This window comes from Nerophis ophidion, linkage group LG16, assembly GCF_033978795.1.
Source record: "Nerophis ophidion isolate RoL-2023_Sa linkage group LG16, RoL_Noph_v1.0, whole genome shotgun sequence".
Classification (NCBI taxonomy): Eukaryota; Metazoa; Chordata; class Actinopteri; order Syngnathiformes; family Syngnathidae; genus Nerophis; species Nerophis ophidion.
The window spans coordinates 11,648,765-11,710,959 of NC_084626.1; the positions used below are offsets into that span (position 1 = coordinate 11,648,765).

Genomic DNA, 62,195 nt, shown 5'->3' on the forward strand with positions numbered 1-62,195 from the left:
ATGGCCTCCGGGGCACACTTTTGACACCGCTGCTAGAGATAATAAAAAATGTAATCTGATAAATCAATGGATAAAAAGCAGAGCCTGGAGACGCATGCGCATTTATCATAACTCTCTTGCTCTCTGCTCCTCCCTCACGAATGCTGCTGCGTGCACAATTTATTTTGTTTTAAACCCCTTCTTAACCCTGAATGTACGTTGTTAATACACGCAACCATAACTCAAAATGCCGGACATTTGAGGCATTTAAGAAACTCTGCCCAGACAGCCCTGTAAAAGAGGACATGTCCGGTGAAAAGAGGACGTATGGTCAGTCTATCCTAGCCCGGTTGTTGCTAGCATGCTAGCAAAAGAGGAAATGTCCGGTGCTAGCAGCGATCGGGCGAGGTTAGACTGACCATACCTCCTCTTTTCCCGGGCATGTCCTTTTTTGCGGGGCTGTCAGGCCAGAGTTTCTTAAATGCCTCAAATGTCCGGCATTTTGAGTACTGCTTACGCTACTTAATATGTTAATTTGTCCGTGTGGAAACCTGTTCGGTACACCTTTGCACCGAACCGAAACCCCCGTACCGAAACGGTTCAATACAAATACATGTACCATTACACCTCTATTATAAATATTTTGCTATATTTTAAATGTTGAAATTTTTGCATAACAACAATACATAAAAATTTAAATAAGCAACCACTGCCTAACCCACAATACTGCAATGTGTATACAGTAAATCGTGGATATTCAACTACATTTTTTGGGGGGGCCACAGAAAGAGTTCTTGCTGAAATCCCACGTAGATTTTGGATCTTACAGGGCAGAGAAGCAATACGGAAACATCAGCATATATGTCTATAATCTTGCTGATGGAAAGCCAAGCCTGATATTCCTAAAATGGCGGATTACCCACCTGCTGGACTGCGACTCCATGAGCCACCTTTCTACTCAATCAGAGTTGATTGTTTTGGACCTCTTCAAGTGAAAATTGGGCGCCGCACAGAGAAAAAATGGGGTATCATCTGTAAGTGCATGACAACTCACTCTGTACATTTGGAACTGCTGGAGAGTCTTGATACAGGCGCCTTCCTGTTATCCTTAAGAAGATTCATCCCCCGATGCGGAAAACCCTTTTAACTCCTCATGGACAATGGTACCAACTTTGTTGGTGGAGAACGTGAGTTACGTGAAGCAGTGAACTACAGTTGAGAGAGCAATTTGCAGAGCACCAGATTTAATTCCAATTCAATCCTCCAAGCGCACTGCATTTTGTGGGCACATGGTAGAGGGAGGTAAAATCCATTAAGACAGCAATCAGAGTAGTAATCAAAAGACTATACAGTCCCTGAACCAGTATAACTGACAACATTGATAATGGTCGAAGGCATAATAAATGCTAAACCGCTAAGTTATCTGTCTTCGGACGCCTCAGATCCAGACCCAATCACGCCCAATCTCCTTTATATGGGCCATCACGACTCATGTCTACATCCAGCAATTCACAATCCCTGTGGTCTTAGAAGAAGACATTGGAGGCACAACCAAGTCCTAGCAAATCGCTTCTGGTCGTCTTTCATCTAGCATTACCTGCCAGGGTTTCAAGAACGTAGAAAGTGGAGGAACGATGGTAAGACCCTCTTGGCTGGTCAAGTTGTCCTAATAGTGGATCTTCAACTCCCCTGAGGATCGTGGTTTCTTGGACAGATTACTCAAAACACATCTCGGAGCAGATGGACGGGTCCGGATGGCCAGAGTTCAAGTGACGAATCGCACTTACCTTCGCCCAGTCGCCCGACTGATCATGCTTCCACCTATTGATGATGAGGAAACTACCCCATAGACTTTCTTCTAGTTTCAACTGCCGTACGGACAGTTGGGGCAGCTGTGTACGAAAGCCTATAGTGTGCAGTTACTGAGTTCTGTAATGTTCCTGTGACTTTAATTTGGTAATTCAATCTGTGATGTAATTTCTCCCTTCGAACACATCTTTGTCAGAATAGCCCGTTTGCAATCAATGGTGGCAGCCAGCTTTGTGTGTGTTGACAACTAAACATCACACACACACACACACACACACACACACACACACACACACACACACACACACACACACACACACACACACACACACACACACACAAACTTGCCCACAAGTGCCATCCACTTTCGAACAATAAATATGGTTAAAGGATTTTCTGGCCGGAATCTGTCCATCGTGTCCCAACTCTTAAGGAACCACTATCCCTCCCTTAAAACAGCACTTTAGAGTTCTTAAGAATCTGCTGCAAAAATGTGAGCTTTACACAAGTTTTTGAAATGAAGTCGAGATCCATGAGTTGAATAACCCAAATGATGAAAAAGAGAGGACCGAAAATGGAAACTTGAAGAACACCACTACTAAAACTAAAGAAGTTCAACAAATGACTACTGACGACATATGAAGAAGACTAAATACAGCAACACCTTAGTTACATAAATCACATTACTAAAAACCTGTATAACTTCCAAAAAGGAAGTTATATTTGCACTGTTATACAATTTAATAAATCAGAAACTGATGACATAGTGCTGTATTTTACTTCTTTATCACTTTTTTTCAACCAAAAATGCTTTGCTCTGATTAGGGGGTACTTGAATTAAAAAAAATTTCACAGGGGGTACATTACTGAAAAAAGGTTGAGAACCACTGTTGTAGAGGACGTTAAAGGCAGTGCAGTCACGGCAGCCCTTATTAATGTCAGCCGGGTGAAAATTGGGAAAAATTTGGACCGGTAGATTGTCGGGAGGTGCACTGAAATTCAAGAGTCTCCCGGAAAAATCGTGAGGATTGGCAAGTATGTTGCTATGGCGGGAAAGCCATTCATTGAAGGGGAATTCATTAAAAAGTGCATGTTAGATTTTTTAAGAAATATTTTCTTGCGGCCCAGCCTCACCCAGTTTCTGCATCCAGTGGCCCCCAGGTAAATTGAGTTTGAAACCCCTGAACTAGAATAGAAAACATGTCTTCAGTTATTTCACCTGTTTTTGTTAAGTGCATAACTCCATATGTATTCATTCATAGTTTTGATGCCTTCAGTGAAAATCTACAATGTAAATAGCCATGAAAATAAAGAAAATGCATTTAATGAGAAGGTGAGTCCAAACTTTTGGCCTCTACTGTATATCTTGAGGTCATCATCGCTATTTTTTTTTTCCAGACACAGTCGAAAATAAACTCCATAAACATTATATGGATTCATTTGATCACAACAACTGCACACTCTGATCGAATCAGACTCTAAAAAAAAGATGGTTTTATCAGCATTTATGTCACTGCATGTTGCACGACCATGTTATTATGCGCATGCCACGATCAGATGAAAATACTTTTCCTTTTTTTGCTTCCTCATGGCCAGAAGCGGACTTAAAAGGGAACTTCCCTTTTTTGGATTTTTGCGTTTTATTCACAACCTCTATGTAAGACAAGACATGCTTTTTTATGAATTCTAAGTCGTTACACAAGGCAAGTGGCTAAAAATGCAGCTAATTGGAGAACTCTATTGCGCCCGTAAGGCCCTCTAAAAGAAACATCTACAGTGTTGACATCCTGAGCCGGTGAGCTGCTGCTTCGCCTCTGAGCCTGTGATTGTTAATTCTGGATTAGAAATCAGGCTTTTCAACTGGACAGTATAAGGTTGTGGGCACAAAGAATTTATCAACTTTAACTTTCTAAAAGTAGTTTGATGGCTATCAGAGTACCATTCCAGTCTGGTAACATCGCAAACTTTTTTATTTGTGCAATATCAATAGGGTATATAGCTATTGAATGGTACCCTTATGGGTATCCTCTGATGGCTACTGCACTGTATGTGGACTTTGATAAAAACTGCTGCACTTAATAAAATAAAATACTGTAACTTGACCGCTCACTGATTTGTAATTCACATACCCTCTATGTATTGTATTTGTATTTTAAAGTGTTTATCATTGTGTATTTTTTATATTGTTGTGTATTTTCAATCTTTTTTAATTTTATTGTGGATGTTAGATGCACCGGCAGCACGGTGGGTTAGGGGTTAGTGCATGTGCCTCACAATGTGGAGGTCCTGAGTAGTCCTGAGTTCAATCTCGGGCTAGGGATCTTTCTGTGTGGAGTTTGCATGTTCTCCCCGTGACTGCGTGGATTCCCTCCAGGTACTCCAGCTTCCTCCCACCTCCAAAGACATGCACCTGGGGATAGGTTGATTGGCAACACTAAATTGGTCCTAGTGTGTGAATGTGAGTGTGAATGTTGTCTGTCTATCTGTGTTGGCCCTGTGTGTTCCGCCCGACTGTAGCTTAGATAGGCGCCAGCGCCCCCCGCGACCCCAAAAAAGGGAATAAGCGGTAGAAAATGGATGGATGGATGTTGTCTGTCTTTCTGTGTTGGACCTGTGATGAGATGGCGGCTTGGACCGGGGGTTAGACCGCCTTCCGCCCAAATGCAGGTGAAATAGGCTGCAGCACCCCCCGTAACCCCAAAAAAGGACAAGCGGTGGGAAATGGATGGATGGAAGTTAGATGCGCCATAAAATGACTACAGCTGGAAATTGGCATGGTGCTAAATCTGGTGCACCCATCTTTTTAGTGTAACTGCACATTGTCCTTCAAATCAAAAAAGAAAAAAAAAAGAAAAGAAAACTTAGACCAGGGGATGGGGAGAAAGACAGGAAAAAACACACTTTTATTTAAATTTCCTTATTTAAATGGGAAGATGTAAACATCCCATCAGTGGGCATCCCCGTGAGAGCAGACATTGTACAGGGAGTGATTTGTTTTATGTTTGTATATTTTGTTGAGCACGCAACTTCTAAAACTTATAACTCACCCTCCTTATATTCAGGCTCAAAAATATATGGTTCTGGTACACGTTTAAAAGTTTAATCATCATATGAGAAAATACATAGTTATTGCTGAACATTTCCCTGCCTGTTGCTCCACACACATCCACAGTTTAAAAACACACTACTTTTCCAACAAAAGTCCTTTTTGCATAACAAGATACCCTGTGTGTTTAAACAGATTACTTCAAATACATAGAATAATCAACCAAAAAAGGTTACATAAAAGTCGTGTAGCATCAACCCAAGCTAAAGCGATGGTGAATAAATAAATAAAAAGATGACAGCTAACAAAACCATCGTGGAAGCTCAGGCTCGTCATACTTGCTAATGCGCATGTGCGCGCGGTGTAGCTAAGCATCATTGTTACTCACCGCCGGAGATTTGCCGTCCTTTAACGCCTTTTTAGCCGCGCTTCTATGGTCGCAAGTCGCGCCCAGCTAGCGTCGTGACAGATTAGCCTCCGCAGCATCGCCTGCTTCCGAAATTACCCCCACGCTTTTTCTTCCGGGGTGGGACTTCAGCACAAAGACACTCACACAAAAGTCACAGGACACAATCCAAGTTCGCGTGGACGACAGCGATACTCAAACTAATGTTGAATAACATTACAATAATGGACAACAATTATACTCAAACTAATGTTGAATAACATTACAATAACGAAGTCTCGTTGTGGGCGCTGCCTACAATGATGATCTATTGCGGGGGTCACCAACGCCGTGCCCGCGGGCACCAGATAGCCCGTAAGGACCAGATGAGTAGCCCGCGGGCCTGTTCTAAAAATAGCTCAAATAGCAGCACTTACCGGTGAGCTGCCTCTATTTTTTGAATTTTATTTATTTACCAGCAAGCTGGTCTCGCTCTGCCCGACATTTTTAATTCTAAGAGAGACAAAACTCAAATAAATTTTGAAAATCCCAAAAAATATTTTTAAAGACTTGTCTTTCTCTTGTTTGAATAAATTCATATATTTTTTTACTTTGCTTCTTATAACTTTCAGAAAGACAATTTTAGAGAAAAAATAAAACCTTAAAAATGATTTTAGGATTTTTAAACACAAATACCTTTTTACCTTTTAAACTCCTTCCTCTTCTTTCCTGACAATTTAAATCAATGTTCAATTACATTTTTTATTGTAAAGAATAATATATACATTTTTATTTAATTATTCGATTTAGCTTCTGTTTTTTCGACAAAGAATATTTGTGAAATATTTCTTCAAACTTATTATGATTAAATTTCAAAAAAATTATTCTGGCAAATCTAGAAAATATTTAGAATAAATTTAAATCTTTTTTCAAAGTCTTTTTCCGATATTGTCCAACTGTTAATTACCGATTCCGATATCAACCGATACCGCTATATACAGTCTGGGAATTAACACATTATTATGCCTAATTTTGTTGTGATGCCCCGCTGGATGCATTGATTAAACAATGTAGGGAGTAGCGGGGGGAGTATGTTATATCATCCCGGAAGAGTTAGTGCTGCAAGGGATCCGGGTATTCTGTTCTGTTTATGTTGTGTTACGGTGCGGGTGTTCTCTTGAAATGTGCTTGTCATTCTTGTTTGGTGTGGGTTCATATATTTGTGACAGTGTTAAAGTTGTTTATACGGCCACCCTCAGTGTGACCTGTATGGCTATTGGCCTAGTATGCCTTGCATTCACTTGTAAAAGCAGTGCCTTTACGGTTAATTGGCGCTCTGTTCTTCTCTCTACTTCCGTGTACCACTCCGTACAGCGGCGTTTTAAAAAGTCATACATTTTACTTTTTGAAACTGATACCGATAATTTCCAAAATTACACTTTAAAGTATATATATATATATATATATATTTTTTTTTTAAATGTTTGTTCTGGAAAATCTAGAAGAAATAATGATTTGTCTTTGTTAGAAATATAGCTTGGTCCAATTTGTTATATATTCCAACAAAGTGCAGATTGGATTTTAACCTATTTAAAACGTGTCATCAAACTTCTAAAATTAATCTTAATCAGAAAAAATTACTAATGATGTCCCTCCCTTGCCTCCACTTTTGAAATTCTAATTCCCTCCATTTATAGACATATGCACATTTTGAATATGCAGTGTTTTGTGTGCTGGTTTACTGGTAATTAACACCTATTAAATAATCAACAAACAACAAAAAAGAAAAGATTGGAATATATTTTTTATTTACATAGAGGTTTACATTTTATACAATTTTTTTTTTTTTCTGAGAGGCACTTAATAGAATACTCAGTGCAACCTTTGAATATGATTAAGGAACATTTCTTTTTGGTACAAAGGCACACTGAAAACACAATAGACCTCAGAAAAATAAAGAACATAACAGAAAACGTGAAATGCTATCCATTTAATTAATTTGACACCAAAAGCTCTATAGAAAAATTTAAAAGCTTTAGAGGTAAGAAAAAATTAGAATAATCCGCTACTCATAAGCTCAGTAAATGCTGGGGCTCCTAAAACAAAACTAAGAATGCAAATAGTTATTTAACACAGACAAACTTCAATAGGACAACTTTAAGATGATGGGTGCTGGTGTTGTAATGGCAGAGGGAAGAAAATAAGAATGTTGAAATCATTCCCATTTAGGGATTCACTGTTACAGTACGAGAAATAAAAGGAGAGGTTTAATAGAAGGCGAAGGTAGGGAGCAACTCCAACCAGCACATGTTTCATGGTTGCCTTACTACTAAAATTCCTCCTGCATAGTTGAGTGGAAAGAGCTTATTAAGTGCAAGCTAAGGTTTATTTGACCCTCACTGCTTGGGTTATGCGAGTTAGGGAGACGGAGAGGTACCCACTTTCTTCCTTCCCAAACAATCATCTCCATCCATGGAATGTATGCCACCAAGCGGGTGCACCCGCTTCCCCCCAGTGCCCCCACACTCAACTGAACTGTACCCATCCCGTTTGGACAGCATCTTTACTGGAGCTGTGAAGGAGAAGCAAACAGGATACTTTAAGAAAAAACTGAATGCACACGGAGGAAAGATGTAGTGATAAAAATGTAGACAAAAAAATAATACTAAATACAGGGTTGTGATACTTACTTGGATCCTGCGGATGTGAAATCTCCCCACACGTCAGAGTTGGTGGATCCGTCGTCGAAAAGAGGGACTGAATTAGAGGATAAAGCATGGGTGGATCGTATATGAGTGTTGAAAAGGAAATTGGCTGCTTTATTTTCATTCATTTTCTATACAGCTTTCCAGTCACGTGCGGTTAGGTGAAGGAAATAAAAACATCAAAAGGGAACCTATGATGCATTTTGTCTTTTCTGACTTATTAATGTTGCTACAATGACGACTACTTGTGTTAGACAATGTCAAAGCATCAAATCATCAGGTTAACGCATTTCGGCAACACCTTGCACATGGTTTCGGATGCCTCTTTTCGCAGTGTTTTGCAATCTGGCTGTGTTGTGATGTCATGGCAAGGTGGACGTTCTTATTCAGACATTAAGTCAAGCTCTCAGTTCTTAAAGGGGCACTTGATTTTTTGCAGGATTCTGCCTATCATTCACAATCCTTATAGAAGACAAGTACACATAGCTTTTTCTTTTTTTTATGCATTATAACTTGTAAATAAACAGATCCAGCCAGTGGACTATTGCTCAGTGCTAAACAACATATACAATTTACAAACATAACAAAAAAATAAATCACTGTACAATCTGCTCTCACGGGGATGCCCGCTGATGGGATGTTTATATCTTCCTGTTTAAATAAATCAGTGGTTCTCAACCTTTTTTCAGTGATGTACCCCCTGTAAACATTTTTTTAACTCAAGTACCCCCTAATCAAAGCAAAGCATTTTTGGTTGAAAAAAAGAGATAAAGAAGTAAAATACAGCACTATGTCATCAGTTTCTGATTTATTCAATTGTATAACAGTGCAAAATATTGCTCATTTGTAGTGGTCTTTCTTGAACTATTTGGAAAAAAAGATATAAAAATAACTAAAAACTTGTTGAAAAATAAACAAGTGATTCAATTATAAATAAATATTTCTACACATAGAAGTAATCATCAACTTAAAGTGCCCTCTTTGGGGATTGTAATAGAGATCCATCTGGATTCATGAGCTTAATTCAACACTGAATATTGCATTGTTGCATTTCTTTTCACAGTTTATGACCTTATATTCATATTTTGTTGAAGTATTATTCAATAAATATATTTATAAAGGATTTTTGAATTGTTGCTATTTTTAGAATATTTTTTAAAAAGTCTCACGTACCCCTTGGCATACCTTCAAGTACCCCCAGGGGTACGCGTACCCCCATTAGAGAACCACTGAAATAAAGAATTAAAAAAAGGGGCCTCAAACGTGAATTTTTTCCTGTCTTTCTCGCCATCCCCGGGTCTAAGTTGAAATGCAAAGTTGACCAAATTCTTAGTTTATGGCCACAACCTTCTACTGCCCAGTTAAAAAGCATGGTTTATCATCTTAAATTAACAATCACCAGCTCAGAGGCAAAGCAGCAGCTCACCGGCTCAGTATGTCAACACTGTAGATGTTTCTTTTGAAAGAGCCTTATGGGCGCAATAGAGTTCTCCCATTAGCAGCATTTTTAGCCACTTGCCTTGTGTACCGACTTAGAATTCATGAAAAGCATGCGTTCTTGTCTTATATAGGGATTGTGAATAAAAGGCAAAATTCTAAAAAAGTGAAGTTCCCCTTAATAAGTCTGCTTCTAGCTGTGAGGAAACAAAAAAACAACAAGTATTTTCATCTGATCGTGGCATGCGAATAACATGGTCGTGCAACATGCATTGACATAAATGCTGATAAAACCATTTTTTTTAGAGTCTGATTCGATCAGTGTGCAAGTTTTGTGACCGAGTGAATCCATATAATATATATGAAGTGTATTTTCGACTGTTTCCGCAAACAAAAATAGCGATGATGATTTCAAGATACATATTTAAACAGTGTACATTTTCAAAAGATAATTTATGATACTTTTAGAGAGGGTGGGGCGTGGTTTCAATTGTAATCTGGGAACATCTCCAGAGTCGAACATCTTGCAGACAGAACTCAATGAGCAGGTTACAAAAGTAACCAGTATCAGTCCTTTGTAAAACAAAAGCCAATCACCTGTGTTTGCGTCTGTTGGTGTGGCTGCCTCTGGGCTTTGAAGCATTGGGATAACGCCTCCCGCCTTCACCCCTGGCGGTGGTGGAAGCAGCCCCCCAGCCACAGGACGGGGCTTTGCAAGAGATGCGTCCTTCTTCTTGATGTTCTGCCACAAAAGAATCAGAACATTTGGCAAACCTAACGTCTGTTTATCTAATTAACTGCGATGCTTTGGGAACATACTGACCCCGATGCTGATCTTGATGGTCTGCCCCTCTTTGAAGCTCAGGTCAAGCTTTGGTGCAGCACTCTGGGTTGCCTCCATCTTGGCTAGCTCACCTTCTTGCTTTACCCACCTTCGCAAATAAGAGTGTGACAATATAACTCCGTCAAATACCCTTAAGTATCATTGTTCAGAAAAATAAAAAAATCTGACAAAACCCACCATCTAGCCACCATACATGTGTGCTGCCTCCGAAACAGTACACTGCCCCCTAACTCTTATATTAGGATGCACACTGTTTTTTTCGCCACCTCGTAGAATGTTCGCAGACACAAAGAGCATGCAAAAAGTGTTTCTCTGAAACAGTGAAGAAGTCCCAAAAGATAGATTTCATGGTTGTTTTTTTGCAATGAGCTGTAGAGCAAATTACAGCACAGCACATATGTGAAAAAAAAACACTTCATTGCTTACTCTAACCCACCTACAGCACAGTACAGGTAATCTCGCTTAATTTGAGATTTTTTTATATCAGTTATCAGAGCTGTTATTTTTATCGGATTTATCAGGGTGATGTCAGTATTCCTTATATCCTACCGGGGTGGGTGAAATATTTAACATACACCTCTTCTTATATACTTACTTAAAATGGTCTTGTAAAGCTACGTTGAAGTCAAAGGAGTCTCCACGATCCGCAAATCCCAGACCGATAAAAGCATGGCGGCCTTTAAAGAAAAACATTTGCAAAAAATCAACATTTTACATCATGTTTGATTAGGATACACATATGCCTTTAGTACAAATTTTGACTTGTAGATTTAGGAAAAATACCTACAAAAGCAATTTTGATAAAGTCTTAACTATGACATTGAAAAACCTTAAGAATGGACTTTTTATGCTTTTCCTCATTGTTTGGAATGTGCGCTGTAAGGTGTTAGACTGCACAGCAGGTCCTTGGTCTACAAACGAGTTCCATTCCTACGACGATGGACTTAGAACATTCAGTAATAAAATGATGAAATACAACATAAAACCAATATTTAAAAAAAAAAAACTAAATCAATTCCTTAGTTTTATCCCTGAGGTTGTCTAACACACTGTAAGGGGGTGTTGCAAGGGAGAGAGCGACAGGCTTATTGGAAGGAATTGTCAATAATCAGACCGCTATACTGCTTAGTTATCACTGTTCATTGCATAGGAGACGATCCTTCCACATTTTTAAAAATACCGTCTTCATCATTCATGATTTTTGCCAGGTTGGAGCAGCTTGGACTGGGTGGTATGCAGCCAATGTTGATATCTACGCTTTCGTACGCACAGGCCGAATTGTGGCCCCGACATCACTTGCACGCACAGTTCGATAAAGAGTAACTAAGGAAGTGGACCGGATTCCGGAAATGAACAAGGACGTCATTACTACTACTACTACAAAATAAATTCAAGTAATATAACGTTTGAATGGATCTATATGTATATATAGGGTAATATATTTGGGACAGTTCTTATCTATTAATGGCTGTTAAGTAGAAACAACACAGACATCAGCGTGGAACTACGTTAGCTTCATTTTTCAACTCACTGTCACTTACGTAAACAACGTAGGCAAAGTACCTAGTATGTAAGCAAATACACATAGCCTCAATTCCGATCCTTGGAATCAAAATATAAATTTATACATTACATATAGCCTATTATTTGGACACTATTGACAAGTGGTGCACCGCAAATTTGGCCGTTAAACAAAGACTTTGCTCACCAAAACCAGATGTTGTGATTAATAATCCACTTCCGCTGGCGGGCTGCATCTTTCGCTTTGCACACAAATGACGTAGCTTGCCCAAAGCTGACAAAAATGTCACACATGGGTCGAATTTAGACTGAAGTCATATTTGAAAAGATCGGATTCCAATATGATTTGGACTATCTCCTGATGTGGACTGAATAGGAATCGAAAATATCAGATTATAAGCACTTCGGAGGGTTTGGACTGATCTGTGTCACTTGACGGCAAAAAAAATAGATTTGGTGTGCAGTGGAAACAGGGCCATATTTTTCCTCTGTTTGCACGTAATAATCTTTTTGTACAGTACTGATCGTTTATGGGCGTTCGTAGTCACCACAAAACCTTCTAACACAAGGACCACCAGTACTTAATGTGACAAAGTGCAACATTATAAAAGTTATATTTGTGATACATGCTGTACATGAAGGTGTCTTACCATTCCCATCATCTATCCGGATGACAAAATACCTGCTGGAGTCAGTGACTGCTTCAACCGCACTCCCAGGATACTGGTCTACTGGAGCTTGGGCAAAAAGCTCTCCTGCAAACACAGACACAGTGGTAGCTTAAACTTCAAAAGGGCCACAAAAGTCCTATAATTTTGAATAGGACTTTGAAAGAGAATGCAAAGACACATTGTAAAGACGCTCCCAGCAAAGAGCGGCTGACTTCTTGTTACACTTGTGACAGTTTGACTACATTATTGTTAGGCCCACTTGTGACATGTATAGCACTCTGCTCTTGATACAGTAAACTTACACGTGAACTGCACTTTATTTTTTATTAATGTTGCCTATTATTCAGAATCACTATGTAAGACAATAACAGCGCCATTTTTGTGCATTCTAATTTGTATCACACGGCAAGTACAAGGTGACTAAGAAAGCAGCTAATGGGAGTAAACTAATGTGCCCATAAAGCTTCCTTAAAAACATCCCAAAACTTCTAATAAATACTCCATTTACATGTTGTAATCTGCATCATACCCAAGTTTTAGCGATATTGTTATTATCAGTCCTAACACTGAGGAACTACTTTTAGTGGCATTGTGATTACAGAGAGGTAACTAGCTTATACAGCTATATACATACGGAGCCGGTGAGATGCTGCATTGCCTCTGAGTTGATAAAAGTAATTTTTGGATTATAAATCCTGCCTCCCAATAAACTGAGAAGTTGGTCATTTTTTACATTCAACTCAAGTCACAGAGATGACGAAAAAAAACTTGAAAAGATGCTTGTCTGTGCCAACTTATTAATTTTTTAGTAACTGCATGAGGTTCATGAAAAATGTTTCATCTAAACAGGAAAATATAAACATCCCATCAGTCTGCATCGCAGTGAGAGCAGACATTATACAGTAAATGATTGTTTTATTATTAGTTTGTATTTCTTGCTTAGCATTTAGCAATAGTGCTACTTGCGGGATCTGCTTACCACTCATCTTCTAAGACTTGTAGCTTATCATTCGTATATTCAGGCTCAAAAATACAAGGTTATTGATTACATTTTGTCCCAAAGTAGTCGTCGTTGGCTATAATAATGTCTACCATGATTAGCAGTAGTTATTGTTGAAGTAAAAAGCAAACATTGTGATGTCTTCAAAATTATTGCCTTGTTGTATGCTTAAAATGACAAAAATACATCAAAATTACATCATGTTAATATGAACGTTCCTGTTGCTACATCAAATATATACTTACAGTGTATACAGTATATAAAACTTTGGAACCAGTTGCATGTTTTTTAGAGAACTTTATAGGCAGAAAAAAAGCTACTAATTTCCTCCAATGTTAGCTGCCATTTTGATTACATTTATTTATGAGTTAGAATACATAAAAAGAGAAAAAACGTGTGCTTGTCTCACTTAAGGGTTGTGAACGATAGGAAAATTTAAATTAATGTGCAGTTCCCCTCTAAGAGAGCATTTAATTATTTTCACACAAGGATCTTACTTGTAGTAATTAAGTAAATGTTATTTATAAAGCGCTTTTCACAGATCAAATCACAAAGCGCTGTACAAACATAGGTGAAGTAAAACAACAATTACATTTAAAACAACAGGGGCAACAAATTTGAAAGGATACAAAGTGGATTAAAAATGATAGTTAAAAGGTGCATTAACTAAAGGCTTTAGTAAAAAGACAAGTTTTCAAATGTTTCTTAAAGGTTTCAACACAGTCAATATCACAGAGGGACTGGTGCAAGTTGTTCCCGAGTCTGGGAGCTATAGCCTAGAACGCCAGGTCTCCACGGGTTTTAAAACAAGTTTTTGGGATCATTAGAAGACCCTGGCCTTAAGACCGGAGGCTGCGCCCTAAAGGCAGTCATTAGGAATGTTTAAACTACAGTTTTCTCCGACAGTCGAAATAGTTAGTCCATCCATCCATTTTCTACCGCTTGTCCCTTTTGCGGTAGCGGGGGGGGGCGCTGGTGCCTATGCAGGCATGTGATTTGACCACAATGAAAAAGACTGAAACATTTCTCGGGAGTCTGGGGCACGAAGACCCCCAGCCAGGTCCAGGTCCTGGTTTTTCACCAATTTAACATGCTAAAATTAACAAAGACAGCACCATTTGAAGAAAATATTTTAGTGTTTAAAGACATGAAAACATCATTAATAGAACATACATACCCCAATTATCCTAATGAATCACTGTATATGGTTCAGTCCCAACAGTATTTAGTCACTAATATTTACATCTTGTGTTCATTTCACATCCACAGGTATCACATTGATCAGTGGAATTATCTACAGTTTATTTACAGTATTACCACATTACTTCAGTTCACTTCACGTCACAAAATACCAAATGTAAACATTTCATTCTTTTCGCCAAAATAGAATTAAACATGTTTTGTTATGTTTACTCATATTTGAAAATAGGAAATAATAATAATTGAGGACACTGACATAATGCATGAAACAAGTGTGAAAATATTTACCTTCAAGATTGTTACACCACTGACAATATTGTTTGAAGAGACTACATAAGAACTTAATATTACAAAATAGTATTATATACAAATTTATTTCAAAAAAATTGTTAACTGGAATCAATAATGCGACTCTTTGAATTCCTGTAATTTCATAATATATTTTCACGTGGCTTTTTATTTTTAGAAAAACCCATCTATATTTCGCTAAGCAATAATTGGTTAATATTTAAAACAAACATGCGTATTTCGCAAGCAAATATTTTTTAGCTTACCTCATTATTAACTACCCTGTCTGCAACTGAAGTGGGTTGTTTGGGTGGATCTTTCCTCTCGATGTCTACGGCAGTTGTCGATGTAAACAAAGGATGAAGTCCGTAAGGTTTGCTCACTTTCGGTTGACATCCAAAAGTACCAGTTAGTGAAAAGTTTGCTTTCCCTGCTTCAAGTTGTTTCATATGTTTTTGGCGTTTCGCATGTACTTCCAAAGCCTTGAAACCTCGTGATCCATAGTCAATATTATCATGACACCACGTGCACAAAAATTTTCCGGGACAATCGATTTTCCGAATAAAATCGCTGAACAAAGTAGTAACTTCCTTTTTCCCAACAGTATCAGTGATTTCCCTTTCCATCCAGTGCCATCAAAAATTATTATTGAGAATGTCTATGAATTTCTTTTACTCGTGAAGCGTCCTTTCTCTCGAGAACCGACATCATTTACATCTGGAAAATGGCGGTGATAACGTCATCATTCATGAAAGATGTCCTGATTGGTCACAAAGAACTTATCGAACAATCAACTACGGCGTAATATAAGCTACGTCTCGATTACAAAAGACAAATCGGTAAGTAAACGAATCTTGACTTAGGGTCGGAAAAAAAAACGGAAAAACGGAAGATTATTTTTTTCCCCCCGAGATTAAAAAAGACGGAATTCCGACTTTAGACAGAGAAATCACATGCCTCCCTTTCTCAGCTACAATCGGGCGGAAGGCGGTTGTCACCCTGGACAAGTCGCCACCTCATTGCAGGGCCAACACAGATAGACAGACAACATTCACACTCATATTCACACACTAGGGCAAATTTAGTGTTGCCAATCAACCTGTCCCCAGGTGCATGTCTTTGGAAGTGGGAGGAAGCCGGACTACCAGGAGGGAACCCACGCAGTCACCAGAAGAACATGAAAACTCCACACAGAAAGATACCGGGCCCGGGATTGAACCCAGGACTACTCAAGACCTTCGTATTGTGAGGCAGATGCACTAACCCCTCTGGAGTTAAAATAAATGTATACAACACTAATACACAACATTCAACTTTGGTCTCTGTAAAAGCTGCTGTTGCCCCCTGGGGACAAATCGTTATTGGAATTGGAAAAACTGTGTTTGTGTTGGCCCCTCCAATGAGGTGGTGACTTGTCCAGGGTGTATGCCGCCTTCCACCTGATTGCAGCTGAGATAGGCTCCAGCATCCCCCGCGACCCCGAAAGAGATAAGATGTAGAAAATGAATGGATGGATGTTCACAATCTGATATAGTTGCACATTTTTTAACCTGTGATTTTGTCCTCCATCTTGATGAATGCCATCTTGCCCTTGGCCGTGATTTTCATTCTCCCACTCCACGCAGGCTGGTCCAGCTTCCAGTCAGCTGCACTATATAAAGTATATATAGCATATGCAGGACAAAAATTAATATTAACGTCTTCCTCACTGTATTATGCCAGATAGGCAATTCCACTTCTCAGATAAAACACTCAGTGGCAACACTCTCTATATCCCTTTTAAGCGGCGGCCTTAAAGGATATTCTGGGTTCCACATTGATAAGACTTGCAGGTTCCTAATGGGTGCATGTCCGGTGCCAAGTTATAAAATACTATACAAGACTTTCTAGGGGCGGTTTAGCTCGATTGGTAGAGTGGCCGTGCCAGCAACTTGAGGGTTGCAGGTTCGATTCCCGCTTCTGCCAACCTAGTCACTGCCGTTGTGTCCTTGGGCAAGACACTTTACCCACCTGCTTCCAGTGCCACCCACACTGGTTTGAATGTAACTTAGATATTGGGTTTCACTATGTAAAGCGCTTTGAGTCACTAGAGAAAAAGCGCTATATAAATATAATTCACTTCACTACAAGCAGAATAAAACACAGAGGTAGTTTAACATTGTAATTTATAGAAACATATGAGTTCACCATTTCTGACACTAGCAGTTTCACAACATGAGGAAGTGAAGTTAAAGGTTCCCAAGAATGCAAAACAAAACAAGTAATCGTGTACTTTGGTAAGAAGTGAAGTGAATTATATTTATATAGGGCTTTTCTCTAGTGAGTCAAATCGCTTTACATAGTGAAACCCAATATCTAAGTTACATTTAAACCAGTGTGGGTGGCACTGGGAGCAGGTGGGTAAAGTGTCTTGCCCAAGGACACAACGGCAGTGACTAGGATGGCGGAAGCGGGGATCGAACCTGGAACCTTCAAGTTGCTGGCACGGCCGCTCTACCAACCGAGCAATACCGCCCCCACATATACAAATGTGTATATGTATATATATATATATATATATATATAACTAACTAAGCTATATAGCTAAGCTATAAAGCTAAGAATACTAATCCAAATACAGAGGAAGATTCAGCACAAACTAAACACTATTAGAAAAACAGAAGACCGCACCTGATGTAAATATTCATAAATGTTGCTTTGGCATGTAAGATGATGGGTTTGCAAGTACAAAATATATAATGGTGTTATTATGGGTTGTTTTGCACAACTGTTACTGTTTAAAACGTTTTAAGTAAAAGGTGGGACAAAAACAAATGTTTAATAGTCGTAGCGAACTGTGTGTCCGAAAATGTGTCTACGAGCAACTTCAAGCTACCGACCTGACAGTTCCGGACAGCTTCGCGAAAGCTAGCATTTTCTTACCGGTATCCGCGGTTCGACGCCCGCGGGGGGATGCGGTAGACGTGGACCTCTGGTTTAACACAAAGAATAGATTCGTAACTGTTATCTTCTGCCATTTTGTCAAGTGTAGCTTGGCAAAACTCCAAAATTTCGACTTCCACTGCACACCTTCTTCTTCTTCTTTTGTTGTTTTACGGCGGTTGCTGACTGACTTTGCTCATTACCGCCCCCCCTCGTATGTGAATGGTGACGTAACAGCCCGCAGACTAAAGTTGGAAATTTAATTGATAAAAATGTCCTAATACATCCATCCATCCATTTTTCTACCACTTGTGCCTTTTGGGGTGGTGGGGGGTGGTGGGGGGTGCTGGAGCATATTTCAGCTGCATTCGGGCGGAAGGCAGTTTACACCCTGGACAAGTCGCCACCTCATCACATATGCACATTTATATGTACACACCATCCATCCATTTCCTACTGCTTGTCCCTTTTGGGATCGCGGGGGGTCTTGGAGGCTATCTCAGCTGCATTTGGGTGAAAGGCAGGGTACACCCTGGACCAGTTGCCACCTCATCACATATGCACATTTATATGTACACACTCCATCCATCCATTTTTCTACCGCTTGTCCCTTTTGCTGTCCCGGGGGGTGCTGGAGCCTATCTCAGCTGCACTCTGGTGGAAGGCAGTGTACACCCTGGACAAGTCGCCACCTCGATCATCACAAATGCACATTTATATGTACAAACTCCATCCATCCGTTTTGCTACCGCTTGTCCCTTTTGGGGTCGCAGGGGGTATTGGAACCTATCTCAGCTGCATTCGGGTGGAAGTCAGGGTACACCCTGGACAAATCGCCACCTCATCACATATGCACATTTATATGTACACACTCCATCCATCCATTTTCTACTGCTTGACTGCTTGTCCCTTTTGGGGTCGCGGGGGGTATTGGAGCCTATCTCAGCCGCATTTGGGTGGAAGGCACTGTACACCCTGGACAAGTCGCCAACTCATCACATATGCACATTTATATGTACACACTCCATCCATCAATTTTCTACTGCTTGTCCCTTTTGGGGTCACGGGGGTGTTGGAGCACATCTCAGCTGCATTTGGGCAGAAGGCAGTGTACACCCTGGACAAGTCGCCACCTCATCACATATGCACATTTATATGTACACACTCCAACCATCCATTTTCTACCGCTTGTCCCTTTTGGGGCCGCGGGGGGTGCTGGAGCCTATCTCAGCTGCATTCGGGAGGAAGGCATTTACACCCTGGACAAGTCACCATCTCATCACATATGTACACACTCCATCCATCCATATTCTACCGCTTGTCCATTTTGGAGTTGCGGGGGGTGCTAGAGCCTATCTCAGCTGCATTAGAGTGGAAGGCAGGGTACACCCTGGACAAATCGCCATCTTATCATATACCGTATTTCCTTGAATTGCCGCAGGGCATATAGTATGCGCCTGCCTTGAATTACTGCCGGGTCAAAATCAGTTCCCAAAATAATTAGCGAATGCTTAGTATTACCGCCTGGTCAAACTCGTGACGTCACGAGTGACACTTCCCCTGTCATCATTTTCAAAATGGAGGAGGCTGATTTCAATACCGGTAATTTGAAATCGCATAAAGGGAAGATGATTAAGAGTTATTCAGTAGGATTTAAGGTCCAAGCTTACATCACACTCCAATTCTTACTGCATGCCTTTAGTGAGTGCCGCAGTGAGAAGAGGTTTTAAAATAATTTGCGCGAGCTTACTTTTACTGCATGCCTTTGGTAAGCGCAGGAGTGAGAAGAGGTTATAAATTAATTAGCGCCCCAGCGGCAATTCAAGGAAATACGGTATGCACATTTATGTGTACACACTCCATCCATCTGTTTCCTACCGCTTGTTCTTTTTGGGGTCGCGGGGGGTGTTGGAGCCTATTTCAGCTGCATTCCGGTGGAAGGTAGTGTACACCCTGGAGAAGTCGCCACCTCATCACATATGCACATTTATATGTACACAATCATTATATATTGATATTACTTATAATAACCAACATTAAACATACTATACTCTATTAATGAGTTTGACTTCCTTCAGGAACTCAAATATTGTGTGATCGCATATGTTTTACTTAGAATATTCTTGAATCCAAATGTTTCTCCCATGTTTTCTATTTTTTCTTTAGACTGTTTCGTTCTCAGCTAGCTGAGATAGGCGCCAGCGCCCCCCGCAACCCTGAAAGGGAATAAGTGGTAGAAAATGGATGGATGGATGGATGTTTCGTTCTCTTTTATAGTTAGTGCAATTCAAAATGACATGTTTTACTGTTCAAGTCGCCGCCTCATTACATATGCACATTTATATGTACACAGTCCATCCATCCATTTTCTACCGCTTGTCCCTTTTGGGATCGCGAAGGGTGCTGGAGCATATCACAGCTGCATTCGAGCGGAAGGAAGGGTGCACCCTGGACAAGTCGCCACCTCATCACATATGCTCATTTATATGTACACACTCATTATATATTAACATTACCTATAATAACCAACATTAAACATACTATATTCTATCAATGATTTTGGCTTCCTTCAGGAACTTAAACAAATATTGTGTGATCTTATATGTTTTACTTAGAATATTCTTGAATCCAAATGTTCCTCCAATGTTTCTATTTTTTCTTTAGACTGTTTTTAATGCAATTCAAAATGATATGTTCTACTGTTTCTGGATTATTACATTTGTCCAGTGATGGGCCATCAGGACCAGCAATCATGATCATAATTAAAGATAAAAGTAACTTTTTATTTACTTTCCCTAAATATCTAAAAGTATTCATATTCTCTTCATGTCATATTATGCTCCCTCCAATTCTTTTTTTTTTTGCTCTTATTTTGTATCCAATCAAAATCGAGATGGATTATGTTGCCATTATGTCACCAAAACTGCCCAGAGGCTTCAGAATCAACAATGCAGACATCTTTGCACTGTAAGTGCACGGGGACATACAGTTGATAGACAGTTGCGATAGCCAATCAGATCACGAGTTGCTGTCAGTAAGGCCTTCTAGATGGCCTAATGCTGTGATTGGATATTCGCTAGGGAGTCCCAAGTGAGTATCTAATCACAAATTGCAAAAACAGGAAGGGGCACCGGAACCATACAAGCCATAGAAAGCCTCAAAAAACTCACCGGTAAAATAACCCAAAGTATAAAGTGTTTGTCTTACACCTAGTAATTCGCTGTGAACCATGAATTGATTAACGTGGACCCCAACTTAAACGAGTTGGAAAACTTATTCGGGTGTTGTTACCATTTAGTGGTCAATTGTACGGAATATGTACTGTACTGTGCAATCTACTAATAAAAGTTTCAATCTGTTAGACAGTTGGAGCCAAGCAATGCGCAGTGCGCGCTCCCGCAAAGAAAATACATTTTTGGGAGGCAATCACTTATTGGCAAAACACCAGCGGCGAAATGGTTTGCCCCCCACTTTCACACGAATCAACCGACTACGAACGTTACCACTTGCTTATACAGCGTTGGATGGGTGCTACAAATTGTGAGTTCGAATATTTTATTTCTTTATTTCTTCATGTTTCATTTGTAATATACAAGCATTTTAACTTCGACAGTCTCGCCTAATGTATGTTTTAATTGCTGAAGCGGGTTTATTTAATGTTAAATGCGCCGAAAAATAGCCCCTTTTTGTACTCTGTTGAAAAATAGACCCTTTTTGTATCCTGTTGAGGGGATTCAATGCACAGTAGAGTGCAAGTGTGTTTCTGTATAGTATCGGCAGCTGTGTGCCTCGGCTTCATTATTCATCAGCATTCAGGGCAGATGCCAACTTTCACCAACCCCCCTCCCCAATAATGGCTAAACGGAAGGTGGACGGTGAGAACAGGTGGTTTCAAACCAGGTGGGAGGCAGAGTACATGTTCACAGAAGTAAAAGGCAAACCTGTGTGGAAAAAGTGTGGCTGTAATGAAAGAATATAATCTACGAAGTCACTACGAAACGTCTAAGAAAGACAAAGACAAGAATATGCACACGGAACAAAGGCTACCGAAGGTGAAAGACAAAAAAGTAGGTATTAAAGGCCTACTGAAATGAGATTTTCTTATTTAAACGGGGATAGCAAGTCCATTCTATCTGTCAGACTTGATCATTTCGCAATATTGCCATATTTTTGCTGAAAGAATTTAGTAGAGAACATCGACGATAAAGTTTGCAACTTTTGGTCGCTAACAAAAAAGCCTTGCCTGTACCGGAAGTAGCAGACGATGTGCGCGTGACGTCGCCGATGTGAGGGCTCTTCACATCCTCACATTGTTTATAATCATACCCACCAACAGCGAGAGCGATTCCGACCGAGAAAGCGACGATTTTCCCACTAATTTGAGCGAAGATTAAATATTCATGGATGAGGAAAGTTACAGTGAAGCAGCAAGAGCGATTCAGATGTTATAAGACACATTTACGAGGATAATTCTGGAAAATCCCTTATCTGCTTATTGTGTTAATAGTGTTTTAGTGAGATTATAAAGTCATACCTGAAAGTCGGAGAGCTGCGGTGAACGCCAGTGTCTCTGAGAGAAGTCAATGGAGGAGCCAAGACGATGTGCGTCTGACGTCACGGGTTGTGGAACTCCCCACATCCGCACATTGTTTACAATCATGGCCACCAGCAGCAAGAGCGATTCGGACGGAGAAAGAGACGATTTCCCCATTAATTTGAGCGAGGATAAAAGATTCGTGGATGAGGAAAATGAGAGTGATGGACTAGAAAGAAAAAAAACTAGACGGCAGGGTGATTCAGATGTTATAAGACAAATTTACTAGGATAATTCTGGAAAATCCCTTATCTGCTTATTGTGTTACTAGTGTTTTAGTGAGATTATATGGTCGTACCTGTACAGCCTGAAAGTCGGAGGAGTGTGGCCATGGGTGTGGTGATCGCCAGTGTCTCCGAGGGAAGCCACGTTTCTCGACGAGGCGAAGGCAGCCGATGCTTCCTCCACGGGGGAAGCATACGTCGGTCGGGGGCGCCCGGTGGGAGGAGGCAAGAGAGTCCGCAGCTGCCTCTTTGACAGGTACAGGAGGAACGACGAAAGCTCCCCGCTCATGTCTACGGTAAGAGCCGACTTCTTACCACCATTTTCTCACCGAAACCTGCCGGTTGACATGTGGTAGGGAACCATGTTCACTTGACCGCTCTGTTCCATAGTAATACTTCACCGTCATCTTTCGGGAATGTAAACAAGGAAACAAGGAAACACCGGCTGTGTTTGTGTTGCTAAAGGCAGCCACAATACACCGCTTCCCACCTACATCTTTCTTCTTTGACGTCTCCATTATTAATTGAACAAATTGCAAAAGATTCAGCAACACAGATGTCCATAATACTGTGGAATTATGCGATGAAAAGAGACGACTTATAGCTATGAACGGTGCTGGACCAAAATGTCCTCTACAATGCGTGACGTCACGTGCACGCGTCATCATACCGCAAAGTTTTAGCATGATACTTCCGCGCAAAATTTAAAATTGCAACTTAGTAAACTAAACGGGCCGTATTGGCATGTGTTGCAATGTTAAGATTTCATCATTGATATATAAACTATCAGACTGTGTGGTCGGTAGTAGTGGGTTTCAGTTGGCCTTTAAGTCCCGGCAGGCTCTGTTCACAAAAGCCACATCACCGAACTACGGTGTCTTTTTGATAATTGACACCATGTTTAATTATAATTGTAATATTTGAATGATGATAAATGAATGTGTTGTGGCAGTATGTAAATTTCACCAACGCGGTGGTTTGTGGAAACATTCATTTGCTTTTCCAAACATTTTTAATGAACTGCCAACGTTAGAATGCAAAACACTGATACAAAAGTTCACTGTGTTCTTCATGGTGTTTTCGAAACTGCACCAATTTTTTCCTCAGTTTCCAAAATACATCAAGTGTTATGCCAAGACGATTATTTGTAGTATGTACATTTTCAGAATGTACTTGTTCTATTTTTGGCCAAAGTAAGACAAAGAAACAACTTGAAGTTGTCTTTATTTTTAAGTTCTAATGCCATTATTTTACCAGTCCAGCCTGCGTGGGAATATATTTTTCCTTCATGTGGTCCTTGAGCTAAAATGAGTTTGACACCCCTGCTTTACATTAAATTCTGGTTTTACAAATGCCCACTGCACATCTCGGTCGCCCTTATAACCAAATAGGAAACAAACTTTGAAATAGACTCTGCGTGATCACTATAGCGCCCCCTCTGTACAGGAAGTTAATGCAACAATAGCCCTGCACCTTTACCACATTGGGGGTAAACAACATTGAAGACTATCATTACGGGGTTACCTTTTCATAATCTTCATAATTTAATGTAGAAAAATATCAAGGTAAGATAGGCAATTAAAAAATATTTAAAGAAATCAACCTACAGTACTACATCTTGGGACGGCGTGGCGCAGTGAGAGAGTGGCCGTGTGCAACCCGAGGCTCCCTGGTTCAATCCCCACCTAGTACCAACCTTCAAAGTCTTTTGAATTTCTTTTAAAAATGTTGTTCTGGAAAATCTAAAAGAAATAATGATTTGTCTATGTTAGAAATATAGCTTGGTCCAATTTGTTGTATATGATAACAAAGTGCAGATTGGATTTTAACCTATTTAAAACATGTCATCAAAATTTTAAAATTAATCTTAATCAGAAAAAATTACTAATGATGTACCATAAATTCTTTTTTTTTTTTTCAAAAAGATTCGAATCAGCTAGTTTTTCTCTCCTTTTTTTTTGGTTGAATTTTGAATTATAAAGAGTTGAAATTGAAGATAAACTATGTTTCAAAATTTAATTTTAATTTTTTTACCCTGTTTTCCCCTCTTTTAAACTGTTCAATTAAGTGTTTTTTTCATCATTTATTCTCTACAAAAAACATTCCGTAAAAGGAAAAAAAATGTACGAGGGAATGACAGACAGAAATACCCATTTAAAAAAAAATATAGATGGGTTAAAGGTAAATTGAGCAAATTGGCTATTTCTGACAATTTATTTAAGTGTGTATCAAACTGGTAGCTCTTCGCATTAATCAGTACCCAGGAAGTAGCTCTTGGTTTCAAAAGGGTTTGTGACCCCTGGGTTAGAGTGTCTGTCCTGAGATCGGTAGGTTGGGAGATCCAACCCCGGCCGAGTCATACCAAAGACTATAAAAAAAAAAAAAGGGGACCCATTACCTCCCTGCTTGGCACTCAGCATCAAGGGTTGGAATTGGAGGTTAAATCACCATCAATAATTCCCAGGCGTGGCACCGCTGCTGCCCACTGCTCCCCTCACTTCCCAGGGGGTGATCAAGGGGATGGGTCAAATGCAGAGCTACAACTGGGTTATAGTAACACAGATACGATTGTATATACGGCGGATACTGCAAATATCCAAAATAGTTTCTCTTGTTTTGATGAAATAACATTAGAAGGATTGTTACAACGTGTAAATGGAATAAAACAAACAACATGTTTACTTGACCCACTTCCTGGGAAACTTATCAAGGAGCTTTTTGTATTATTAGGTCCATCAGTGCTAAATATTATAAACTTATCACTTTCCTCGGGCACTGTCCCCCTTGCATTCAAAAAAGCGGTTATTCATCCTCTCCTTAAAAGACCTAACCTCGATCCTGACCTCATGGTAAACTACCGACCGGTGTCTCACCTTCCCTTTATTTTGAAAATCCTCGAAACAATTGTTGCAGAGCAGCTAAATGAACACTTAGCGTTTAACAATCTATGTGAAACCTTTCAATCCGGTTTCAGGGCAAATCACTCGACTGAGACAGCCCTCGCAAAATTGACTAATGATCTATTGCTAACAATGGACTCTGATGCGTCATCTATGTTGCTGCTCCTCGATCTTAGCGCTGCTTTCGATACCGTCGATCATAATATTTTATTAGAGCGTATCAAAACACGAATTGGTATGTCAGACTCAGCCCTGTCATGGTTTAACTCTTATCTTACTGATAGGATGCAGTGCGTCTCCCATAACAGTGTGACCTCGGACTATGTTAAGGTAACGTATGGAGTTCCCCAGGGTTCGGTCCTTGGCCCTGTACTCTTCAGCATCTACATGCTGCCGCTGGGTGATGTCATACGCAAATACGGTATTAGCTTTCACTGTTATGCTGATGACACCCAACTCTACATGCCCCTAAAGCTGACCAACACGCCGGACTGTAGTCAGTTGGAAGCGTGTCTTAATGAAATTAAACAATGGATGTCCGCTAACTTTTTGCAAGTTAATGCCAAAAAAACGGAAATGCTGATTATCGGTCCTGCTAGACACCGACCTCTATTTAATAATACAATTTTAACATTTGACAACCAAATAATAAAACAAGGTGACTCTGTAAAAAATCTGGGTATTATCTTCGACCCAACTCTCTCCTTTGAGTCACACATTAAAAGCGTTACTAAAACGGCCTTCTTTCATCTCCGTAATATCGCAAAAATTCGCTCCATTTTGTCCACTAAAGACGCCGAGATCATTATCCATGCGTTTGTTACGTCTCGTCTCGATTACTGTAACGTATTATTTTCGGGTCTCCCCATGTCTAGCATCAAAAGACTACAGTTGGTACAAAATGCGGCTGCTAGACTTTTGACAAGAACAATAAAGTTTGATCATATTACGCCTGTACTGTATATACCTTTATATACATATATACATACATATATACCTATACTGGCTCACCTGCACTGGCTTCCTGTGCACTTAAGATGTGACTTTAAGGTTTTACTACTTACGTATAAAATACTACACGGTCTAGCTCCAGCCTATCTTGCCGATTGTATTGTACTGTATGTCCCGGCAAGAAATCTGCGTTCAAAAGACTCTAGCTTATTAGTGATTCCTAGAGCCCAAAAAAAGTCTGCGGGCTATAGAGCGTTTTCCGTTCGGGCTCCAGTACTCTGGAATGCCCTCCCGGTAACAGTTCGAGATGCTACCTCAGTAGAAGCATTTAAGTCTCCCCTTAAAACTCATCTGTATACTCTGGCCTTTAAATAGACCTCCTTTTTAGACCAGTTGATCTGCCACTTCTTTTCTTTCTCCTATGTCCCCCCCTCCCTTGTGGAGGGGGTCCGGTCCGATGACCATGGATGAAGTACTGGCTGTCCAGAGTCGAGACCCAGGATGGACCGCTCGTCGGGACCCAGGATGGACCGCTCGCCTGTATCGGTTGGGGACGTCTCTACGCTGCTGATCCGCTTGAGATGGTTTCCTGTGGACGGGACTCTCGCTGCGGTCTTGGATCCACTTGAACTGAACTCTCGCGGCTGTGTTGGAGCCACTATGGATTGAACTTTCACAGTATCATGTTAGACCCGCTCGACATCGATTGCTTTCGGTCCCCTAGAGAGGGGGGGTTGCCCACATCTGAGGTCTTCTCCAAGGTTTCTCATAGTCAGCATTGTCACTGGATGTGAATCCTCCCTGCCCACTGGGTGTGAGTTTTCCTTGCCCTTTTGTGGGTTCTTCCGAGGATGTTGTAGTCGTAATGATTTGTGCAGTCCTTTGAGACATTTGTGATTTGGGGCTATATAAATAAACATTGATTGATTGATTGATGAATTTCACCACACCTAGTATGTGTGTGACAATCATTGGTACTTTAGCATGCGGCCCCTGGGCTTTAATTTGCCCACGTCTTGTATAGACAGTTCTTCTGAAAGTGGGCCATAATATGTGTGTGATAACAGGATAATAGCGTATATCTCGACACATAAGAGAGAGATTAATAAACATTTACTTTGGGGAGCGTGAAAAAAATCGGTCCCGTAGAAAAATATAATTATGCCCAAGTTCCATATAGCTAGTTTAATGCAGTATTTCTTAAAGTTGTGTGGTGGGCCCGTGGGGGGAAAGAAAATTCTGTCCCTCAAGGGGTTGTGGCAGAAAAAGAAGTTTTTTGTGCAGTTATAATGCAAGCCGTTTTTTTTAATAGTGTCAGCATGCCGGAAAACAAACAAATGGCTTCCAGGCTCCACTTTGGTCACCCCAATTCTACTTCAACTTCTGGACAAAAAAACCCCACACATAAATAAGTAAAATCAAGCATCACTTGTCAATGTATGATTTTAATGGTGCAGATGTTTCTCATAAAATTTTTCTTTCACAAGTTGAAAAAGATAAGTCATTTCATGGTAGTTTTATTAAAGGGAATTCTATCAGCTTCTCCATGATTGTAATTATGACATCAAACAACTGCGGCTGAGATGGAAGAAAACTGAGCATCATGAGCAGATCAAATAGTTACACATATCCATGTGAAGTTGACGTTCTTAATAATTGAAGTTTACAGATTTAATTCTGCGTCCTTGCATTGTATTATTAGTGCTCCTATTCAAAGATGAACGTGTTTACATGCAAGATTTTGTCATGAATATGCTACCCTGAGAGTTTCCCATAGCAATAGAGCTTCTGTAGTATATGCTATAACTCTTCCCAGGTTTGTGTGTCACTGCCAGCTAAAAACCATGCATGGAGGGGTGGGGGTGGTGGTGTCTAGTTAAAATAGATACCGAAAAAATGATGTCCCGATCATTTGTGGATAACTGTAGTGTTTTTGTACTTTAAAATTTGGTCTCATTAATGTAGAAATAACTAAAAACAATGTATGATTGTGACTGACAAACCAGACAATTTATCAGAGCTACTAGCAGGGCCGCACATGGATACATTTGGGCCCTTAGCATAATTTTATTCAGCGCTTCAAACCCAGTACATCTTTACACAAGACCAGCGCATTAACACTGCGTACCATGGGAGACATTGACAGTACCTACGGAAATTTGCTATTACATCGTTATCAGTGATGGAGCAGGAAGGAGCGATGAAAAAAATTGCAGAAAAATGAAGCGCCCTGTGTATTCAACATTTTACATGCCTCTTCCTGCAAAATATTTTTGAAGCTTTTCAGGTGGAATTATTTCCCATTCTTGCTTGAGGTACAGCTTAAGTTGTCAACAGTCATTGAACCCTGTTGTGGTATTTTATGCTTTATAATGTGGCACACATTTTCAATGGGAGACAGGTCTGGACTACAGGCAGGCCAGTCTAGTACCCACACTCATTTACTATGAAGCCACACTGTTGTAACACGTGACTTGGCATTGTCTTGCTGAAATAAGCAGGGGCGTCCATGATAACGTTGCTGGGATGGTAACGTGTTGCTCCAAAACCTGTATGTACCTTTCAGCATTAATGGTGCCTTCACAGATGTGTAAGTTGCCCATGCTTTGGGCACTATTGGCAGGCATCAGATTCCAAATGAGCTAATATTTGCACAAAATAAAGTTTTCCAATTCAAACGTTAAGTATCTGGTCTTTGCAGTCTATTCAATTGAATATAAGTTGAAAAGGATTAGCAAACAATTGTATTCTGTTTTTAATTTACCATTTACAAAACGTGCCAACTTCACTGGTTTTGGGTTTTGTACATTAGCTATAGTTCTTTTGTTTGCTATCAAGCAACATAACATTTAGGGCGGATTGTGATGAGTTTTAGGAAATGTCCAAAATAACAAATGATTACATTTTGGGAGTGACCTGGATCATCGACACCATGTAGTGCCCCCCAGTGCTGCTGTATTGTGAGGAAGCGTGTTGCCTGTTCATTGCACTTGTGAAAGTCTGCGCTCTCCGAGTGTGTACTCTATTTCTTTTAAACACTTTTAGTTTAAAGTAATATTTCCAAACGTGCTTCTTGAAAAAAAAGATATTTGTGTGGCTTTGAAAAACACTTTCATTAGTAAACGGTAGCGTAACCACATGTCCTGTGGGACTTAAGGCAAATGTGGGTCAAAAGTAAGAAAAAAAATGTATAGGAAATTACTGCATCATTTTATTTCAGGCTCTGAATGACAGGCTGATGAGAAAACTGATTGGGAAGATTCATAAACTTGTGTTATGAGTTCCGGAAATTAGACAACAGTGTGATAATGTGTACATATTTAACAAAACAGCAGAGTTAGATTGAACAATATTCCCAAAGCTACAAAACGACTATATCCTATACTGTATCCTCTTTTCTTGGGTTGCTTAAGCCAGTGTTTCTTAACCATAGAACTGGGCCCATTGTTGGGCCGAAAGCACCCCCCCACCCCCCGAGTAGTGGTTCTCAAACTTCTTTCACCACATCAGAAAACACTGGCTCTCCAAGTACCACCAAAATGACCAACATATAGTAGCGTAGTGGGCCTAAACCTCCATTAAAAACAAGTCAGAGGTTTTATTTGACAAGTATATTGAATAATGTTGGCCACTGTAACAACGCACACAGTTTGAACAGTAACAGTATTTAGTATTTATTGAGTTGAGAAAAGTTTGAGAATGACTACCCTAAGCCACCAAAAAATATCTGACCAAAGACCAAAAAAATAAAAAATACAAATTATGACTATAGTGGTGAAGCTGCATTTTCATTTGCACTTTTAATTTTATTGACAGTTTATTTAAGAAACACATGCTCGGGGTGGAGTTCTCCCTATGACTGTGTGTGTTCCCTCCGGGTACTCCGGCTTCCTCCCACCTCCAAAGACGTCCACCTTGAGATAGGTTGATTGGCAACACTAAATTGGCCCTCGTGTGTGAATGCTGCCTATTTGTGTTGGCTCTGCGATGAGGTGTGGTGACTTGTCCAGGGTGTACCCCACCTACCACCCGAATGCAGCTGAGATAGGCTCCAGCACCACCCGCAACTCCAAAAGGGACACGCGGTAGAAAATGGATCGATGGATGCTCGGTCTTTGTGTGTGGAGTTCTCCCGATGACTAGATGTGTTCCCTCCGGGTACTCTGGCTTCCTCCCACCTCCAAAGACATCCACCTTGAGATAGGTTGATTAGTAACACTAAATTGGCCCATGTGTTGAGGTAACGACTTGTCCAGAGTGTACGCTGCCTTCTGCCCAAATGCAGCTGGTAAAGGCTCCAGCCACCCCCAAGCGGACAAGCAGTAGAAAAAAGATGGATTCATTTATTTTAGCACATAATAATTGTATGTAAAAAAAAAAAAAAAGCATCCCCTTTGATGAGTGCTTTCTTTCAAGATACATTAAAATTATTTTCACAATCAGCCTGACATGAGCCTTCTTTTGACAATGTATAGCTTGCTTAACTGTAATTAGAATAAAAAAGTTATTGAATACGATCAAGAGTAAGATTAATAATTCAGTGGTAATATTTGAGAGGGTGCAAGGCCCCTCTGCAGTGGAAAAGTTGGGCCCTGAGGTCAAAAAGGTTAAGAACCCCTGGCTTAGGCAACAAGTCACTTTTTATTCATTCACCAGCCCTGGCATATTGTCATTAAAAGAAAAGAAAAAAAGAACGAATGAATGACAACTTTATGCTGATAAAGCAAAGACAACGCACTTCAGTTCCGCAATTGGACTTTAAAATCATTTTTAAGTCAGACACAATAATTCCCAGGTTGAAATGCACGTTACATAATTTAGTCTTAATTTGCTAACAAATTGACTAGTTTCACTTTAACCTTCCTCTTAAAGACAAAAAATATAAACCTTTTCACAATATAAAAGAAACAAAAACACAGACTTGAACACAGAAAATGGGGCGATTGAAAAAAAGGAGGGAGTTGTACATTTGTTATTGCTTGAATATTAATGACACGCTATTCTTCCAAACTTTTATCTTTAGCCACAGGCTGCAGTGACAGATGGCCAGCTGCCTGTGCCCAATAGGCCCAGTTTGGGCCTGTGACGCCTCAAAAGGGGACAACAGGATGACATTCCATCTATCGCCTCACACTCAAATTACTCAATCCAAACACCGCCGCCTTACAGGAGGGCACGCAGCCTCGGCCGACTCCTCTTTTAACTTACGTGTTCAGCGGGAAGCTCGGCTCCTCTGTTTTCTCTGGGGACAATCCCTGACTCACTTATTCGCCTTGAGGGGACTGACACCTGACGTCCGGCGCACTGGCCTCTCAACGAGAGTAGGATTCAAAGGGCACCTCGTGGTATAGCAAAGTATCACAGTGTTTTGGGACGTTAGGCCAAAAGCCTCCTTCACAGTGTGGAACAGGCTGTGGGGGATGCGGCACTCATCGTTCCATGGAGGGATAAGACAAGGCAGACGGCAAAGACCAAGCCAGCTGAGCATAGAGCGGGTGAACAAGTTTGTTGTGTATATCTTCATGTTTCAAATGTTACTGTGCCACTCTGCTCTTGACACCGCACACACCCCTTTTTTTTTACTGCTCTTGGTTTGAACCCTTAAAAAGCAAGCAGATCCCTTTTATCTGCAAAGCCGGAAGCCTGAGCTGCCGTCAGGCCCGGTTGGCTGGCGGATCACGTAATCGTTGGGACGAACTGGTTCCGACGCTTGCTGAGCAGTCATACGCACTGACCTAGAGAAAATAAGAGAGGGATTAGATCAAAACAGTTGCCAGATGTCTCAAAATGGATTGATAAGCACACCCACACAAGCCAACACCCTCTAAATAGCCCTGTTCAGAGCAGCCTGTTTTGTCTTGTCTAATACAAATGCTGCTCCTCGACTGCAGAAGCAGTTAAGTCATAAGTCTGGCCATTTAAAGGGTGGATAAGAGACAGCTTGCGAGCGTTGTTCACCCAGAGAACAACAGCCTAAGTCTTATTTCGACACCAGAAAGAATAGACGGGAATTAGCCCCAAAGTCAAAACTTTACGGACTTCAGCCTTATTTATTTATTTGAATTAGGACAATGCATTTTCATCAACATAGAACAAAAATGTAACTATGCGGGAGTTAGCACAAAAGCTACACGGCAAAAACTGAAATCTGAGTAAGATTAAATATCTCCAATAAGGGTGATATTTGTTCATGTCCTGTCTGATAAGATAATTATTTTCACTAAGCAGATTTCATGTTAGTGTTTTGGTCCGAAAATATTTCAGTAAGATATTACAGCTTGTTGCTGAGATTTGATGACCAATATTGAGTAAAACATGCATGAAACTAGAATATTAACGGTTGCAAAGCTGTGTCATTAACACTCAGACGTATAAAACTACTTTTTAAAGTAATAATTTCTTACTTCAAGCATGAAAAAAAAAATCATGATGCCGAGCGCATATCATTATGTAAAGATAATGGCACTAGTATTTACTTATTTATTTTTCAATATTTTTCAACATATTGAGGCCAAAAAGTCTAAATGTTTTTCTACCAAGAAAAGTGCACTTGTTATTCGTGGGAATATACTTATTTTAAGGTATTTTTGGGTTCATTGAGGTTAGCTAATTACACTTGTTTTGGAAAGTCTTGAGAAGCCAAATTTTCTTGTTCTATTGGCAGATAATTTTGCTTAGTTCAATTAATATACTCCTAATTTTTGTATTTTTTTCCTTGTATTTGAACACTGACTTTTTGCAGAGTAACTTTTATCCGTTGTCCTAAGACCGGTTAATACAGAAAACATTCAACAGCTCAGGAGACAAAAGAATACATAAATCACAAAACATTACACATTACAAGCATACCATAAGCACAGACCATGGACAAAAAAAAAAACAAGTGAATAATTGTGCGTGCGTGTTTGATTAGTTTTCAACCACTGTTTCAGTGCAGTTTTAAAGGTTGAATAGGTCTCACAGTTTCTGACATGGGCTGGCATCCTATTCCATAACTGTATGCCTCTGATAGACCCCACCATTTGGCCAAATGTAGTCCTGCGCCTTTGTACGCTGCAGTCCCCTCTGGTCACTGCTCTGGAATTTACTTGACTGCTATTTTTTTTTATAAATGGTTGATTTATATAGGCTAGTAAGGTAAAGTGTTGTACCTGACAAGTTTTGGCTACCTTGCTTCTGCAGCAAGAGGGAAAACCATCTAATGAACTGGGAGGCAGCCAAGGTCATTAGAATGGAAAGCAACAAATTCCATCGGTGGATCAAAGAGGCGTTTGAAATCAGGAGGCGGGCCCCAAAGACTGTCAACAAGGATGAAGGAGCATACCAACTATCCCACACCTGGGACACAGTCCTGCAGGGCGGCCGCGGCCGTTTGGTAGACATCCAGACGACAGGGTTAGTTCTGATAATAACAGCATAACTAAAATGTGGTTAATATTCAGGTCAGGATGTAAATAGAGTATTGTTTGCAGGTTTTAGATGGTTATTTAGAAAGTGTGTCGGCAAAATAGAGAGCCCTCATTGACTCCATGATTGTTAGCAGATTAGTTATTTATTTATTTATTTACAACTCAGAATGCATTAAAAAAAGAAAAACATATGTGTCCATGTCTTATATATGTAGGGATTTTTATTAATATACCGCACATCTCAAGAGTGCAGAAGCGTTCCTCTAGTGACGTCAATCTCCGGAAAAAAATGAAGGTATTCAGAGCGGAATATTGAAAATGGCTGACTGAATTTGTAGCATTTTGTGTTGTTTAGATGGTATTTTCACGTATCTTGTGGATTGTAAATACAATTGCATATGGGTTAATGGATATAATTAAACACAATAAAGCATATAAAGGCAACTTGTGTTTCCACTCTACTGGTCCTTTAAAAACTGGTTTGTTCTGTAACACTTTAAGATATATTTAAATTAAGTGTGCAAAAAATAATATCTATAATTATTTCTGACAGGCGTCCTACTCAGCAATCCTTTAACGCAGTAGTTCTCAACCTTTTTTCAGTGATGTACCCCCTGTGAACATTTTTTTTAATTCAAGTACCCCCTAATCAGAGCAAAGCATTTTTGGTTGAAAAAAAGAGATAAAGAAGTAAAACACAGCCCAATGTCATCAGTTTCTGATTTATTAAATTGTATAACAGTGCAAAATATTGCTCATTTGTAGTGGTATTTCGTTAACTATTTGGAAAAAAAGATATAAAAATAACTAAAAACTTGTTGAAAAATAAACAAGTGATTCTATTATAAATAAAGATTTCTACACATAGAAAGTGCCCTCTTTGGGGATTGTAATAGAGATCCATCTGGATTCATGAACTTAATTCTAAACATTTCGTCGCAAAAAAAAGAATTTTTAAAAATAAATCTCACATACCCCTTGGCATACCATCAAGTACCCCCAGGGGTATGAGTACCCCAGGGGTACGAGTACCCCAGGGGTACGAGTACCCCCATTTGAGAACCACTGCTTTAATGCACCGTGAAAACATCTCCGTCTCATAATCATCTAAGTTAAAGTTAAATTACCAATGATTGTCACACACACACATGGTGTGGTGATATTTGTCCTCTGCATTTGACCCATCTCCTTGTTCACCCCCTGGGAGGTGAGAGGAGCAGTAAGCAGCAGCGGTGCCGCGCCCAGGACTCATTTTGCTGATTTAACCCCCAATTCTAACCCTTGATGCTAAGTGCCAAGCAGGGAGATAACGGGTCCCATTTTTATAGTCTTTGGTATGACTCGGCCGGGGATTGAACTCGCCACCTATTAATCTCATGGCGGACACTAACCACGTGTAGAACGATCACTCTGTTCTAAGACAGCACAGCTTGTAGGTTCAATGTGCACAATTGAATATCGTATGTTGTTTCTTAATGGGGAAAGACATTAATGTCTCTTGTTTTCATGATAGCATTTAGGATAGCAAGTTATGGCCGGGTGGTACATTACAAATAATAACATTATATTTTAGAAAGAGGTATGTATGTATTTGATACCGATATATGTAATCCTTATTGTGCTTTGTCCCCCTTTCCTTGCCATTCCCGTTTTTCCATGGATTCTGCTCTCAATGGCAAAATAGTCCTCAGCAGTATTGCCAGTAATCGGGTCCATTTTACTCAACTCTTGGCAACAGTCGGCATCACTCGGGGCAGCATGTGTTCATGACAGCAGTGTGGCGGGTTGCAATTTATGTGATTCTATCAAATGAACAATGCCAGAGAGAAGGATGCTTTTGACAACGATGGAGAACACGTTTCTGCCAAAATACAAACTTTGTGTAAATACATATGTTCCTAGTGGCAACGGTATGATAAAACATAATTTAAGTGTGAGTGAATTATATTTATATACCGCTTTTTCTCTAGTGACTCAAAGCGCTTTTACATAGTGAATCCCGATATGTAAATTACATTTAAACCAGTGTGGGTGGCACTGGGAGCAGGTGGGTAACGTGTATTGCCCAAGGACACAACGGCAGTGACTAGGATGGCGGAAGCGGGGATCAAACCTGAAGCCCTCAAGTTGCTGGCACGGCCACTCTACCAACCGACCTTTACCGCCCAGTCTTCCTTTGGCAGCTTCTTTTAAAAGCTGCCAGAAATTAATAATTTGTTATATGACCTTCCCAATCACAACTTCTTCATTTAAGCTGCACTGCCACTACACATACAAAATCTAAAAGGGTGTTTAGCTGCAGTGGCGATATTATCCGCTGCTACAAAGCCTTCTGCTGTTGACAACTTGGTGTTCCTGCCTTACATTTTTAACGGAACAAAGCTTTTCTAAAAAAAAACCCACTATCGTTAAAGGAAACATTTTTTTAAGTTGCTGCTGATGTTTAAAATGTCCTCTTTAACCAAGGGCTTTATTTTATATCTTGTTATTTTGTCTTTTTGTTATTATCTGGAGATTTGAGCATAGCTAAAGGTTTGTTTTACTTAACTATTATATCATTTTCAAGGCTTTTTGAAACTTCTGTGGAAATCTATCAATACATGCAACTTAAACATTTCCAAAAATGTGTTATTGTTAAGTATGTGTTTCAATAAACAAAATTCACACGCATATTTGGTTTTGACTTTCCAGAAAAAAAATTGCGATATACAGTACGGGCCAAAAGTTTGAACACTCCTTCTCCTCATGCAATAAGTTTTCTTTATTTTTACGACTGTTTACATTGTAGATTGTCATATAAAAACTATGAATGAACACATGTGGGTGGAGTTATGTACTTAACAAAAACAGGTGAAATAACTGAAAACATGTTTTATATTGTAGTTTCTTCAATATAGCCACACTTTGCTCCGATTACTGCTTTGCATACTCTTGGCATTCCCTCGATGAGCTTCAAGCACACCTGTGAAGTGAAAACCATTTCAGTTGACTACCTCTTGGAGCTCATCGAGAGAATGCCATGGGTGTGCAAAGCCCAAAAAAAGTAAAGGGTGGATATTTTGAAGAAACTAGAATATAAGACATGATTTCAGTTATATCACTTTTTTTTGTTAAGTACATACCTCCACATGTTTTCATTCATAGTTTAGATGCCTTCAGTGACAATCCACAATGTAAATAGTCATGAAAATAAAGAAAATGCATTGAATGAGAAGGTGTTTCCAAACTTTTGGCCTGTACTGTACATCGTACAGTTGTGATCAAAATTATTCATCCCCCACACAATTTTGGTGTTTTAGCAAGTTGGACATTTATTCCGTATTTTGTTTATAGTCATATCAAATAAAAATGTGTCAAATAGACAAATGCAACTGAAATTGTAACTGTATTTTACAAAATACCAATAAAAGGACATTTTTCTTAATATCTCATTAACAAAATTATTCAACCCCTTGAAGATCATACCTCTTAAGAACAGAATTTGAATAAGGTCTTTTCAATCAGGTGTTGAAAACACCTGTAGATGTGATTAGAACCATAACGAGCAACAATTAAACTGATTGAAAAAGACTGTGACGCTCAGCTTCTTGTAGATGGTCAATGGTCTATTTGCAACATGGTGAAGTCCAATGAGTGGTTAAAGAAGTCAAGAGAGGAGGTAATTTCTCTTCATAAGAAAGGATATGGATATAAAAAAAATATCAAAGACATTACACATTCCAAGAGACACAGTTGGGAGCATAATTTGCAAGTTTAAAGCTAAAGGCACAGTGGAAACACAACTGGGCGTGGTAGAAAGAGGATACTGTGTGTGTACAGTGGTGAAAAACCCCTGGGTAACAGCTGAGGAACTACAACAGGACATTGCAGAGGGGGGAACCCAGGTTTTGTCCCAGACAATAAGGTGCGCACTACGAGATGAAGGCCTCCATGCCAGAACTCCCAGGTGCACCCCACTTCTGACTACCAGGCAGAAGAAAATAGACTCCAGTATGCCAAAAATCATCTAGACAAACCCCAAAGGTTTTGGGAAACTGTTCTATGGAGTGATGAGACAAAACTGGAACTCTTTAGGCCTATGAATCAACATGATGTCTGGAGGAGAAAAAAATTAAGCTTACAAAGAGAAGAACACCTTCCCTACTGTTAAGCATGGTGGGGGGTCAATCATGCTCTGGGGCTGTTTTTCTGCCTCAGGTACCGGGAATCTCCAGCGCGTTCAAGGCATTATGAATTATATTTCCTACCAGGATATATTAGCTGCAAATGTCATGAAGTCAGTGACGAAGCTGAGGCTTGGGAGACGTTGGACCTTCCAACAGGACAACGATCCCAAGCATAATTCCAAATCAACATCAGAGTGGTTGCAGAAGAAGGGCTGGAAGACTCTGGAGTTGCCTTCACAGTCGCCAGACCTAAATCCTATAGAAAACCCGTGGTGGGACTTGAAGAAGGCAGTTGCAGCACGCAAGCCCAAGAATATGAATGAACTGGAGGCCTTTGACCAAGAGGAATGGGCTAAAATACCTGTAGACCGTTGCAAGAAGCTTGTGTCCGGTTATGTATCACGTGCAAAGGATGTAATTATTGCCAAAGGGTGTTCTACTAAGTACTAAAGATGCATGTAACTAGAGGGTTGAATAATTTTGTCAATGAGATATTAAGAAAAATGTCCTTTTTTAGTATTTTGTAAAATACAGTGTTATAATTTAAGTTGCATTTGTCTATTTGACACATCTTTATTTGATATGACTATAAACAAAATACGGAATAAATGTCCAACTTGCTAAAACACCAAAATTGTGTGGGGGTTAAATAATTTTGATCACAACTGTACATCGGTATTCGCCCAAAATTGCTTGTATTCCGACACATTAATTCTTCGCAGAAAACCGGTGGTGGTCAACCGCAAACTCTTTGAGTACAAAAGAGGCTTAAAGCTTCATGAAAAAAAGCAGATAGGGGCAAAAAAATCAAACTATGCAATGGACTAAATATCTTTACTTTATAAAAAAAAAATTGTTGCGGAAACTGGTATCAAAACTCTCCCAGATAAATCATGCCTTGTTTTTGCTCGTGTAAGATTGCATTTCATGATTTAACTTTGCATCTACTGATGTGTGTTGCTGAATAGCGTGTTTTCCCCATCTTTATCAAAGTATAACTATGGATGTCAACATTGTGTATGTGCTGAAAGCCTAATTTATGATTCTTGCCTTTGGTAAAAGCTTAAAACTATTTTAGGTTTTGCTTACAATTGCTTTCTTTTATTTAGACACGCTTTTCAAAACACTCATAGCAAAGATGTGTTTAAGAAAGACAAATGCTATCAAGACAATACTTAAATGGGAAATAATAAACGTCAAAAGTATATTAAAACAAAACTTTACCGGAGTCATCACCGTAAACTCTTGCATTCTTTGACTCTACTGTCTTGGACTGGAATGTGAGCTGCATACTTTTCTCGTCGTCGTTTCGTAAAATTTTGCACTCTACCACCCTTTTTGATTACCTCTCGAGGAATTCTGAAGAAACGTTTATCCATTTCGGGATTTTAACAATTCATAGAGCCGAAAACAACACAAGTATAGGGCATTTTTTCTTCGAGAAAGGCGAAATGGCGCAGAGTACCCATTGAGAACAAAGCAAGCTTGACCACCACGTATATTTCATACAGTAGGCGGGACGGGACACGAGTCGGACATGACGGCAGTAAAATCCAAGCAATATCGGGATATAAGTTTTGATCCATATCGCCCGGGCCTATAGCGAGCCGATGCCAGTCAGTCCGTGAGTTTATCAAAGTGTCGCTATCAATCATGGTTTTAGCATAATTTAAAGGCCTACTGAATCCCACTACTACCGACCACGCAGTCTGATAGTTTATATATCAATGATGAAATCCTAACATTGCAACACATGCCAATTCCGGCTGGTTTAGTTTACTAAATTGCAATTTTTAATTTAGCGCGGTATGATGACTCGTGCGCGTGACGTCAAGCATTGTAGAGGACATTTTGGTCCAGCACCGTTCACAGCTATAACTCGTCTCTTTTCATCGCATAATTCCACAGTATTATGGACATCTGTGTTGCTGAATATTTTGCAATTTGTTCAATTAATAATGGAGACGTCAAAGAAGAAAGATGTAGGTGGGAAGCGGTGTATTGCGGCCGCCTTTAGCAACACAAAAACAGTCGGTGTTTCCTTGTTTCCATTCCCGAAAGATGACGGTGAAGCTTTACTATGGAATAGAGCGGTCAAGCGAACATGGTTCCCTACCACATATCAACCGGCAGGTTTCGGTGAGAAAATAAATGATAAATGGGTTGTACTTGTATAGCGCTTTTCTACCTTCAAGGTACTCAAAGCGCTTTGACACTACTTCCACATTTACCCATTCACACACACATTCACACACTGATGGAGGGAGCTGCCATGCAAGGCGCCAACCAGCACCCATCAGGAGCAAGGGTGAAGTGTCTTGCTCAGGACACAACGGACGTGACGAGGTTGGTACTAGGTGGGATTTGAACCAGGGACCCTCGGGTTGCGCACGGCCACTCTCCCACTGCGCCACGCCGTCCCAAAATGGTGGTAATAAGTCGGCTCTTACCGTAGACATGAGCGGAGAGCTTGCGTCGTTCCTCCTGCACCTGTCAAAGAGGCAGCTGGAGACTCTCTTGCCTCCTCCCACCGGCCTCCCCCGACCGTCGGATGCTTCCACCGTGGAGGAAGCATCGGCTGCCTTCGCCTCGTCGAGAAACGTGGCTTCCCTTGTAGACACTGGCGATCCCCACACCTCTCCGACTTTCAGGTTGTACAGGTACAACCACATAATCTCACTAAAACACTAGCAACACAATAAGCAAATAAGGGATTTTCCAGAAGTATCCTAGTAAATTTGTCCAATAACATCTGACTCGCTCTGTCGTCTATTTTTTTTATTGTTTTTCCCTAGTCTTTTACTCTCACTTTCCTCATCCACAAATCTTTCATCCTCGCTCAAACTAATGGGGAAATCGTCGCTTTCTCGGTCCGAATCGCTCTCGCTGCTTGTGGCCATGATTGTAAACAATGTGCGGATCTGAGGAGCTCCACAAGCCGTGACGTCACGCGCACATTGTCTGCTACTTCCAGTACAGGCAAGGCTTTTTTATTAGTGACCAAAAGTTGCGAACTATAACGTCGATGTTCTCTACTAAATCCTTCCAGCAAAAATATGGCAATATCGCGAAATGATCAAGTATGACACATAGAATGGACCTGTTAACCCCGTTTAAATAAGAAAATCTCATTTCAGTAGGCCTTTAAATTTAAAACGGTTATACTGTAGGGTGTTCTCATTAATACCATTTACTGTTACATCCCTTGTACAGAAATATCTTACTCCTACCTGTCTTGGCATGAATTGTCCGGAGGGGTATCCTCTGATGACGCACTACCCAGAATCCTCCGCCGTGCTTCTGCATATTCCGCCTCACGCTGCGCCAAAGACTTCATCTGCTGGGAAGGCCGAGTTGAGGAGGCGGCAATCCCTGCAGTACCGTTGTTTGACGGACGCTTTAAAATTCTAATTTGCGTCGGCGGTACTGAGGGAAGAGATACGTCCTGGATTACAATGGCAGTTCTCACTGGTGAACTTGAAATGGCCTTCCTGCACATATGAGAATTCAGAAAATTAATACATTGAAATAAATGGGTTTTTTTTAATACTTCCATCATTTACTTACTTTGCCTCCTGATTTTTTTTCAGCCGAGCTTCAAGTCTTCTCTCTATTTCCTATGGAGATATATGTTGTATTTGTTGCAAAATGTTGTCTTTGCAAATGCTTAGTTTTGAATGACACTGTCAGTGAAGTATTTATCCAATAAAATGTTTATAATTGTAACTGTAATTTGCAGCTCTGCATTGAATTTGTGAGATGTTTAATTCCACCTGTAGACATTTATTATTTATAATTAGGGATAGATAAAGGGATGGTACTTTTATAGGTTTCGATTGAATTCCGTCCGTAGTATCAAGTACAGACTCAAGTAAAATCAAACGATGCCAATTTTCTATACCTGAATTGCTTGTGATGTCTTGCCCGGTTGCTGAGTTGGCACCAGCTCAAGCACTTGCTAGGCAAACAGATGTATTCATAGCAAACTGCATATTAAAATTGTTCATGCCAGCAACGCAACCATGACTGATAGAAAGCACTCGGAAAAAAAGGCTTTTCATGCAGGCTCGATGCTACATTGCATTGGTAGGTTGTGAGTTTAAACCCCGGCCGAGTCATACCAAAGAATATAAAAAATGGGACCCATTAACTCCCTGCTTGGCACTCAGTGTCAAAGGTTAGAATTGGAGGTTAAATCACCAAATTGATTCCCAAGCAAGGCCACTGCTCCCTGCTCCCGTCACCTCCCAGCCCCAGGGGGGTGGAACAAGGGGATGGGTCAAATGCAGAGGGTAATTTCACCAGACCAAGTATGTATGTGACTATCAGTGGGACTTTAAATTTAACGTTATATGCCATATATATGCTACTAACCATCCTTAGCCATTTTACAGGGCGATTTAAACACCTCCAAAATTACGCCTATTAAACTGCAACTAAAATGCATGTTACAATCAAACACCTGGGGGGTAATAAGTTCAATATTTACAGTATAGGACTCAACAAAAGACAAAACTGGCACATTTTCACTTAATGGCAATGGACAACTTATGCAAACGTTAAATTGAAAATATACATATTTTTAATATAAAACATTTGTCTGTTTTTAAAATATATTTTCATTTGATTCAAATTAACATGAGCACACATAATTGTGTCCGCTGACTTTCTGCAACTCAACGCTAAGAAAACGGAAATGCTGATTATCGGTCCTGCTTGACACCGATTTAATAATACCACCTTAACATTTGACTACCAAACAATTACACAAGGCGACTAGGTAAAGAATCTGGGTATTATCTTCGACCCAACTTTCTCGTTTGAGTCACACATTAAGAGTGTTACTAAAACGGTCTTCTTTCATCTCCGTAATATCGCAAAAAAATTTTCTATTTTGTCCACTAGCGACGCTGAGATCATTAATCATGCGTTTGTTACATCTCATCTCGATTTCTGAAATTTATTATTTTCGGGCCTCCCTATGTCAAGCATTAAAAGATTACAGTTGGTACAGTACACTATACTGGTTCACCTGCACTGGTTTCCTGTGCACTTAAGATGTGACTTTAAGGTTTTACTACTTAGGTATAAAATACTACACGGTCTAGCTCCATCATATTTTGAGATTGTATTCTACCATATGTCCCAGCAAGAAATCTGCGTTCAAAGAATTCTGGCTTATTAGTGATTCCCAAAGCCCAAAAAAAGTCTGCGGGCTGTAGAGCGTTTTCTAGTCGGGCTCCAGTATTCTGGAATGCTCTACTGGTAACAGTTAGAGATGCTACTCAGTAGAAGCATTTAAGTCAGATCTTAAAACTAATTCGTATATTCAAGCCTTTAAATAGACCCCCTTTTAGACCAGTTGATCTGCCGTTTCTTTTCTGCTCTGCCACCTTCCCCTTCGTGAGAATGGGATGCACAGATTAGGTGACCACAAATGAAGCACTAGCTGTCAAAAGTTGGGACCCAGGGTAGATCACTCTTCTGTGCATCAGTTGGGGACGTCTCTGCGCTGCTGACTTGTCTCCACTCAAGATGATCTCCTCCTGGCCCCACTATGGACTGGACTCACAATATTATGCTAGATCCACTCGACATCCATTGCACCGGTCGCCCAGAGTGGGTCCCCACATTTGCGGTCCCCTCCAAGGTTTCTTATTGTCATCCCATTGGGTTGTGTTTTTTCTTGCCCTGATGTGGGATCTGAGCCGAGGATGTCGTTGTGGCTTGTGCAGCCCTTTGAGACACTCGTGATTTAGGGCTATATAAGTAAACTTTGATTGATTCATCGATTGATAATGACAGAAAATGAGTACTGTATAGTACAGATATCAATAGATACTATGTAACGGCGACAAATCGAGTGACTCTTCACGGTGTTATTGGAGGCTTTTCTTGTGTCTTGAAGACGAGCAGTGGCAAGTTTTTGTCACAGTAAATCAGCCATATATGAAGTAGTGGTGTACGTTTATATATGGTAACGTCACCGTGCATCACTAGCAATAGCTCCTGTGTTTTCTCTTCATTCACCGTGTTTGAAGGTTGCAGAAAGAGTGCATATTTTCCCGTAAGGTGTTTATAGTCAGATAGATACTTTAATAATCCCCTTGGGGAAATTCCCGTTTTCGACAAGAACAGACGGACGAGGCCAGCTAAGAAATAGCTTTCGTGGATGTGGCAATCTTGATTTCCGACCTCGTAACTGAAACGTTCACAAGTCGGCTGTGACGTCATTTACGGCTCAGAATTCCAATTACCAAGGTAACTGGAATGCAGCATTAACAAGTGAGATGCAATTTAAAAAAAATTTTTAATCACTGTCACGCTAAAATGAATCACCGCAAGGTCCCAATTTTCTGTTCCAATCATTCCAAGCATTTTTTTAAATTCACTTTTTATTTCTCCCACGACGGTATCCCTTTCTTCTACAACATCCAATGCAACATATAATGCAAATTAGGCAATTACATCATCTAGCGACTTCTTGTGACTTTTAGGACAGCCTATAGCGGGTGTCGGCAACCCGCGGCTCTAGCGCCGCCCGAGTGGCTCTCTGGAGCTTTTTCAAAAATGTATAAAAAATGGAAAAACATTAAGGGAAAAAAATACATTTTTGGTTTTAATAAGGTTTATGCAGGAGGACACACATGACACAAACATCTCAAATTGTTACAAAGCACACTGCTTATATTAAACATGCTTCACTGATTCGAGTATTTGGCGAGCTCCATTTTGTCCTACTAATTTTGACGGTCCTTGAACTCACCTTAGTTTGTTTACATGTACAACTTTCTCCGACTTTCTCGGACGTGTTTTATGCCACTTTTTGTTCCGTCTCATTTTGTCCACCAAACTTTTAACGTTGTGCATGAATGCACAGAGATGAGTTTTGTTGATGTTATTGACTTGTGGGGAGTGCTAATCAGACATATTTGGTCACGGCATGACTGCAAGCTAATCGATGTTAACATGCTATTAAGGCTAGCTGTATGTACATATTGCATCATTATGCCTCATTTGTAGATATATTTGAGCTCATTTAGTTTCCTTTAAGTCGTCTTAATTCAATTTTCATCTCATGACACACTATCTGTATGTAATACGGCTTTTAATTTTTTGCGGCTCCAGACAGATTTGTTTTTGTATTTTGGGTCCAATAGGGCTCTTCCAACATTTTGGGTTGCCCACTCCTGGTCTATAGCTACTTTCCTGACTGAGGACTTTGCAACATTGAGTGACTTTTTATTTCTCCCACGACAGTATTCCTCTCTTCTACAGCATCCAATGCAGTATATTATGCAAATTAGACATTTACGTCATCTAGCGACTTCTTGTGACTTTTATGACAGCCTATAGCTACTTTCCTTACTGAGGAGTTTGCAACATTGAGTGACTTTTTATTTCTCCTGCGGCGGTATTCCGCTCTTCTACAACGTCCAATGGAATATATTGTGCATAGTGATGGGTTAATGAGGCGTCATGAAGCGTTTCGACACATTGCAAAACTGTACTGATACTGTGTCAATACTGTGTTACTAAATACTGACATCTGCTGGACATTAAAAATCCCTACAGGCAACCTATGGACCGACTCAACCGACACTGATTTTATGACCTAGTACAGGGGTTGGGAACATTTTTGGCTGAGAGAGCCATACAAGCCAAATATTTTTAAAAGTATTTCCCTGAGAGACATGTAATTTATTTATTTTTTAACACAACTATATGCGTGCATTTTTAAGAAAGACCAACATTTTTAGAGTATAATAAGTCTCTTATTCTTTTTAATAACATTGTTATTCTGAGGCTAACAAAAAATAGACAAAATACTTCTTACCATTAATGCGACTTCTTGAACAGGTGCGGTAAAAAACCGGATGGATGGATGGATGAAAATGCATGAGAATGTTTTATATTTTGAACATTATTTTTGACACTGTGATTACCAGCGGAATTATTCATTACTTATTGTGTTAAGGCAGCAATGTCAGCTAAGATTTATCTGAGAGCCAGGTGCAATCATCAAAAGAGCCACAGCTGGCTCTAGAGCCATAGGTTCCCTACCCCTGACCTAGTATATACAATCATATAAACCAAGTCATTGTATTTCATTTCGGATTATTTCTCACTTCATTTAAATAAAAACATATTCATATTCCATACAATTGACCACTAAATGGTAAGACCCCAATAAGTTTTTCAACTTGTTTAAGTCGGAGTCCACGTTAATTAATTCATGGTAAAAACATAATGAGTGATCCATCGAGCTGGATTTGAACCAGTGCCCAAAGGCAGTGGTTCTCCAATGGGGGTACACGTACCCCCGGGGTTACTTGAGGGTATGCCAAGGGGTACATGACATTTTTTTTAAATAATCAAAAAATAGCAACAATTCAAATATCCTTTATAAATATATTTATTGAATAATACTTCAAGAATATATGAATGTAAGTTCATAAACTATGAAAACCAAATACAACAATGCAGTATTCAGTGTTGACAGCTCGATTTTTTGTGGACATGTTCCATAAATAATGATGTTAAATATTAATTTTTTTGTGAAGAAATGTTTAGGATGAAGTTGATAAATCCCGATGGATCTCTTATACAATCCCCAAAGACGGCACTTTAAGTTGATGATTACTTCTATGTGTAGAAATCTTTATTTATAATTGAATCACTTGTTTATTTTTCAACAAGTTTTTAGTTGTATTTTTTTTCCCAAATGCCGTATTTCCTTGAATTGCCGCCGGGTATATAGTACGCGCCTGCCTTGAATTACTGCCGGGTCAAACTCGCGCCGCAAAATAATTAGCGCATGCTTAGTATTACCGCAGGGTCAAACTCGTGACGTCACGAGTGACACTTCCCCTGTCATCATTTTAAAAATGGAGGAGGCTGATTTCAATACAGGTAATTTGAAATTGCATAAAGGGAAGAATATTAAGAGCTATTCAGTAGGATTTAAGGTCCAAGCTATTGAATACCAGTATGCTAAAAAGAACAGTAAGCATCCATCCATACATTTTCTACCGCTTATTCCCTTTTGGGGTCAAGGGGGGCGCTGGCGCCTATCTCAGCTACAATCGGACGGAAGGCGGGGTACACCCTGGACAAGTCGCCATCACAGGGCCAACACAGACAAACAGAACAGTAAGCAGCTACGTTTTATTAATATACCGTAGCTGTCTGTGTCAAATATGAGTCATTAAATGACTCCCGCCTCCTGGTGGTAGAGGGCGCTAGTGATCCTTCTTGCGACTACTCGGCTGCTGAAGATGTGACAACGATTGACGTGATATGTGCTGGGAACGGATTTGACGCGGGGGGTGCACGACGGACATTTTAGGATGTAACACCACTACTTCTATGCTGGCTATGTAAACAACCGGGCAGAAATAAAGCATGTTCCAGTCCTAAATACCCAGTGTATTATTTATACAATAACACTTCCTGGTGGCAGCGGCGGGATAAAGAGATCCCCCACGGAGCAGAACGGGAGGGGGAGTTGTCCGAGGCTAATTCTGTCGTCGCCCGCACGTGAGGAGCCGATCTAACTGATAGCAGCGGTCTGATAGCAGTTTTCTAAACTGGACTTTCAATCGAAGCAGGAGGTAATAAAGGAAGATCTCCATCAAGACAGAGAGACTTTTAAAACGGCAGAAACATAAGGAAGACTTCTATAAACAAGTTATCGATGCTTTTGATCAGAAGAAGCTAGCATGGACTTCATTTATAAGTAAAGGTAAGACCATAATAACGTTTTCTTCTTAAATGTGCTTTTCATGATGGTATCCTTACATCACACTCAAATTTTACTGCATGCCTTTGGTAAGTGCCGGAGTGAGAAGAGGTTTTAAAATAATTAGCGCATGCTTACCTTTACCGCATGCCTTTGGTAAGTGCCGGAGTGAGAAGAGGTTTTAAAATAATTAGCGCATGCTTACCTTTACCGCATGCCTTTGGTAAGCGCCGGACTGAGAAGAGGTTTTAATTTATTTAGTGCCCCGGCGGCAATTCAAGGAAATACGGTAGTTCAAGAAAGACCACTACAAATGAGCACTATTTTGCACTGTTATACAATTTAATAAATCAGAAACTGATGACATAGTACTGTATTTTACTTCTTTATCTCTCTTTTTCAACCAAAAATGTTTTGCTCTGATTAGGGGGTACTTGAATTAAAAAAAAATTCACAGGGGGTACATCACTGGAAAAAAGGTTGAGAACCACTGCCCTAAGGAACTCACTCAGCATAAGCAACTACAGCTCTCCACTCTACCAATTGAGCTATCGAAGAGATTCCCAGTTACCGCTTTTTAATGTAACCAGAAGGTTGTATGGGTGGGACAATGCTGGGTGCTGAGGCAGAAGCAAAGCAGCTTGTTAAGACTTTGGATTAGAAAAAAAGCCTGTACCGAAACGGTTCAATACAAATACACGTACCGTTACAGCCCTACTAACAGATCGGTTAGAAAGTTTGAGAGAACAGGATGAAACGACAAGGAAATTAACACGAATACCTTTTTTTCCAATATATGATAAAAAATATTCCCACACGGCGGAAATGATCTCCGACAACGATAAATTACAAATGACCAATGACAGAAGTGCGGCGATTCTGTTGGCAGCAGCATCTCGTTGACAGATGCGCTTCCTTATGAACACAGTTTGGCGCGCACGCATCAGTGCGACACAGTTCGCATTTCGGTCACGTGACCGAAACAGCTCATGATCGGCCACGTGACTTTCGAAAAGTGGTACGCGCACCGACACAGTGTTTTGCTCTATGAGCTCGATGCATGCGCCGATGCATCGGTGTTGCCGGACCCATCACAAATTGTGCAAATTGGGCAATTACGTCATCTAGCGACTTCTCGTGACTTGTATGACAGCCTACGGCTGCTTTCCTTACTGAGGAGTTTGCAACATTGAGTGACTTTTTATTTTTCCTATGGTGGTATTCCTCTCTTCTACAACGTCCAATGGAATATATTGTGCAATTTGGGCAATTACGTCATCTAGCGAGTTCTCGTGACTTTTACAACACCCTATAGCTACTTTCCTTACTGAGGAGTTTGCAACATTGAGTGACTTTTTATTTCTCCCACGTAATCCTCTCTTCTACAGCGTCCAATGCAATGGACGGCGACAGCGTGGCGCAGTGGAAGAGTGGCCGTGCGCAACCCGAGGGTCACTGGTTCAAATCCCACCTAGAACCAACCTCGTCACGTCCGTTGTGTCCTGAGCAAGACACTTCACCCTTGCTCCTGATGGGTGCTGGTTGGCGCCTTGCATGGCAGCTCCCTCCATCAGTGTGTGAATGTGTGTGTGAATGGGTAAATGTGGAAGTAGTGTCAAAGCGCTTTGAGTACCTTGAAGGTAGAAAAGCGCTATACAAGTACAACCCATTTATCATTTATCATTTAATGCATTATGCAAATTAGGCGATTACGTCATCTAGCGACTTCTTGTGAGTTTTACGACAGACTATAGCAAAAAGCTGTGAAAACGTTGATGCTGTGTTCTAAATTCAAGTTATTTAATGGATCTGAATGAGCCTATGGCTTTGCACTTTATTATATATATTTTTTTTAATTATATTTTTGTTACTTTGGATTTACAACCCCCTGGCGCTGTTTTGTATTGTTCTTATAATGTTCTGTAATGTTTTATAATATTGTTGAACTATTTTGATTGTTGTTTCTCATTTGTTTGTTAATGTTGAAATTTATAAACATTAAAAAAAAAAAAAAACGACAGCCTACAGCTACTTTCCTTACTGAGGAGTTTGCAACATTGAGTGACTTTTTATTCCTCCCACGACGGTATTCCTCTCTTCTACAGCGTCCAATGCAATGCATTATGCAAATTAAGCGATTACATCATCTAGCGACTTCTCTGACTTTTATGACAGCCTACAGCAAAGGTCACCAACCTTTTTGAAGCCAAGAGCTACTTCTTGGGTACTGATAAATGCGAAGGGCTACCAGTTTGATACACACTTAAATAAATTGCCAGAAATAACCAATTTGCTCAATTTACCTTTAATAAATAAATCTACATATATAAAAAATGGGTATTTCTGTCCATCATTCCGTCGTACATTTTTTTTTCCTTTTATGGAAGGTTTTTTGTACAGAATAAATTATTTTAAAAAAACACTTAAATTGAACGGTTTAAAAGAGGAGAAAACCCGAAAAAAATGAAAATTTAATTTTGAAACATAGTTTATCTTCAATTTCGACTCTTTAAAATTCAAAATTCAACCCAAAAAAAATGAAGAGAAAAACTAGCTAATTCGAATCTTTTTGAAAAAATTAAACAAAGAATTTATGGAACATCATTAGTAATTTTTTCTGATTAAGATTAATTTTAGAATTTTGATGACATGTTTTAAATAGGTTAAAATCCAATCTGCACTCTGTTAGAATATATAAACAAATTGGACCAAGCTATAGAAAGACAAATCATTATTTCTTCTAGATTTTCCAGAACAAAATTTTTAAAAGAAATTCAAAAGACTTTGAAATAAGATTTAAATTTGATTCTACAGATTTTCTAGATTTGCCAGAATAATTTTTTAAAATTATAATCATAATAAGAAAAAATGGAAGCTAAAATGAAGAATTAAATTAAAATATATGTATAATTCTTTACAATGAAAAAAAAAATACTTGAACATTGATTTAAATTGTCAGGAAAGAAGAGGAAGGAGTTTAAAAGGTAAAAATATATATGTGTTTAAAAATCCTAAAATCATTTTTAAGGTTCTATTTTTTCTCTAAAATTGTCTTTCTGAAAGTTATAATAAGCAAAGTAAAAAAATAAAATGAATTTATTTAAACAAGAGAAAACCAAGTCTTTAAAATATTTTCTTGGATTTTCAAAATGTATTTGAGTATTGTCTCTCTTAGAATTAAAAATGTCGAGCAGAGCGAGACCAGCTTGCTAGTAAATAAATAAAATTTAAAAAATAGAGGCAGCTCACTGGTAAGTGCTGCTATTTGAGCTATTTTAGAACAGGCTCGCGGGCTACTCATCACGTACTTACGGGCTACTTGGTGCCCGCGGGCACCGCGTTGGTGACCCCTGGCCTATAGCTACTTTCCTTACTGAGGAGTTTGCAACATTGAGTGACTTTTTATTTCTCCCACGTAATCCTCTCTTCTACAGCGTCCAATGCAATGTATTATGCAAATTAGGCGATTACGTCATCTAGCGACTTCCCGTGACTTTTACGACAGCCTATAGCAGAGGTCACCAACCTTTCTGAAGCCAAGAGTTACTTCTTGGGTACTGATAAATGCGAAGGGCTACACTTAAATAAATTGCCAGAAATAACCAATTTGCTCAATTTACCTTTGATAAATAAATCTACATATATAAAAAATTGGTATTTATGTCCGTCATTCCGTCGTACATTTTTTTTCCTTTTACGGAAGGTTTTTTGTAGAGAATAAATGATTTAAAAAACACTTAAATTGAACGGTTTAAAAGAGGAGAAAACACAAAAAAAATGAAAAGTAAATTTTGAGACATAGTTTATCTTCAATTTCGACTCTTTAAAATTCAAAATTCAACCGAAAAAAATGAAGAGAAAAACTAGCTAATTCGAATCTTTTTGAAAGAATTAAACAAAGAATTTATGGAACATCATTATTTTTTTCTGATTAAGATTAATTTTAGAATTTTGATGACATGTTTTAAATAGGTTAAAATCCAATCTGCACTTTGTTAGAATATATAAAAAAAATTGGACCAAGCTATAGAAAGACAAATCATTATTTCTTCTAGATTTTCCAGAACAACATTTTTAAAAGAAATTCAAAAGACTTTGAAATAAGACTTAAATTTGATTATACAGATTTTCTAGATTTGCCAGAATATTGTTTTTAAATTATAATCATAAGTTTGAAGAAATATTTCACAATTATTCTTCGTCCAAAAAACGGAAGCTAAAATGAAGAATTAAATTAAAATATATTTATTATTCTTTAGAAAGAAAAAAAAAATTGAACATTGATTTGAATTGTCAGGAAAGAAGAGGAAGGAATTTAAAAGGTAAAAATGTTAATGTGTTTAAAAATCCTAAAATCATTTTTAAGGTTGTATATTTTGTCTACAATTGTCTTTCTGAAAGTTATAAGAAGCAAAGTGAAAAAATAAATGAATTGATTTAAACAAGTGAAACCCAGGTCTTTAAAATATTTTCTTGGATTTACAAAATGTATTTGAGTTTTGTCTCTCTTAGAATTAAAATTGTCGAGCAGAGCGAGACCGCCTTTCTAGTAAATAAATAAATACAATTAAAAAAATAGAGGAAGCTCACTGGTAAGTGCTGCTATTTGAGCTATTTTTAAAACAGGCCCTGGTGCCCGTGGGCACCGCGTTGGTGACCCCTGGCCTATAGCTACTTTCCTTACTGAGGAGTTTGCAACATTGAGTGACGTCACTATAAGGCTGCATTCCTATTTCCGAGGTAAACGAAACAAACCCCAGACAATTCTCCTAACGCTGGTAATTTGAATCAATTTGTACATAAACCGTGCTGCTGTAGCACGCAGTTGCCAACAACCCCCAATAATCGCTATAAAAGGCAGCTATGACTAGATATGGCCCATATTGTGTCGTGGACAGCCATGTCGCGACAATGCAGTGCATCCTTGTACTTCGACCACAATCAGCTTCAAATCCAATGATTATTTGAGCCCAATTAGATGAAAATTAAACATTTGCATCGACAACATTTACAAATCTGGAGGAAAATCACGTGTCACTTTGACCTGCGTTTGTCAGTGGGGCCTGCTCGGGTTGTTGGAGCCTATGTTAGCTAAATATACCCAAGTGTTACTATAAACTATACTGCTGCACTGCTATTGTAAAGTTAAGACTAAAAACCTGAATAGCCTGACTTAAATATCTGCAGCTACAAAGAAGTAGACATATTTAAGTGTGATGTTTCCTACCCCGCTGTCTGCGGCTTCCTCCCAGCTCTCCGCGACCTCCTCATCCTCCATTTTAACGCCGCGTCGCCTGCTTCCCTCTTCGGCTCAACACCAGCTAGCTGCTTCCCATCCACGCAGGTTAGGAGCCGGGAAGCAGCGTCTTTTGGCTCGATCCTGATCCAAGTATTTCGTCCGTTTTTCCGGCTGTCTGAAGAGGGGACTTCCCGGTGTTGTGCCGAACTCTGGCCGCGAGTTAGCCTGCTAGCGTAATCATTCCTTGTTGTTGTGGTGAATGGAAGTGGGCACATCCAAATATCGATACGGAGGTAGTATCGGTAGCGGGTCAATTAAAACATGATTTGAGTTAGTTGTAAGCTACTTATTTTGCGACATCGACTTTATTCTGCTCAAACAATTGTATACAATAAAATAATGTAATGTGGATAGTGTGTTGATATCGTTGTATGGCTTATAGTATCGTATTTAAATATAGTTTAAATAAGCGCGTTGACATAAAATTGTTTTATTTCCGTTTTTTATTTCGATCATACTCACGATCAACAAATTGAACGCAAAATGATTCTAAACTTAATTTGCATGCAAAAATAGATCGGCATTGGTGTTTCCACGGAAATACTGGGCTTGTACGGTACTGTATTTAGTTGGTATCAGAATTTGCAGTATCGTCCACCTTGTAGTACAAAGTGTCAGCAGCTATGGAAGTGGGGACATCCAAATATCGATACGGAGTTAGTATCGGTAGCAGGTCAATTAAAACATGTTTTGAGTTAGTTGTAAGGGCGTAGAATTAGGTAGGGACGCTAGGGACACGTCCCTACCAATATCCAGCCGCTACTGTGTAGTCACTATCAATACAAGTGCTGCCCGTAATGTTTAGTCAATGATTGTGGCACAGAAAGGGTTAAATGTCGGTCCCTGCTAGAAGTCCCGCCTCCAACGTAAATATCCCTCCCTGATTGTGATTGGCTGTCCCCGCTGTCACTCCTTCTGCTTGTAAAAGCTAGCCTACATGCTACTTGCTAGCGAGGGAGCGGAAGCAGTTAATGCATTCAAGGCTGATCTTTTAAAGCAAGACTGCCAAAATGTTTTTGTGGAGGATACTAATGAAGCATACGATACATTCCTGGATATATTTCTGACACTTTATGACCATCATTGTCCATTGAGAGAATATAAGCAAAATACTAAAAAGAGTGAGAAACCATGGATAACAAGGGGCTTAGTAAAAGCCTGTAAAAAGGAATTTATTAAGAATCTAACAAAGCAAAATTACAACAAATATAAAAAGTATAAAAACAGATTGACATGTATCATGAGGCTGCAACAAAAAAACTATTATGAACAATTGCTGCATAAACATAAAAATAATATCATTGAAACATGGCATGTGCTTAATACTATGATTAAAAAACTCTAGCAATAAGGATTTTACAGCATATCTGGTAAAAGATGACAACTCAATTATTGAAAATATAGAAGAAATAGCTGAGGAATTCAATAAGTTTTTTGTGAATGTTGGCCCAAATTTGGCGAAAATAATTTAAAAATGAAGCATGAGAAAAAGTTAAAGCCTGTATCTCACATAAACAATTCAATGTTTCTTGGTGGAGTTTGTGAAAGTGATGTGTCAGAAGTGGTCAGAAAGTTTAAAAATAAAAAATCTGTCGATGGTAACAAGGTGGATATGTCACTTGTTAAAGAAGTGATGGATTGTGTCCTGAAGCCGTTTACTTATATATGCAATAAATCTTTATCAACTGGAATTTTTCCTGACAAAATGAAAATCGCAAAAGTTATTCCAATTTATAAAAATGGTGATAAACATATGGTCTCAAATTACAGACCTGTGTCCTTACTACCTCAATTTGCAAAAATTATTGAGAAATTATTTGTATATAGACTTGATAAGTTTATTGACAAACATGAGCTATTGAATGAGCATCAGTATGGCTTCAGGAGTAATCGATCTACATCTCTAGCAGTGATGGGCTTTGTAGAAAACATAGCTACAGCAATAGAAAAAAAGCAACACACCGTTGGAGTATTTATGTAAAGCTTTTGACACAATCGATCATTCCTTACTTCTGCAGAAATTGGAAAAATATGGCATAAGAGGTGTTTCGCAACAGTGGTTAAGTAGTTATTTAAGTAACAGATCTCAATATGTGGAAATTAATAAGATTAAATCACAGCCAAGAAGAGTAACTTGTGGGGTTCCACAAGGCTCGGTATTGGGACCTAAGTGTTTTATACTTTACCTAAATGATATTTGTTCAGTATGTAATAAATTACAACGTATTATTTTTGCCGATGATACAAATCTATATTGTTCAGGAGAAGACTTAAAGGAAGTGTTGAGGATAATAGAGGTTGAGTTAATTCAGCTAAAAAAAATGGTTTGATATTAATAAGTTATCATTAAATGATAATAAAACCAAATTTATGGTGTTTAGTGGTGCAAGGACAAATTGTGAAGCAAAATTAAAATTAAATCAAGTGGAAATTGATAGAGTTTATGAAACTAAATTCTTGGGAATAATTGATCATAAACTGTGTTGGAAACCGCATATTGAATATATAAAGGGAAAAATATCCAAATCTATTGCTATTCTTTATAAAGTAAGACATGCTGAATAAGACATGCCTGCATATGTTGTATTATTCTTTTATTTTTCCATATTTAATGTTTTGTGTTGAAATTTGGGGAAATGTTTATAAAACAAACATAGACCCAATAATAACATTTCAAAAAAGGGTCATTAGAATAATACACAAAGCCTGCTACTCTGAAAATACCAATCCATTATTTATTAGTTCAAATGTATTAAAATTTACAGACATTGTGTTTTTAAAAACAATGGAAATTATGTTTCGAGTAAATAACAACAGGCTTCCAGCTTGTATTTTCAGGCTATTTAATTTAAGAGGACAAAACTATAATTTACGGGGGATATCGATTTTTGAAATAGGTAAAGCGAGAACAAATATAAAATACAAATGTATTACAGTTTTAGGAGTTAAATGGTGCAAGAAGCTCAGTGATGAGCTGAAGACATGCACTTCTTTTGTAAGGTTTAAGAAAACATTGAAAGGTGAAATAATTGAAAATTATAAAATATAGTAACAATTACTTTCATCCCATTGATTTTTTTACGTTGATGTTCCAGGCAATCTAATCTTCAGTGAAGGTATAGGATAGGCAAATATAAGCTTTGGCTTCAGCCTATTCCTTTTTTGGTCATTCTTTTTCTTTTCTTTTCTTTTGTGTGTAAATGTGCATAATTGTATACATATAACATGTACTGTTAAACTGATCACACAAAATGGTTGATTGATTTGATTGATTATATGACCAAAATAAACTTATTTCATTCATTCAGTTCATTTATGTTTATTTACAATGTTGTATTGCATTAATGTATTTCTGATGTTGTTGATGGACAGTAGGCTATGTTAATTGAAAGTATGATGCACAGTTGCACTACAGCCCTACACTAAAGAGTAAAGATGAGAACTCTTCCAAGTTGTCTCCTTTGCTTTCATTTCAGTTGCTTTACCCTATAACATCTGCATGACGTGAAATTATGATTGCTAATGTAAAAAAAAAAGAAGTAAACTTTCAGAGTGCTGCCTTGGAGCACTTTTGTGTCCCCACCAATCTCAAAATCAAACCTACTCCCTTGGTTGTAAGCTACTTATTTTGCAACATCAACTTTTTTCTGCTCAAACAATTGTATACAATACAATAATGTAATGTGGATAGAGTGTTGATATCGTTATATGGCTTGTATCGTACTTAAAAATAGTTAAATTGAATAAGCACGTTGACATAAAATTGTTTTATTTCCATATTTTATTTCGATCATACTCACGATCAACAAATTGAACGCAAAATCATTCTAAACTTAATATGCATGAAAAAATAGATCGGTATTGGTGTTTCCACGGCAATACTGGGCTTGTACGGTACATTTAGTTGGTATCAGAATTTGCAGTATCGTCCACCTTGTAGTACAAAGTGTCAGGAGCTATGGAATTGGGCACATCCAAATATCGATACGGAAGGTAGTATCGGTAGCGGGTCAATTAAAACGTGTTTTGAGTTAGTTGTAAGCTACTTAATTATATTGTAACATCGACTTTATTCTGCTCAAAAAATGTATACAATAAAATAATGTAATGTGGATAGTGTGTTGCTATCGTATGGCTTGTAGTATCGTACTTAAATAAAGTTAAATTAAATAAGTGCGTTGACATAAAATTGTTTTATTTCCATATTTTATTTCGATCATACTCACGATCAACAAATTGAACGCAAAATCATTCTAAACTTAATTTGCATGCAAAAATAGATCGGTATTGGTGTTTCCACGGCAATACTGGCCTTGTACTGTACTGTATTTAGTTGGTATCAGAATTTGCAGTATCGTCCACCTTGTAGTACAAAGTGTCAGCAGCTATGGAAGTGGGGACATCCAAATATCGATACGGAGGTAGTATTGATAGCGGGTCACTTAAAACATGTTTTGAGTTAGTTGTAAGCTACTTATTTTGCAACATTGACTTTATTCTGCTCAAACAATTGTATACAATAAAATAATGTAATGTGGATAGTGTGTTGCTATCATTGTATGGCTTGTAGTATCGTATTTAAATATAGTTAAATAAGTGCGTTGACATAAAATTGTTTTATTTCCGTATTTTATTTCAATCATCCATCCATCCATTTTCTACCGCTTATTCCATTTTGGGGTCGCGGGGGCGCTGGCGCTGGCGCTTATCTCAGCTACAATCGGGCGGAAGGCGCTCATACTCACAACAACAAATTGAACGAAAAATCATTTTAAACTTAATTTGCATGCAAAAATAGATCGGTATTGGTGTTTTCACGGCAATACTGGACTTGTACGGTACTGTATTTAGTTGGTGTCAGAATTTGCAGCATTGTCCACCTTGTAGTACAAAGTGTCAGCAGCTATTTTTATCAACCTGCCAAATTTCGGACATGATGTGATGTGAAATTATGTTGTATTGTTTGATGTATTATATTGTAAGTGTTTTCATGTTCATGTTCGAATTAAACTAAGAAAACAAAAAGAAAATTGAACATTCTAGAGATACTATCCATCCGTCCATCCGTTTTTTACCGCTTGTCCCGTTCGGGGTCGCGGGGGTTCTGGAGCCTATCTCCGCTGCATTCGGGTACTATTTTAAAAAAAATACATGAAGTAGAATACAGATGAAATGCAAAGACAAAAATTTAATTGCAACGTTGACTCTAATAACGTTGTGGGAGAGTGGCCATGCAGACTGATTTCTTCTTTATATCACTCCAAAATAATAATGAATAAAAATCGATGTTATGACTTTTTGACCCGCCAAGGCTCCATTTACTTCAAAACAAAAAATCCACTTAAAAATTTTGGGGGGAGAAAATATTGCATATTTTTTGTTTTCAATTAAAAACAAAAACATGAAAAAAATATTAAACGTATAATCGACGATTAGATCTTTAGTTGATCTAGAGACAACAACAAAAATGCATGACCTATCCATGGGTTATTGGTGGTAATTTTAAATAACCATTAATTTTACTCAGACTTTTTATTTTTTTTAAAAACTGTCATATTTCAAAAAAATAATACCGAATTAAAAGCAATGTTGACCTATTTAAGGCCCCAACTACTTTACATCAAATATTCCACAGTGAAATGTTTTGAGGAAAATACTGTACATTTGTTTTTGCCATAAAAAAAAAAGTTTTCACAAAAAGGGCATAAAACATTTAAAATAAATAAATAAACTTCATATCGACAGACAGACATGAAGTTGAGCTAGAGCAGGAGTTTTCCGAACTTTATTTTTTATTTATTTTTATTGCCAAGGGCCATGTTACAGAAAGTTCAAGTATATGGGGGCCATTTTGATATTTTTCTTATCTAATGATATGTTGAAATCTGACATTACTTATGTTTAAAGACAAAATTTAGAGTCAGCTTTTAGTTGGTGACAGTGTACTAATTATAGTAGGGGACGTCGTGGCGCAGTGGAATAGTGGCCGTGCGCAACCAGAGGGTCCCTGGTTCAATCCCCACCTAGTACCAACCTCGTCACGTCCGTTGTGTCCTTGAGCAAGAAACTTCACCCTCGCTCCTGATGGGTGCTAGTTAGCGCCTTGCATGGAAGCTCCCTCCATCAGTGTGTGAATGTGTGTGTGAATGGGTGAATGTGGAAATAGTGTCAAAGCGCTTTGAGTACCTTGAAGGTAGAAAAACGCTATACAAGCACAACCCAATTACCATTTACCATTTCAGGGGTGTCAATAGTGCAGCCAGAGGGCTTTGCGGAGAGAACGCTCGGGTTTTGTTGGCCCCCAACATCCATCCATCCATTTACTACTGCTTGTGCCATTCGGGGTTGCGGGGGTACTGGAGCCTATCTCAGCTGCATTGATTGATTGATTGAAACATTTATTAGTATATTGCACAGTACAGTACATATTCCGTACAATTGAACACTAAATGGTTACACCTGAATAACTTTTTCAACTTGTTTAAGTCGGGGTCCGCGTTAATCAATTCATGGCATTCATTCGGGTACTATATTAATAAAAAAATACAGGAAGTAGAATACAGATGAAATGTAAAGACAAAAAGTTACTTGCAACGTTGACTCTAATGACACACAGCTGCCAAGCAGACTGATTTCTTCTTTAAATCACTCAAAAGTAATATTGAATAAAAATGAATGTTTTTATGACTTTTTGACCTGTCAAGGCTCCATTTACTTCAAAACAAAAAATCCACTTAAATTTTTTGGGGGAGAAAATATTGCATATTTTTTGTGTTTGCCATTAAAAAAACATGAAAAAATTATAAAACGTAAAATCGACAGATGGATCTGAAGTGGATCTAGAGACGCAAGAAAACACAAAAAAAATATATGACCTATTTTTGGATTATTGGTGTTTTACTTTTGAATCACCAATAATTTTAGTCAGACTTTTTATTAAAAAAAACTGTCATTGTTCAAAAATAATACCAAAATTAAAAGCAATGTTGACCTGTTTAACGCCCCAACTACTTTACATGAAATATTCCACTGTGAAATGTTTCAAAGAAAATATTTTATAATTTGCTTTTGCCATAAAAAAAGGGTTTTGACAAAAAGGACATACAACATTTAAAATAAATAACTTTCATATCAACAGACAGACCTGAAGTTGACCAGGCGTGGGCAATTATTTTGACTCGGGGGCCACATTTAGAGAAAAAAAATTGTCTGAGGGCCGATATATCTATTTTTAGGAACACTAATACAAAACCTCACAATAATGTCTGATTGAATGCTAAAAATGTTATGACAGACCGCCTTAAAAAACGCAATGGAATTTTACATTTTTCTATGAACGATAAAACTCTGAATATTGACAAAATATGAACGGCACACCCGCCTTCGATCTACATATTTTACAATTAAGTGAAACGCAACAAGAATGCAACAAACAGTGAGATATGAATGTGAAGGGTACAAAATAAACCCACCTACAATCTGATATTTGCTGTATTCCCCCCAGGGATCAATAATGTACTTTCTATTATTTTCTATTCTATTCTATATATCAATAAGCTTTAGAACTTTGTTGTGAAAATCTCCTTCCGCGTCTGTGGAAACGCTTCCCGCCCACACTGCTTGGTACGTCGTCTGAGCTGCTGTAGCGTAAATGACCATAGTAACTAATTAGATGACCATAGTATGTAATTAGATGAGCGTAGTAACGAATTAGATGACCAGAGTAACTAATTAGGTTACCATAGTAACTAGTTAGATAACCATAGCAACTAATTAGATTACCATAGTAACTGGTATATCACCCATAAGCGCAGATTCCAACAATTGAAATACTTTGTATAGTTGAAGAATTACGGTCGTTAGAAAACATCACTGCACATCATAATGGCAGCTACTCTTTCCCTCTTAATGATCTAGAAAAATTATTTGGGAATGTCCGGCGGGCCAGATTGAAATGTGTCCCCCGGTCCTTAATTTGCCCAGGTCTGTTATAGAAGGATAAAAACATGTTGATGATTTTGCTATTATAATCGCTGTTTGAATAATGGCTTCTAATTGTAGATTTATTTTGTATAGTTATCAAATAACAAAAAAAATAATAATCATGAATTACATTATTATTGATATAAACAAGAGTTTAGTATTATTTCCCATGTTTAGTAATTTTTGTTTAGGGGTTCTACAGACATCTCCCGGGAGGGTCCTAGGCGGTAGAGCAGTGGTTCTTAAATGGGGGTACTTGAAGGTATGCCAAGGGGTACGTGAGATTTTTTTTTTTACAAATATTCTAAAAATAGCAACAATTCAAAAATCCTTTATAAATATATTTATTGAATAATACTTCAACAAAATATGAATGTAAGTTCATAAACTGTGAAAAGAAATGCAACAATGCGATATTCAGTGTTGACAGTTCGACTTTTTGTGGACATGTTCCATAAATATTGATGCTAAATATTTCTTTTTTTGTTAAGAAATTTTTAGAATTAAGTTCATGAATCCAGATGGATCTCTATTAAAATCCCAAAAGAGTGCACTTTAAGTTGATGATTACATCTATGTGTAGAAATCTTTATTTAATGTATAATTGAATCACTTGTTTATTTTTCAACAAGTTGTTTGTTATTATTATTTTTGTTCCAAAAAGTTTAAGAAAGACCACTACAATTTAATAAATAAGAAACTGATGACATAGTGCTGTATTTTACCTTTTTATCTCTTTTTTTTCAACCAAAAGTGCTTTACTCTGATTAGGGGGTACTTGAATTAAAAACATTTTCAAAGGGGGTACATCACTGAAAAAAGGTTGAGAACCACTGCTGTAGAGCAGTGGTTCTCAAATGGGGTTACGGGGGTATTTGAAGGTATGCCAAGGGGTACGTGAGATTTTTTTTTTAATATTCTAAAAATAGCAACAATTCAAAAATCCTTTATAAATATATTCATTGAATAATACTTGGATGTAATGAATGTAAGTTCATAAACTGTGGAAAAAAATACAACAATGCAATATTCAGTGTTGACAGCTACATTTTTTGTGGACATGTTCCATAAATATTGATGTTAAAGATTTCAAATTTTTTGTGAAGAAATGTTTAGAATT

At 38.8% G+C, this 62,195-nt stretch overlaps 3 protein-coding genes across 4 annotated transcripts in view; all 3 read right to left on the reverse strand.

Annotated features, from left to right (window-relative positions):
• The window catches only part of LOC133534915 (rootletin-like), a 48,932-nt gene extending 43,554 nt beyond the window's left edge, over positions 1-5,378 (reverse strand). The window contains exon 1 of the mRNA XM_061874234.1: positions 5,223-5,378. The gene's annotated coding sequence lies outside the window, so the exon portion shown is untranslated. The remainder of the gene's footprint in view (positions 1-5,222) is intronic.
• Positions 5,379-7,005: 1,627 nt separating this feature from the next.
• On the reverse strand, positions 7,006-17,983 carry necap2 (NECAP endocytosis associated 2). Its single transcript, XM_061874236.1, has 8 exons — positions 17,808-17,983; positions 16,436-16,536; positions 12,377-12,481; positions 10,801-10,882; positions 10,185-10,293; positions 9,959-10,103; positions 7,910-7,976; positions 7,006-7,791 (listed from the first exon to the last, which is right to left on the reverse strand). The coding sequence occupies exons 1-8, from the start codon at positions 17,900-17,902 to the stop codon at positions 7,746-7,748; spliced, it is 750 nt and encodes a 249-aa protein (XP_061730220.1). The 5' UTR covers positions 17,903-17,983; the 3' UTR covers positions 7,006-7,745.
• Positions 17,984-29,665: 11,682 nt separating this feature from the next.
• LOC133534918 (SUZ domain-containing protein 1-like) lies at positions 29,666-53,314 on the reverse strand. Of its 2 annotated transcripts, XM_061874238.1 has the most exons (4): positions 53,021-53,313; positions 41,619-41,668; positions 41,282-41,542; positions 29,666-32,211 (listed from the first exon to the last, which is right to left on the reverse strand). In XM_061874238.1, exons 1-4 carry the CDS (start codon positions 53,069-53,071, stop codon positions 32,100-32,102), a joined length of 474 nt encoding a protein of 157 aa, XP_061730222.1. In that variant the 5' UTR covers positions 53,072-53,313; the 3' UTR covers positions 29,666-32,099. The 2 variants fall into 2 exon arrangements, with proteins under 2 accessions (XP_061730222.1, XP_061730221.1); XM_061874237.1 differs by lacking the exon at positions 41,619-41,668 and having other exon boundaries at positions 53,021-53,314.
• Positions 53,315-62,195: the final 8,881 nt, after the last annotated feature.

What these genes read in the sequence shown, in the direction of transcription:
- necap2 (XM_061874236.1), bottom strand. Translation starts at nt 17,902, where the DNA reads ATGGCAGAAGATAACAGTTACGAATCTATTCTTTGTGTTAAACCAGAG. An exon ending in ACCAACAGACGCAAACACAG is followed by an intron (nt 7,977 to 9,958) that starts GTGATTGGCTTT and finishes CCTCTAATTCAG; the next exon opens with TCCCTCTTTTCGACGACGGA. An exon ending in TTCACATCCGCAGGATCCAA is followed by an intron (nt 7,792 to 7,909) that starts GTAAGTATCACA and finishes TCTCCTTCACAG; the next exon opens with CTCCAGTAAAGATGCTGTCC.
- LOC133534918 (XM_061874237.1), bottom strand. Translation starts at nt 53,307, where the DNA reads ATGTGCCCACTTCCATTCACCACAACAACAAGGAATGATTACGCTAGC. An exon ending in AGGAAGCCGCAGACAGCGGG is followed by an intron (nt 41,543 to 53,020) that starts GTAGGAAACATC and finishes TCATATGTGCAG; the next exon opens with GAAGGCCATTTCAAGTTCAC. An exon ending in GACAATTCATGCCAAGACAG is followed by an intron (nt 32,212 to 41,281) that starts GTAGGAGTAAGA and finishes TATTTTCTCTAG; the next exon opens with GTCAGTGCGTATGACTGCTC.